The sequence below is a fragment of the Emys orbicularis genome, chromosome 1, assembly GCF_028017835.1.
Source record: "Emys orbicularis isolate rEmyOrb1 chromosome 1, rEmyOrb1.hap1, whole genome shotgun sequence".
Lineage (NCBI taxonomy): Eukaryota > Metazoa > Chordata > Testudines > Emydidae > Emys > Emys orbicularis.
In genome coordinates, this window is record NC_088683.1 from 179,411,541 (window position 1) to 179,483,003 (window position 71,463).

Sequence of the window (71,463 nt, forward strand, 5' to 3'; positions counted from 1 at the left end):
TCCGTGACGTCTGCAGCAGCTGGTGTGGCTGACCCCAGGGCTGCTTGAGCAACTGGCCCTGGGGCCAGCTGCTCGGGTGGCAGTGGGGACAGCCACACTGGCCGCTGCTGGAGCAGCTCTGCAGCCAGCTGGTGGGACGGCCCCGCAGCCAGCCGCAGCTCCGGCGGCCCCAGGCAGTGGCTGATGCAGCTGGCCCCAGGGACCACCTGAGCAGCAGTCCTGGGAGTGGCAGCAGCCACAGCTCAGGGGCTCCCGGCAACAATCCCAGGGTGGCTGGAGCAGCGGTTGGTCCCGGGGCTTCCCTTGCCCTCTCCCGGGCAGCCAGAACAGCTGCTGGCCACCCGGGGCTTGCCCCCTGCAGCAACTGCAGCGGCAGGGCCCCCGGGGTTACCCCCACAGCTGGTGCCATGGGCTCCCTCCCCCCCAGCCTCACCCCTCACAGCACTCCCCCCCTCCCCCCCCTCCCCCCCAAGATTCAGTCAGGGGTATTTATGGTATAAGTCATGGACAGGTCACGGGGCCATCATTTTTTGTTTTTGGCCCATGACCTATCCATGACTTTAACTAAAAATACCAGTGATTAAATCTTAGCCTTAATTATGATGAGCCGAGGTGCAAAAACTGAAGTAGAAAGACTCCAGGGAGATGTGTTCATTCCAAATGGTGCAGGAACAATTTGTATAGTGGGGGTGCTGAAAGCCATTGAACCAAACAATCCCTGTATATATGATGGAAACCACTTCAAGCTGGGGGGGGGGGGGGGGGGGAGGAGGGGCGTGCAGCAACACTCTCAGCACTCCTGGTTCCAGCACCTATGCGCTGGTGGAGATCTCATCCATGAAGGAGACGAAAATATAGACATTAACACAGAGACTGCTGATGGAAAGAATACCTTCCATTCAGTAGCTGAAGTGGTATTTCAAGAACAGTCTGCAGATAGTTCAGCATCACAAGAAATACCACTGAAACATGATACTCTTCCCAGTCAGCAGTCAGAGTCTCTTATCTGACAAACCTAGAATACATCCAGAATCAACTTGCAATGCACAATACTCAAGAGGAAGCAGACACAAGGAGGATGCTTCTGCATGCTGTATGTGCCAGTATGGCTTTTGAGTCTTTTGTGTCAAGGAATCATAGTAATTAGGTCACCTGATACAGATGTTTTGGTCCTTGCTGTTCACTACTTACCAAAAACGGAACTGTGATGAGGAGGCGTGGCGTCCCTCAGAGATTGACAAGGAGGGACCACAACCTGCCCCTTGGGTTGCAGAGCCTGGAAGGCGCCCATGCCCGCCTCACCGGAAGCTGAGGAGGACAGGAAGTGGAAGTTTAAAAGGTGGGCCCTGTAGCTCAGTTGGGCTGGAGCAGCTGAGGGAGACAGACACATCCCGCTTGCTGCTGGAGCCCAAGGAGGACCCTGGCTGTACTGAGGACTTGCCAGAGCTGCCGATCAACTGAGACGCCGAGGAGCTGCTGGGGCTGTCTCTGGCCACCTACTGCTGGGAGATGGAGGACACCCATGGAATTGGAAGTCAGGGCCGGCTTTAGGCCGATTCCCCCGAATCGGGCCCCGCGCCTAAGAGGGCCCCGTGCCCTAAAGAAGAGCGCCTAACTTAGGTGCCTTTTTAATTTTTACTCACCTGGCGGCGGTCCGGGTCTTTGGCGCCACTTCGGCGGCGGGTCCTTCACTCGCTCCGAGTCTTCAGCTGCGGGTCCTTCGCTCGCTCCAGGTCTTCGGCGGCATTTCGGCGGTGGGTCCTTCCGTGCCACGGAAGACCCGGAGCGAGTGAAGGACCTGTCGCCGAAGTGCCGCCGAAGACCTGGACTGCCGCCGGGTATTCGAATCGGGCCCCGCACTTCCTAAAGCCGGCCCTGCTGGAGGTACCCATCAAGGGGAAAGTAGGAAGTAGCCCAGGGGTACTAGACAACAGTCTGGTTGGGGGTTTGGCATGATACTAGGTCAGTGTATTGCAGGCAAATCCCTGCTGACCCAGTGGCGGACCACTCTACCACCGTTAGGGCCCTGGGCTGGGTGCAATAGGGTGGGCCTGGGTCCCCCTACCCACTGCCATCCCAACCTTAGGGTGGCAGCCTCCCCAATCTAGGACATGAGGCCTGTGTTTGTCGGCGATCTGCCAAAGCCAGGACTCCCGACTGTTTGTTGTTACTCTGTCCTGACTGCAGGCCAGAGCCCTCTGTTTGCTGCTTTGCCTTGCCTAAGGGCCTGGGCTTATAGAGTTTGCTGCTCTGCCTTGACTGCAGGCCAGAGCCCCTTAATGGGTGGTGCTCCGCCCTGCCTGAGGACCTGGGCACCTAGATTTGTTGCTGCTTGGCCCAGTTTAGGTGGCCTCAGCTTTAAAGACATTTAATTCCCCTCTGAGTGAGCGCCGCAACAAGGGTGCGATTATGAGAAGGCATGGCTTCCCTCAGAGATTGACAGAGAAGGACAGCCACTCACACTTACAGGAACACACAGATAACACATGGATTGAAGCAGGCACCATTACCGGCACAACCGACAAGCATTGCTTCATACCTGCACAGGCAATTTGTGAGACACTCACTCCTGACTTCTGCAACATACTTCCTGCTGTACACGTATTAACAGAATGTGACACTGTGTCATCCTTATTTGGTATTGGGGGGAGGGGGGGGGGGAGAAATCTGTGTTTAATGTCAAAACAAAGGGAGCTTACTACTTCAGAGATCTTGCCAAATTGGGAGAGAGTGATGGACAAGGCACAATTGCTGCAGCAAGGAAGTTGGTAGCAGTGCTTTATGACCAGAGCAAGAAAGAAAAGGAAACCCACAGAGGCTTGAATTGCTTGAGCTTCAATCTGTCTGTCAAAAAAGACAAGTCAATGGCTAAACTCCCACCATGTGAGGGCATTTTTGAAGTGCATGTCTAAAGAGCATCTTGGCAAACAAAGATTTGGATGTCTTTGGCATATAGGTAAACCAGATATTGGATCTCCATTGCAACATGGATGGAAAAAAGTGGATGACAAACTACTTCCTGTATTTGTCAAGGGCCCAATGGCATCTGAGCTTCTACAAGACCTTATTTGTGCCTGTACCTGTACCTATAGAGGTTACTGGACAATCAACTGTGTCTGTAGTCAGAACAATCTTTGTTGCACAGAATTGGGTACATGCCAAGGCAATGAAGACTGTGGTAACCCAGGAACTCTCGACAGAGATCATAATGAAGAACAAGATGATAATTATGTTGACTAGAAATGTCACAAGTGCTATTACATTTCAATGATACCGGTACACGTTTATTTATTAGTTTCTGGTTTACCTTTAGATTGTTGTTGTGATGTTTTGAGTTCTCAAAGAAATCCAATTTTATGTCTTGAAATAATACATAGTCATTAAACTAACAGAAACGAATGCAAATATTTCAAAGTGGTCATTTTATCGACTTGATGGGGTCATTGTTTATTTCTATGGTAATGGCACCACTTGACAGCTCCACATCATACATCATATTAAAGTAGACATAATAAGCTTTCAAATGATGTATGATGTGTGTGTATAGAGAAGTTACATTGAGTTAACCAAATCAGTGGTGTCCGCTGCTAATCTACTTCTGCTCACTGAACAACTACTGTAGTTGGTGGCTCATTAAGAGGGGGGACTTGATCTACAGGTTGTGGAGATTCTGCATTATGGCATGTGTTGGACAGGAGGGTCAGACAAGAAGGTCTAACAAAGGCAGTGTTTCACAACCAGGGTCACAAAAGGCAATCGGGGAAGGGTGAAGGCTGTTGCAAGGTGTTGAAAATTTTATTGCAGTCTAAAGGAAAGAATCTTGCTCTCCCACTTGCTGCAGACCCTTCCCCTTGAAGGTCCAGTATTCTCTGTCAACCTCCCAACACCCCCTATTCCCCAATACATTTTATATGTTTATAATTGATACATTTTTTTTTTTTACTCTTAATCTAGAGAAAATGTAAGGGGATTGTGAAAATGTTGGACTTCAAATAAGGATTTGCAAACTACAGTGGCCTTAAAATCTTTGAATTACGTAGCACTGATTTTGGGTCTTTCCAGGGATTCTTGGAATTTTTAATATTTCTCAAGAACAGAAGCTTTTATTAAAAAAAAAAAAAGTCAAGAAAAATGTAGCTTCTAGCCTTTCTGGTCCTAAGGAAAACCTTCTGCAGTGCTGTCTTCCCCAAATTGTAGCCAGACTGAAACAATATCTCCGGGGCCTGATCCAGCAAGATTCAGTGAGTACCTTCAGTGACAGATCCTAGTAGAAGCGTAGCACAATACCAATGATCTCAACGGTATGTTCATACTGAAACACCACCACCATTTAGCTAATGTGAACACTAGCTGTTTCACTGTGGATCACTTAGTCGTAGCATTTGGCTAATATGCTTTATCCCTTTAATAGTTACATTCAGTTGGATCATTCCCTATACATAAATATAACAAATTCCTGTCCTCAGCCACATTCACTGCTTCTCTATTCATTTCAGGCTCCATTTCCACTCTCCTAAGCCATCCATCACACTTATTTTTAAGTTTTTCTTTTTGTGGAAAGGGAAAATCTGTCATAACCACTTATTTTATATCAGGAACAAAAAGAATCCTAACAAGAGTATTGGTCCCTTACTATATGTAAATGGCAGAATTATCAGTAATAATAAAGAAAAGGCAGAAGTGTTCTGTATTTGGGAAAAAAGCAATGCAGTTATATGTAACACTCTTTCCATTCCACTAGTATCTCAGAGGATGTTAAACAGCAGCTACTAAAGTTAGACATTTTAAAATCAGCAGGTCTGGTTAACTTGCATCCAAGAGTTTTAAAAGAGCTGTCTGAGTAGCTCACTGGACCACTAATGTAGATTTTTAGTAAGTCTTGAAACACTGGGGAAATCCTAGAAAACTGAAGGAAAGCTAATGTGCCAATTTAAAAAAAAAAGGTAAATGGGAAGATGAGGAAATTATAGGTCTGTCAATCTTCAGCCACTTTCTTTTGCTGCTATTAGGGAACAGTAAGACTTTTGGGACACAGTTTGTATGAACGACAATGCTGACATTTTCAGAAGTGACTAGTGATTTTGGGTACCCAAGTCAACACCTTAATGGGACTACTTTCGGGGACAAGGCTGAATGCACCTATGGCAGACATTCAAATGGGGGAGGAGAGATTCTCATCCAGTTCCTGGTGGAAGCAAAGAATGACTGCAGTTTGGGATCAGTACATTTGTGAGATTAGAATGGGAACACAGCATCAGTTCTGGAGAGGTACAGGATGCCACAATATCGTGGAGAATACTAGCAATGGGTCCAAGCCTGGTATAAGTCTCCCTAATGTAAGGATATAGGATAGTCGGTCAATGTTTGTTCACCAGTACAAACAGCAAACTCAATTTTTTTGTAACATTTCAAGAGAACTCTTTCTTAAACAGGCAAAAAAATCCATAGAAACAAGGACAAATATTTTAAATGGACGCTCTCCTAGGCCTGGCAGCACAAGCGTGTTACTGCCTCTGGCTAAGCAGTCCATAGCTTCAGTAACATCGTGCGCATTTCATGGCTTGCACTTTTTCTCAGGATCACCATTCTTATGGCACCTCTTGCTTTTTGCCCTTGCCAGCCTCCTATCATTGGGAGTTGGTTGCTGTCTTAAAAGCCCATCATTATCGCTATCCCTACATTCAGATTTTCTGTGTGTGTATGTATGTGTGTATTTACAACACAACATATTTGATCACTTTCGTTCTAGATTAAATCGTGGAATAATTTTTTCCCCATTTGGCTTTGAGGATGGAACAGGCATCTCAATGGGTATTTTGTTTACCACAGAGTTTTTTTGAGCTAGAGGTATTAAGACCTTCCATATTATTGCCAATTTCACCCCTACCCAGTACCACCAAGTATTGTCTGAACCAGCATCACTTTTAGAGGAGGATATATTCATTGTAGTTTTCCCTCTCGCAAAGAATGCTTTAGGAAAACATACTCGGTGGTCAGTTCTTTCCCCATTCTGACAATTCTGCCTCCCCGCATCTTCCTGTGCAGAAAGTCTGTACTTCCTTCATGTCGTGACTTTATAACTAAAAATCACAGCCCGTTACTACTCTTAGGCCATGTCTACACTACAGACCTTACAGCGGCACAGCTGTAAGGTCTCCTGTGTAACTGCTCTATGCCAACAGGAGAGAGCTCTCCCCGTCGGCATAATTAAACAACCCCCATCAAGCAGTGGTAGCTATGTTGGCAGGAGAGCGTCTCCCACTGAGATAGCACTGTCCACATAACTTCTGTCGGTGTAACTTATGTCGCTCAGGGGAGTGTTTTTTCCCTGCACCCATGACTGGCAAAATGTTTATTGACAAAAGTGCTAGTGTAGACATAGCCTTAGAAATATACATCACAATCTCCTCACCATAACAATTGACAATTCCAGATTCATGGGGGTTTAAGTTAAAAGAAGATTTATTTGAGGGGGAAAAAAAACCAGAATTATGAAATTAAAATTCATATTAAAGTTTAAGAACACATTTAGTTTCAAATTAAAGTTGGACAAATAGCTTAATTTTTTTTCGATGCATGTCATCCTCCTCCTGTTCACCAATTGTCAATTAGCAGATCACAGTTAAAACAAATTCATCCTACATACTAATTACATCTTTATAATTTTCATAAAGTGCCACCCACAAGGGCACTTGAGGAAGCATCTTTCTGAGAGAAATGTCTATTAGGATGTTAATTGACTTGCTCTCATGGACTAAGTTGTCAAACAGCAGCGTATTTGTCACAGACACATTAATTTCACTACCATTTATTCAGCAAATACAGTTCCAAGGATATGGCCCAAGTACTATCACAATGTGGGGTTGGGGGAGTGGGGTTAAATAAATATAATCGATAGGAACTAATATCTAAAAAAAGTACCAGAAAGTGGGAAACAGGAGCTTGGGTTCTGAAGGGAGCCACAAGGCCAGGGTTAAGTCGGGCCAGGATGCCAAAGCCTGATCAATGTATTGAGAAAGTGTTATGATTTGATCCATGTTTTACCCTTATCACTACTAAAAATAAAAGGCCATGATTCCCCTGAATACTTAACTCTTCCCAGTTTCCTCCTATTGTGGTGCTTCATACCCATTCCCAAACAATGGCTCGAACCATCATCACACCAAGGACGTGCTCCCTCCCCACATCACACCGCAATGCTCAGCTAGCTTTCTCCCTACAGGAGGGCCGTATTCCCCCTCTTCCCAGCAATGGTGGTCCCTACTGTGCGTGGTGTTTCTGGTGCCGCACAAGCTGCGGCTGGAAGCGGAAGCACTTCCCGCACTGAGCACAGTGGTAGGGATTTTCTCCCGTGTGGATCCTCTGGTGTTTGATCAGATTGGAGTTCCCACTGAAGCACTTCCCACACTCAGTGCATTTGTAGGGTTTCTCCCCGGTGTGGGTCCTGCTGTGGTTGATCAGATCGGAGCTCTGGCCAAAGCTCTTCCCACACTCCATGCACGTGTAGGGCTTGACGCCGTTGTGGATCCTCTGGTGCTGGATGAGGTGTGAGCGCTGGCTAAAATTTTTGCCACACTCGGGACATTTGTATGGCTTCTCTCCCGTGTGCATTCTCTGGTGTTTTATACATGTGGAGCTATCACTGAAGATCTTCCCACACTCAGTGCATACGTAGGGCTTGTGTCCTGTGTGGATCCTCTGGTGTTTGATAAGGTTGGAGCTCTGGCTGAAGCTCTTCCCACACTCGTGACAGGTGTAGGGCTTCTGGCCTGTATGGATTCTCCGGTGCTGAATAAGGTGCGAGCTCTGGCTGAAGCCTTTCCCGCACTCTGTGCATTTGAAGGGTCTCTCCCCCGTGTGCATTCTCTGATGCTGGATCAGGTGTATGCTTCGACTGAAGCCCTTCCCGCATTCAGAACATATGGTTGGTCTCTCTGATCGGGGTGTTCGTCGTGGGACGACGTCCTCTCGTTGCTCCTGGAGGTCTCGTTCGCCGTGAGTGGATTCAGTTGGTTTCCTCTCTGAAGGGTCCTCTCTCTGTGGCATTGCTGAGTTGTGCTGACTCACATGGGCTTTCCCCAGGTCAGGACCCTGGGATATGTCTCCTCCGGATCTCACTGAAAACACCCGCTGCAGTTCCATGCTTGCAGAATCTTCCTGCTGAGGAATCTCCTCCTCTCCACTGTGATCGCCTGGCAAAGATAAGATTATTCCAGACATGGTTATTCCCTGTGCTTGGGAGAAAGGAAGCCTTGGAAAGAGGACTTGCAAAGGACTCGTGACTACTGCTGAAGATCAGAAGTCAGGTCTTTCCCAAATAAGAGTGGAGGGGATGAGTTCAGCTTCTTAACACTCTTCTTAACATTCAGGGTACAGGTGAGGGTAGACAATAGTAGCAGAAGTGAGTCAGGAAGGGCAGAAAGCCATCCTTGATATTTGCCCTGGAGATAGTTTTTTTACATTGTAACCAGTTCTCCTAATTACAAAACGGAACAAGATGACATGAGGCAGAACCATGAGCTCACAGTAGCTATTGGAATTCCAACTTCTTTTACTTCACTCATTGAGTGTTTCCAAGTTGGTTCAGCTTATTCCTCACCTGTGTGGGTGTATTTCAAGATCTCTGTTTCCTTGAAAGCCTGGTGACCTGAGTCAGATAGTTCTTTGCCTTTTTCCATTTGGGAGGCCATGTCACATTTAGGAATTGGAAAACCTGCCCATGAGAAAGAAAACATCATGGCTTGTTAAATATTCAACCAATGCTTGTCACAAATGATGTTTTTAAGTCCAGCTGCTCTAATGGGGAGGGGAGGGAGCAAAGCAGTAGTCTGGAAGGGATGAGTCACCTGAATGGTTGGGAAAGTGTTCCAGGATACCTTTTGGGAAATAACGATTCTGATGGTAGATGTGTTTTATCCGTGTCAGAGATTCAAGGATCCCTCTTAATGGGAGAATAATATTATATACAAAGCCAGCAAGAGATCCCCGATTCCCTTTTTAAGTTGGTGCCGGTGCCAGTCCCAGGTAGAAGTGCGTTGCAAACCCAGGAATTTCCAGCAACGTTTGTATGCTCAGGCATTAGAGACAAGGACAGGAGTGGGCTGTCAACGGCACTTCTGAAAATCCTTCTAAATGGGAGGTGAGAGTCGCACCCAGGTTCTGAGGATTAAAGGGTCTGATCCCCCCAGGAAAGAACCTTGCGCTGGAGCAAATGAAGTCACTTCAGAGATGCTCATAAAAAAGGTGACTCCTTACCTAGTGAGACGAGATTCTGGTAGTTCTCCTGCATGACATCCCTGTTGAGTTCCATCAGCCCTTTGCCATAAAGCCCTGCTAGGACAGCACAACCACACCATAAAATGCCAATGGTACCTAAAACAAGTATTCTCCATTCAGTATTTGCTGCTCCAAGGACAATCCCACTGCTAAGTAGCAAGGGGTAGTGAGAGGAGCAGGAGGGGCACAGGAACTGGGAGTTGCTGCAGAGAAGAACAGATGAGACACAATGGCAAGAAAAAGGGAAGGAGGGAAACCTCAAAAGTCCCAAAGAGAGAAAGGAGGATGGGGAAGGAAGAAAACCAAAGGGAGGAGTGGGCAGTCCTAGGGCTCACCATGACCATAACATGTTATAACTAAAACTTACCCTGTCTACAGTAGTATTTTTTAAAAAGTGTTCGAGTATCTCCTAGGAGATACAGCTCCACTACTGGCTGGATCCAAAGGCTGTAACTGCTGGGACTGCTAAAAAAAAAACATTAGTTAGGGATGGGCAAACACCCCAACATTCAGGCAATACTTGTATTCAGAGGCCGTATTATTGGATATTAACAAGTATATAAGCTTACACTGGAAATACCATGAATGAAAATATAAGCAATCAGGCAGCAGCAGAGAGGAGGGGCTGCCCATCATACTCAACCTTCAACAGTGCTACAGCAGCAGAGAGATCCACAGTAAGCTAATTGGCCAACCTGGAGCAGGCAAAGAGAATGAAGTGTCACTCTCTTCAGGGGAGGAAAAGATAGTGAATCCTATGGCTCCCCCGCTCCCCCCTTCCTTTAGTACTCTTGTGTGCCACTGGCAAAGCATATTCTAGGGTGTTTTCGTTCTGTCCTGAGCCAGGAGACCAAGGAGAGAGTAAGAGTCTGTAAACTTTCCCCCACTCTCATAGCTGGAGTTTTAATAAATGTTTATCATTTTGCTTTTAATTCCACTCAGCTACATGTACTTTTTCTGGTTTAGAGAGATATTTTTGGTTTATAGGGATTACTCTACTGTGGAGTTCCATGTTTTCAGCAAGCCATTTTCTATCCTTAGGAGCCTGGAATCTGCAGGAGAATGGACAGCGTAACATTTCCATTCTCCACACTGTGAACCCTGGGGACTACAGGGCAAAGCTTAGATTTTGAGGAAGCAATCCAATTATAGTGTGTATATTTTTCCCAACACTGAATAATGCTCACTTTCTGCTCCCACTGAAAGAGATTTTTGCCATAGGGAAAAGTACACCTCTACCCTGATATAATGCTGTCCTTGGGAACCAAAAAATCTTACTGCATTATAGGTGAAACCGCGTTATATCGAACTTGCTTTGATCCGCCAGAGTGTGCAGCCCCTCCCCTCCCGGAGCGCTGCTTTACCGCGTTATATGGGGTCGCGTTATATCGGGGTAGAGGTGTATATCCTTCAATAGCACAAGTCTGCCTGGCAAGTATTACTCTTGTATTTGGGAGACAAGGTGAGCAAGGTAATATCTTTTATTGGACCACTTTCTGTTGGTGAGTGAGACAAGCTTACACAGAGCTGGACTCAGGAGCAGCAGGTCTCTACTCTGCACCATCCCTTTTCATTCTAGCCTCCATTACTGGCTACTAGGGGATTCAGTCTCATTTACGCAGCAAGCTGATATCTCTAGATCCTCTAGTCCCACGCTGCTTGCAGAACGAACTCCCACGGTTTTGTAAGGATAGGAGGCTATAATTCAGCAAGGGGGTGAAGCAGGGGGTATGAGGCATTCCAGAATTGCAATTCCCGCCGTCAGCTGAGTGGGGACAGTGGAACATACAAGCAGCAGCTTGCTAGGTCAGGTGGAGTGCTAGAGGATGCTAGGGCGAGATGCTGGAATGGGGTGGAAGTGGCCTGCTGGAAAATGCTAGGGGGATAGGATGCAAGAATAAGAGGATTGTGGGGATGCTAGACCATGCTGCTCGACCAGAAAAGGGTGCAGTAATCGGGGGAGCAATCCTGCTGTATTGTGGCAGGAGGGTGGTGCCTGAATTGGGGAGCTGCTGGGGTGCGTATGGAGAGGGGGGCCAGGAAGGGGAGGGCTGCCTGCTGGAGTGCTAGTGAGATAATAAACATGGAGCAGGGGTTCGAACGGAAATCTGCAAAGGGACAGGAGGACAGATGGTCCCTGGAGAAGGGGGACAAGCCGTGTAAAGGTGGAGGCTGCAGGAGGGAGTGGGGACAGGAAAGGCTAATGGAAAAGTCAAAAGGGGTGCAAGAATTGAGGGTCACACTCCTGGTCTGTGCCTCAGGAAAGGGGCACAGAAACAGGGTGGCATCCTTGGGAGCACCGTGGAGGAAGGGTAATAAATGGAAAGGCGCAGGGGGCGGGGGGGTGGGTGGGAGAGAAACGTCCCTCATTTTTTCAGCTGGGTTCTGGATGAATTCCCACTCTGGAAAGGTCACAGGGGCCAGTTTGCAGGTCGCTGTGCCACTCTCAGAAGTCCCATCCTGAAAACACAATGTGTTTGCTAGAAGTCACATGGCTTCGAAGCTCAGAGTGATTTTTTTGTGGGGCGGGTCTGCAGTGGTTTTTGAATGCTGGCCGTACAGGCTGCCTCACTCCCATGAGAGCCAGCCTCGGGAGCCAAGGCAGGCACGCCTCCCCCTGCGCGCCTTCAGCTCCGCCACGGGCGCGCTTCCACAGCCCCATTTTACCTACCTGCAAGAAAACGCAGACAGGGATTGCTGCCTCCAGTCCCGGGCTCGCCTCTGCGAGAGAGGATGCGCTTTAGCCGCGCAGATCTCACTCACACGGCAGATTGCAGCTTCCTGCTTGGGGACAGGGAGGGCAAAGGACGCTTCCTGGGAGGAGCCAGGAGCGAGCCTGCGGGGTAATATAATACCTCAGCGCTGCTAAGGGAGGGGATCTCTCCAAGGATCCTATCCCGCCAGGCAAGGAGTGGATACGGCCTGGTGTCAGAGCTGCTGGGAGACAGACTCATCACACCATGGCAGCCACTGCTCCATGCACGTTAGAGGGAAGCATGGTCCGGGAAGTAGTGAGGGCCAGCCACAACAGCCATCTTAGCAAGGGGGTGGACACCCCCAGGAACATTACTGAATGTACAGCCTGTGCCCAGCGTGGAAACATGATGATGGTGGTGGAAGCCATTCCTTGCCAGGTTGCCAGCTCTCTGGTATGCTACTTAAAGCCCCAGCTCCTGGAGTCAAATGATTGCAAATCTCAGTTTATTTGTATTTTAAGATTAAAAAGTTTCTAGCCCTCACGATTGTGGAGGAGAGTTTGACTGTATAACCTGAATGCGTCATTAAGGCTCAAAAATCCCAGGGGAAACAAATAACCCCCAAACTTATATATTTTTAAAACCATGCTTTGTAAGGCAATTTTGTGATATTTTAAAAAACATTTTGGGTCTAGAAGACTAAGCTCTTTGGGACAAGCTTTTTGTTCTGTCTCAAAAAAACTGCAGCCAGTCAGCAACAGGCATTTCTGCAATCAGCTCTTGATGTTTTACAGAATGATAGTGGGAGGCTAGGTGTTGATAGTCACCTCACACAGAATAGCACACAGCTGCATTGCCCTCTGTGTGCAGTAGGGCTTTGTATGTATGCAGTATATCAGAGGGGTAACCATCTTAGTCTGTATCCACAAAAACAATGAGGAGTCCGCTGGCACCTTAAAGACTAACAGATTTATCTGGGGGGAGGGATAGCTCAGTGGTTTTGAGCATTAGCCTGCTAAACCCAGGGTTGTGAGCTCAATCCTTGAGGGGGGCCACTTCGGGATCTGGGGCAAAATCAGTACTTGGTCCTGCTAGTAAAGGCAGGGGGCTGGACTCAATGACCTTTCAAGGTCCTTTCCAGTTCTAGGAGATAGAATATCTCCATTTATGGGGGAGGGATAGCTCAGTGGTTTGAGCATTGGCCTGCTAAACCCAGGGTTGTGAGTTCAATCCTTGAGGGGGCCATTTAGGGAACTGGGGTAAAAATCTGTCTGGGGATTGGTCCTGCTTTGAGCAGGGGGTTGGACTAGATGACCTCCTGAGGTCCCTTTCAACCCTGATATTCTATGATTCTGTGATAAGCTTTTGTGGGTAAAACCCCCCACTTCTTCAGATACATATGTATGCAGTGTTGTTGCTATGTCAGTCCCAGGGTATTACAGAGACAAGGTGGGTGAGGTAATATCTTTTATTGGACCAGCTTCTGCTGTTGAGAGAGACAAGCTTATTACCCACAAAAGCTTATGCTCAAATAAATTTGTTAGTCTCTAAGGTGCCACAAGTACTCCTGTTCTTTTTGCGGATACAGACTAACACGGCTGCTACTCTGAAAGCTTTCAAGCTTACACAGAGCTCTTCTTCCGCTCTGGGAAATGTACGTGTAAGCTCAAAAGCTTGTCTCAGTCTAATGTGTTAGCTCACCCACCTGGTTTCTCCAGTACGACTTTGTCACAAAGTCCGGCAATCAGTCTCCCTCTCTTTCTCTCACTTAAGCCCCTTTCCTTTCTGTGCACTTCTCCCCGACACCCATCCCAGGGAGGTAGGATGGCACTTTGATCACTTTTGGGTCTAGGCATTTTTAGTATTTAAGGAATAGGTTGTGTGAAAGGCATATTTGAGAGAAAACAGCATGTCTAGAAGGTTGGAACAGGGGATTAGGAATCTGGAGATATGGTAGTCTTTTGCTCATTTATACTTGCTTTACAGTCCCTTTAAATTGTCCAAAATTATGATTTGAAGGAAAAACATTGCAGAATATAATATTATGCCTGTAGTGCCTTTAGCTGAGCTCCCCTCGAGCTTTAAAAATTTTAAGCCTCACAACATCCCTCTGAGGTAGAGGTGTTATCCCCATTTTACTGATGGGGAAACAGAGGTACAAAGAGGTTACGTGATGACTAGTCAGAGATTACACAAAGCAAGTCAATAGGAGAGCCCAGAATAGAATTTAGTACTCTTGACTTCGAGTCCAGTAATACAGCTGTGTACCAGGTTTTATATCTAGAGATTTTGAAAGTTTCTATGGAAAGGTTGGTGAGATGTTTTTCAGCAAAAGAAGTGATACTTAGTGCAGTCAAAAGATAAATTTGATACAAAATTTGAGACTGAAATCAGTGTATAAGGGCTGGTCTACAATGGGAAATTGACTGGAATAGGTATTGCAAAATAAGCTATTCTGTAATAGCGCCCCCGTGAATACTGTTCTGGAATAAAAATCAATTTATTCCAGAATAACTACTCTGCTATGGAAATGCACTAGTTATTGTGGAATAAAATTGACTTTTATTCTGGAACATAGCACGGTGGATTGATTTAAAACAAAGCAATTTAAATCACCAATTTTACTCATGATTTAAATCAGCAAGCAGGAAACCTTGATTTAAATGATCAATTTTAAACTTGGTTTGCATTTGTACCTTAGTTATTTTCCTAAAGAAAAGCTGATTCTCATTGGTTGTTAACCATTAAAACATGTTGATTTGCAACTCTATATAGTCTTTACATTAAATTTGGTGCTACGTTTTGCTAGCCAGGAGGATACACTATATATAGGTGCAAACACATTTATTAAGCAATTATAGAGCTTAATATGGTTATTCGCATTCTTCATTTTCTAACATAAATGTAAAAATTGTGAATGATGGATTTTGTATTTACTGGATATTATTAATTTTTACTTGTGAATTCTGTCAAGCTCTGGATGGAAATAGGAATTCAATTAAAATGTGCAAAAAAATTAAATGAAGTATATCTACAGTTAGTGAATTGAAGTGATTGTATCTGGTCACCTTATCCTTCAAGATTTTAGAACTACCTGTAGTAGATCTCACCTTCTCACACCTCATTTTTATTCACAGACTGAAAGAGGAAAACAAGCTTTCCAGTTTTTTTCCACTCCTAAGAAACCAACTGAACCTGTTGAATAAACTGAAATAAAGAAACTATTCTCTGCACCCACAGAAGAGACTACTGCTGTCAAAAGGTAGTTTAGCACTTCAACAAATTCTGGTTCCAGATGCTTAGCCAATTTGACTGTCTTTAAAACTTTGGTAGCAAACATGTACTGCTTAATTTTTTCATTTAATTTAAGTGATATTAATAGATTACAGTAAATCTCGGCCTTAACATAGGTTGTCATAATGTCAAATTTAATTTTAAATAGGTTCATTTTAAAATAAAATCTTTGATTGTTTTTTAAAATCCATTTTTATACACCCTGTAATAGAATGTCCACAGGGAGAGCTATTCTGGAATGTCTATTCCAGTCAATTTCCACGTGTAGACAAGCTCTAAGTGAGAAAAAGTTGCTGGGCATGGTACATTTTAATTGTATGACATATGAGGGAAAACACCTGTTGTGACGGTGACTACCTGAATTTTCTTTGTTTTGTATAAAAGTACATAAAGGGAAGATGCTTTTTGTAGATTGAATGTGGAATGGCTAATTTAATTTCCTGGGCTTGGGATGCTGCTAGAACAGGGAGGAGAGAGGGTTTGACTTTTGGCGGGTGGAGGTTGAGTGAAGGCTACTGGGAGGAGAAAGTCTGGACCCATACTACTACTTTCATGTTAGGAATGTCTCTTCCTCTCCTAATGTAGTTTGCCTCTCGCCATGTTACTTGGCCTGATTCCCTCCTCTCGGCCAAGCAGCAGCAAGGGACAAGAAGAGCACAGCTGTCGGTGAAGCTGTTGGTGAGTTTCTGGTATACTGGTTGCTTAGTGGAGATGGGCAGGTAGTATGAAGGTCTGTGGGGTTAACTATCAAATATACTTTTCAAAATATTTTTACCGTCCACAGTTAAACACAAACCAGAGGTCACCAAGCCTATTAAACAGTAATGAAATAGATATGGCCCTTGCACAGTAGTAGTAAGAGCATCAGCCCTCTGTTTTCAAAATATGTCCCATGTTAGGGTAAGTGTGATGGGCTGTACCAGGCATTCACTGCCCCCTGCCAGAGATCCTGCTCCTTTGGCACATGCTGCCCTAAGAAACTGTCCTTTCTTTAAAAAAAAAAAAAAAAAAAAATGGGGGGTGGGGAGGGCAGCGGGTCTGGACCTACAGAGGCCTTCCAGTATCAGCTACTGGGGGAACAAGTGAGACTTGGTCCTCTAACAGCAAGAAGGGCCAGGAGCAGGCAGAGGTCACTCAGGGATCAGCAGGTTAGATAAAAAAGGCTGGTTGCTTCTGTCAGGGCCTAATTCTAGGTGAAACTAGGATAGGGGAGTAAAGGCACTTTCTCCTGTCTGATCCCAAGAAGCCAGGCTTGGAAGAGCCTAATTGTGATTGCACCTTTGGGTTTAAATCACTGAAAGACTTTTTGTTTATATTGTGCAGTGTGAAGCCCAGGTGGGCCAGTCTGTGTCATTAATTTGACTGCTGTAATATTAGATGAGCTTAGTTTGTAAGATGCTCCAATGACTTAGATGAGCCCATAACAAGAAGTTAAGAGACAAAATTCGGATACATATGTGCAACCCCATTATCATTATTGGGTGACACGAATACAAGCAAGGGAATCTGGCACAAGGAGTACAATCCAGGCACTATTGGGAAACCACTGAACACAAGTGTGTTGGGTCTTACGCCTGTTTGTGTAATCTACTAAATGCAAAATTCTAATGTACTCAGAACTTCAAAGGGATACGTTTGGAAGAAATAAACTTTAAAAAAATCAGTTTTAATTGTTTAACTACCATATAATCAACTACATAACTCAAATTGTCAAAAATTTGGTGTTTATACAATATGTATCCCTGTGATTCATAGGGCTGACTCCGTGGGTGCTCCGGGGCTGGAGCACCCACGGGAAAAAATGGTGGGTGCTGAGCACCCACCAACAGTCCCATCAGAACCTCCCCCTCCCTCCAGCGCGTCCTGCCCGCTGGCGGGCACCGCCAATCAGTGCTTCCCCTTCCCTCCCAGCACCTACCGCCTGCCGCAAATCAGCTGTTTTGCAGCAGCTGGAGGCACTGGGGTGGGAGGAGCGAGGATGTAGTGTACTTGGGGGAGGGGGCGAAACTGGGCGGGGAAAGGGCAGGGCGGGTGTGGAAAGAGGCAGGGAAGAGGCGGGGGCAGAGCAGGGGTGGGAAGAAGCAGGGCAGGGGTGGGGTCCTGGGGGAAGGAGTTGAGTGGGAGTGGGGCCTGGGCAGAGCTGGGCGAGGAGCACTCCCCAGCAGATTAGAAACTCGGCGCCTATGCTATGATTTAGCCGATACAGGAAAAAAACTTCAGATGAAGTAACTTTTCTAGGAGATGGGTTAAAGAGATTGAATCGCATAAAATGTATGCATTATGTTCATGAATTAAATCTAGGTTCTGCTGCCTCTACGTTTCCTTCAATAAATACTCCCTTTACCTCCATCAATTCTTAGAGGGATGGCCTTTCTGTACTGCTGTTAGCAGAATTAACCTCTATTTCTCTTCACAGATGTCTCAATAGCATATCCTTTCCTGTTGCTCCCAGATGTCATACAGTGAGTACTAATGCTATTTATAATGTTTAAAGGCAAACCGCATAGGAAACATGGAAAACCATGTTACTGTAAACTAAGAAGATACTGATCACAGCAAGTAGTTACGCAGAAAGAAAAATGTTTACTAAACATTCATTGCTTGAGATTATGGTCTTTCTTCCTCACGATCTGAGCAGCTTGTTCAGCTTGTGAAAAAGGAACCACAGGTGCTGGCTATCTTTACTCAGGTTTTAACTCTTCTGACCCTCTCCCTTTCCTTGCTCTGAGAGAATGAATAAAAGGTTGGCTTCAGCCATTTTAGCAATCCTGATATTATTAATTTAAAATACCTCAGCCTTTCAGCACACACAGCTTTACCTCATAAAGTCACTTGGTTGCAGCATGTGCTTGGGAATTTGTAGCCTAAACCTTTCCTGCCCTGCTGCCAGGAAGTATGTTTTTATTTTCACATTTTCCCATGCATAGGTTATGATCTGTCCCAAGGTTTGAGACTAGTCTGTTATTTTGGATTTGGAGGAAGCCTATCTGCAAGCCCGATGCCAACACATCTTTCCTCATGGACCACGCACCCTCCCCCAGACAAAAATGTATTTTTAAGAAAAGTCGGAATATGTTTAATATTCTGAGACCTGTGCCTTACTCCTTAGCATATGTTTGGATGGTTTACTCCAAATTAAAAATAAAATTGTCTGACCTGAAACCAAAGAAGTTTCATTTTTAGTACAGGATCACTACAAAGAACTCCAAAAAAATGTCTAGGCACTGTAAGGTTTCATAATCCCAGAGGTTCTCACCATTGGTCTTCCTACTGAATGAAGCAGAACTGGGTGGGGAGGGGAGTGTTCATTGTTTAAGGATAAAACTTGTCCCACCCCACATTGTGTTTGTACGTCCTGTCCCTTATGTGGGTTCTCAGGTATTTGGTGAGTGTTGAGCTGAATCTGAAGCTTTTCCCACACTCTTCACAGCTGTAGGGCTTCTCTCCGGTATGGATTCTCCGGTGCTGATTGAATGTTGATCTGTCAGTGAACCTTTTCCCACACTCAGCGCATGTGAAGGGTCTCTCCCCCGTGTGGATTCTCTGATGTGCAGCAAGGTGCGAGCGCCGATTGAAGCTCTTCTTGCACACTCTACAGGCGTAGGGTCTCTCTCCCGTGTGCATTCTCAGATGCTGAGTAAATGTTGAGCTCCCACTGAAGCCTATCCCACATTCACTGCATTGGAGGGGTCTCTCCCCAGTGTGGATTTTCTGATGTGCAGCAAGGTTCGAGCTCCGACTGAAGCTTTTCTTGCACACTCTGCAAGTGAAGGGTCTCTCTCCTGTGTGCATTCTGCAATGCTGAATAAGCGTTGAGCTCTGGCTGAAGCCCTTCCCGCACTCTGTGCATATGAAGGGTCTTTCCCCTGTGTGAATTCTGTGATGTTTCAGGAGAGTGGATCTGTGATTGAAGCTCTTGCCGCAGTTGGCACACAGGTAGGGTCTCTCTCCTATGTGGATTCTCTGGTGGTTAGTAAAGTGTGATCTGTCAGCGAACCCTTTCCCGCACTCGTTGCACCTGTAGGGCATTTCCCCAGTGTGGGTTTTCTGGTGCTGCATGAACATTGATCTGCTGGTGAACTTCTTCCCAGAGTCAGCACATGTGAAGAGCAACTCCCTGGTGTGGATTCTGTGGTGATTAGTGAGGTATGAGCTTGTTGCAAACCCTTTCCCACTCTCTTCATGTTTATAGGGACTACCTTCCATGTGGATTCTCTGGTGTTTAGTGATGTCCGAACTCCTCTGGAAGTGCTTCCCATGTCCATAGGGCCACTCCCTGCTGTAGATTCTCTGGTGCTCCATGGGGAAGGAGGCATCTCTCAAGCTCCTCCTGCCCTGGGTGCATTTGCACAGCCTGTTCCCTGTGTGAGTTCTCCGGTGTTTGGTGAGTGTGGAACTGAACCTGAAGCTCTTCCCGCACTCTTTGCAGCCGTAGGGCCGCTCCCCAGTGTGAGTTCTCTGGTGCTGCATGAACATGGAACTCTCTGCAAACCTTTTCCCACACTCAGCGCATGGGAAGGGTCTCTCCCCCATGTGGATCCTCTGATGTGCAACGAGATGTGAGCTCCGACTGAAGCTTTTCTTGCAAAGCCTGCAGGCGTAGGGTCTCTCTCCCGTGTGCATTCTCAGATGCTGAGTAAGGGCTGAGTTCCCACGGAAGCCCTTCCCACATTCAGTGCATGTGAAGGGTCTCTCCCCCGTGTGGGTCCTCTGATGTTTGAAGAGAGTGGAGCTGTGATTGAAGCTCTTCTCGCATACCCTGCATGTGAAGGGTCTCTCCCCAGTGTGGATTCTCTGATGGTTAGTAAGGTATGAACTTTCTGTGAACCCTTTCCCGCACTCTTCACATGTATAGGGTTTTTCTCCTGTGTGGATTCTCTGGTGTTTAGTGACATGCGAGTTCCGCTGGAAGCGTTTCCCGCACTCTCTGCACACGTAGGGCTGCTCCCCACTGTGCGTCCTCTGGTGCTCGACGAGGGCGGAGCTGTCTCTGAAGCTCTTCCCACACTCAATGCATTTGCATGGCCTGTCCCCTGTATGGGTTCTCAAGTGTTTGCTGAGCGCCGATCTGAAGCCGAAGCTTTTCCCGCACACTTTGCAACTGTAGGGCCGCTCCCTGGTGTGGGTTCTCTGGTGCCGGTTGCAAGTTGATCTGTCGGTGAACCTTTTCCCACATTCAGCGCATTGGAAGGGTCTCTCCCCTGTGTGGGTTCTCTTATGTGCAGCAAGGTATGAGCTCCGACTGAAGCTCTTCCCACACTCAGTGCAGGTGGTCAGCCTGTCTTCTCCACAGATGTGCTTACCATCAGAGGTGTCTCTCTCCTCAGGACTCTGGGAAATATTCTCTTTGGACCTGCTGCCTGATAATGTTCTAGGCTGCTCCATTTCTTCATCAGGACCTTCCTGCAGAATCCCATAGTTTCCTGCAATAAAAGGAGAATCCAGAGATGATTAAATCCCCATGTTTGAGAGAAAGGGAACATTGGAAAGGGGGAACTGCAAACAGATTTCTTCACAAATCCAGAGAACTGAATACATTAAAGATATCCAGAGATGAATACCCTGGCCCTCAGAAGGGACCAAGGGATCAGATCAGCTTCCATTTCCCTGTGACAAAGTATATGTACTTGCCCTGAGGGAATCAGGAAGAGAGATTAATCCCCTTTGCTGGGCAGAAAGGAGGTTACCTGAGCACCCAGAATTGGAATTCATTTAGCTGCTGAGAGGAGGAACTGACAGCTGTGTCTGAGTGAGGAAAGCCAGTAAGACAGAAGCAGAGCCCTCTGGGGGGAGAAGGGGTCCTAAGAAGGAAGACTAGCAGATTTGTAGTTTCCCCCACACTCCAAGCCAGTCTGGGGAAGAGTAGTGACTGATGAATAAATCGCATGCCCTGAACTGAGGTCTATGCCACTGACAGAGACTGCAATCCCAGTGAGACTGTTCCTGGTTTTGATTGTTTCTGGACATTTGGACTACACAAAAGGAAGTTGCCTTGCGTTATTTTTGTGACATTTGGGCTCCCCAGCACTATCATCCCAAGGCTGAGACCAGAATATTTTTCTTCTTTTTGGGGGAAAGACTTGGAATGGCAGTTACTCCCATTAACCCGCCTCCTGCCCCATATGAATAAACACACAAGTAAAAGAGGAGATTTTTTGCTAAAAATCAGTTAGAATCAGAGGAAAGCCATGACTGATAACTCCTGAGTACCATGCTGTATTGAATGGCAGCTGGACAGGAGGTGTGTGCTCCCTTTCGTATGCATTCCCATATACAGCCCCTGCACTGTATTATTAGCAGGGGTGGCAGGACTCTCTCCTCTTGACTCACCTTATTAGTAGGTATTAGAACTCTGCACACAACTGCTGGAATTCTACTGAATCATTGTAGCAGGTAAACTCATTGACTCTGCCTAGGTTATCACTGTGTACAGTAGATTGGAATACAGGCGAGTCTCATCTTACGCGGGGGTTCCATTCCGCGGTTAGCGTGTAAAGCGAAAACCGCGTATAGTCAAAATTACATTGAGTTGAATGGCAGGCGGAATCGCCCGCACTACAAGTACAGTATTAAAATTATTATTTTTTTTTTTTTTTTGCCAACCGCGTAAAGCTGAAATCGCGCATGTTAAATGCGCGTAAGATGCAACAGACCTGTAGTTCTGTAGAGAAAGGGAACTAGAAAAGAGGTGGTCCTGGATGGAAACCCTAAGGACTGCGGAGCTCAGCAATGAAGTTTAGGCTGAGACTTGTCATAGATTTGAGTTAGGTGACAAAGCCCAGTCCCAGGTTGGGAGCAGAATCTGGAAATTGTCGTAAAAACGGCCATACTGGGTCAGACCAATGGTCCATCTAGCCCAGTATCCTGTCTTCTGACAGTGGCCAATGCCAGGTGCTTCAGAAGGAATGAAGAACAGGGTAATTGTCACAGGATCCATCCCCTGTCATCCAGTCCTAGCATCTGGCAGTCAGAGGCTTAGGGACACCCAGAGCATGGAGTTGCATCACTGACCATCTTGGCTGGTAGCCATTGGTGAACTTATCCTCCATGCCAGGGGAAGCATGCTGTGTTAAGGATGGCATATGATGCCTACTTATACCACTACGGGAGCCTGTTTATAAATTAGTTTATTTCAAAACGGACAATTCATAATCCATCCATCCTTCAGTGACGTGACGTCCCTTTTCTTATACAGCGAATGTCTAAGAAAACCATCACCTTCTTTTCTGGATCCGAGGTACCACTCCTTATCCCTTTCTTTCCTTCTCTGAGTGCAAAAAATCCCCCCAAAACCCCACTGACAGATGACCATATGTGCACCACACTGCAGCGACGTGGGACAGGTCTGAATGTTAAGTGCTCTCTATCTTCATCTGCTTAAAAAATAAAAACGAGCACCTTTCTTTCATTCCATTCCCGCCACACATAAATGAGTGGTGTCCTGTTACTGCCTGACTCCCCACTACTTGTTCTCTGTGCCTGTGTGAATGCACAATTCACGGTCTGCAAAGCATGAATTTGGGAGTGGTGACAGCCAGAAGCAATTTGTAATGGAATCAGTTTTCAGTTCTATTAGGGAGTGATGGTAATCTCTACAGAGAAAGCAGAAACTGGGGTCCATCATTAGCTCAATTTTGGCATCCAGGCCAAGAATTCACAAAAAAGTCAAATTGGCCTCAAAATTAGGAGGTTTGATCAGCGATTGAGGTAGAAGTTTTCTACCAAGTTTGAAGCAAACTGGACAAGCGGCTCCTGAACTTTGGATCCAGTCATTGGGGCCGGAGAGAGTGAAATTACTCTGTAGACTAGTATTAGGGCACCCACCGGTAGGTGGGAGACACTGGGTCCAGGCTCCCTGCTCCAGTCACTTTAATTATTTATCCACAGTGGAACAGCTTCCACAGGAGAGACAGAGAGCCCTACAGCGGAATATCCCATAGCCAAGTGGTTAGAGCACTCTCTTGAGGTAGGAGACTCCTGTTCAAATTTTCTCCCCCCAGCCTGCCTGAGGGGGGAGAACTAAACCTAGGTCTCCCACATCCCTGGTGAGTGCTCTAATCACTGACCTAAAAGTTGTAAGGTGGGCACCACCAATGCCGCCTCCTCTGGCCATTTTGTGTAGAGTGAGGCAGGAGCCTAATGCATTCCCTCAAGAAGCAGCTTAGGCGCCTAAGCAACTTGACTTTACGTGGCTGGTTCCTGTTCGTGGATCACTAAGCACATATAGGCGCCTCCCTGCTCCCTGGACTTAGGTGTCTCAGAGAAGGGTGAAGCTTAGTACACACCCTTCTGGTCAGCATTTCCCTTTGGCTAGATTAGGTGAGTCCACACCGAGCTTGCTAGCTTTTGTGGATCGTATTTTTAGGCATCTAGCTCTCCTCAGTCATTGTACAGGGAACCAAGGTGCCTAATTCAGGCTATGTGGATCACAGTGTTGTTCCTGTATTTTTTTTCTAGGTGCCTAAAAGTTAGGTGCTGTGACACTCAGCATTACAACACCTAAGTCCCTTAGTGGATCCCACCCTGAGTCTCCTATGCTGTTTCCTTAAAGAAAATCTTCAAAGTTCAACCCAATCATTAGCGTGGTTTGCAAATGGAAGAAGAATCTCTCTCTCCAAAGGCTTGCAGGGTGGACAGATGAAACTTTTGAGACCTGTGGATGGGTGGGACAGGGAATGGATTAGGTTTGTGGTGAAGGAGGCCTAGCTATCAGGCCTTCCTGTGAGAAGGTTGTAGGGCATCTGGCAAGGGTTAAGGTTCTGTTTGCAGGATGCGGGACAGTGGAATAAGAAGCCTGGCCAATAAAGGGATTTTGGGGGTTCTGGAAATGGGTAGGAGAGGGATTGGAATGGATCAGGGTTGTAGAGGAGGAGGTCTAGATATCACTCAGGCCTTTTCAAGGAAGGGTTGTAGGAGCTAGAATTAGGTTCTAGGGCTGACGGGGATAAATAGCATAAATCAGATTGTGCCAGAGTGCAATGGAGATCAGGAGACAAGGGAAAGCAGAGGAAACAAGAAAGAGGAAGAATGATGGAGACAGCCAAACAAAGGCAGAACTGTACTAAATGACTCCTAAGGTGCACTGCAGGAAGGGGCAAGAATGCTCCTTCATTCACCTCCAAACCCAGTTCACACCTATCTGTGGTTCTTGTTTGAGAAATGTAACTTAAGTCTGTGGTTCTTTGGGAGGAGAGAAGAGGAGTGAGGGGGAAGAGACAAGAGACCGAGGGACCCTGAGAAGGAGTAAGCAGCCAAGGGGGAAGAGATAATGGGATATGGAGAGAGCATAAAGAGAATCTAAAATGGATAGTTCTGCCAACAATGTTTACTTTTGCAGGCTAATCAACTCTGTGAAGGGAATAGTGGTTAAATTCTTGGATAAAGATTCAAGGACTCATGCACAAAGATATAACAAATAAAATTCTGCTATAGATCACGGGATGTGGTAGCAGGGCAGCAGCTTTTTTCCTCAGAAGACCAAAATTAGCTAACTGTACACCCACCCCCCTTTATTTTTTTTTTTTTTTTTTTTTGCTTTATCACTTCCAGACACATATCCTACTGCCATCCATGACCACCATGGGAGAATCAGACAGCTAACTTATTTTTAATCTTTGGCAAATCAAATCATTCTCTTTTCTAATAGAGACGTTAAGCTGGTTTTTTTTTTATTAGAAATGGTGTAAGCATAGAACTTGATATTGTGACTATATAATGAAACTGATTATAAGGTTTGTTTCCATGATTCAGGGTAAGAATCATGACATTTTCTTTTTGCTATTGCACATGGACAACAGGACACAGACTCGGCCATCGCACATCAGCTAACAAGATGAAAGAGAGCAGAGACATTATTATGGGGGGAGGGATAGCTCAGTGGTTTGAGCATTGGCCTGCTAAACCCAGGGTTGTGAGTTCAATCCTTGAGGGGACCACCTAGGGATCTGGGGCAAAATCAGTACTTGGTCCTGCTAGTGAAGGCAGGGGGCTGGACTGGATGACCTTTCAAGGTCCCTTCTAGTTCTAGGAGATAGGATATCTCCATTAATTTTAATTAGAATCCCAGCTTTTTACTTCACTCGTTGCCTCACCCGTGCAGTCGACCATCAGGATCTCCGTTTCCTCAGCGTGCTGGAGATCTGGGACAAATGGCTCTTCCCCTCTTTCCACCTGGGCTATCATCTCAGGCTTGGGAATCGGAAATCCTGGTCATTGGAAAAGATGTGTTAACAGCTGGCTAATGTTTGAGTGCTCGTCACAAAGAATGGTCATGATTTTTATAAGCCCACATTGTTTTACTAGAGGCAAGGGTGTAATCCAAGTAGAGAGAACATTGTCACGAGTCCTGCTGGAAGAGTAAGTAACTGTTGGGAGATGTGTTGTAATCTCTGAAGGAGAATCAGGGATCTCTACACACAGGAAAATAAGACAACTGATACAGTGTAAAAAATTAAATCACTTGCCCATTTCTAAGCCTGCAGAGAGACTCTGGTTTTGTATTCAAGAATGAACCCTATGGCTCTTCCCACAGGAATTTTCCCTCTTGCAAAGACAAAGCCAGTCTTAGTAGGTAATACAATGGTGAGAGTAAGTGAAACAGATCTGTTACGTCATATCTAGTCTATCCCTCTATTCTATCCCAATAGAAAGCTCTGGGAATTAGCTCCACTGCTGTATTTCAGAATCCTCCTTTGAAAGGGAATTGGTAGGGAGAGGATGGTCTGTTCTTGCATTGATTCTGGGTACCATAGGGACTGATTTTCTAGTTCTAAGGGGGCAGGGAAGGACACTGAGCAGAAGCTGACCATAGACACTTCAGAGATTGCACAGCTTCTTACATATATGAGAGTTGTACCCAGGGAGATCAGAGTCTCATAATTTTCCTGCATGACATCTTTGTAGATTTCCCTCTGCTCTTCATCCAAGAGGCCCCACTCTGCCTCGAAGAAATACAAAGCCACCTCATCGAAGGTCATCAGCATCTGAAACAAGAATTCCTACTCAGTGCCTGTTGGCCTGCAACAATCCGACCGCTCAGTCACAGGGCAAGGAGCAGAGGCAGAATAAAAAGTCCTTCCGACACTGTGGGTAGGATCCTTGTACTGTGCCTGCACAAGACACCGCTAGCATGGTGTCTCTGATGCAGGAGACAAGCAAGAAAATAAGTGGAAGAGGAACAGAATGAGTTTTTATTTTGTATGAACAATTTCCTCCCTTTCAGCCTTAGAATTATTAACCACTCCCTCCTTCCAACTGGGTTTTGGTTTCCAAGAAACCTAAATTCTCAACATGAAGTTAGTGGAAATCATTGAATTTTACCTGGTCTTGTATCGAACCCTGTGACAAGTGTGAATGGTGGAATCATAAGTCGGCCCAAGTACCTTTGAAAGGTTCATGAGCCTGTCAAAGAATTATTGAAGTTGGAAGTGAAACAGATCTGTTATGTCATGTCTAGTCTATCTAGGGTGACCAGATGTCCCAATTTTTGGGTCTTTTTCTTATATAGGCTCCTATTCCCCCCCCCCACCCCCATCCCGATTTTTCACATTTGCTGTCTGGTCACCCTAAGTCTATCCCTCTGCCAGAGCAAGATTGCTCCCTACAGAACAATAGTGCACCGTTCAGTGTAGTTTTAAGTGTTCCAAGCGATGGTACCCCTACCATTTCCCTTGGGACATTATTCCACATCCTAGTAGGTCTCTCAGAATGTCTTTTCTGATATTCATACTAAATTTCTCCCTTTTTTCATCTCATTGCTCATAGAAATACTCCCCTGTGCCTACCTAAATAATTCCTCTGCCTCCTCCGTGTTTGCACCCTTCAAATACTTGTAGAAAATTGTCTCCCCTCCAAAGTGGCACTTTTTAGCTTCCCTTGGTCAAGGCCCGCCAGACCCGTGAACATTTTTGTTGCTTTCCTCTGAACTCTAATTCCTTGATACCTTTCTGGTAATCAGGGACCGGATTCAGCTCTGTTGCCCAAGCTGAGCCAATCCAAGTGGGCTGTAAAGCTCCCTGCCGCAGGAGTATCCCTGGCACGGGAAACCCAGTGTGGCAGCCTCGACAGCACCCCTCTGTGCAAGGGATGTTTTGGGGCAGGCTGGGTGAAGGCAGAAAAGGGAATGCCCTCGTTATTTTGCATACGGGCAGCCACCCGGGCAATTGCAGCCAGGTGACAAGTTAGGGAAGACCTCAGGGTGCTGAACTGGCCCCAGGTCAGGCTAAGTGTGGCCTATAACAGAACTGACTGCAGTATTCCTGATGCAGCTGCATCAGAGACAGAGGGATTATTGCCTTCCTGATCTGTGCCACTTTTGTGTGTGTGTGTGAGTCATTTATAATTACACTGGCCTATTCTGCTACCATCTGATAGTCCAAATGTATGTCTTATTTGCTTCTTCTCACTTTATGGCTCTTTAGGCCTTTCTGTTTTCCAGGTTTCTCCCTCCCATTGAATACTGCAGTTTTGGTTATTCTCCCCTCCCAAGATCTATTTAACTTTTGTTTTTCCCCTTGAGTACTTCTATTTTCTCTAGTATTTGCAACACACCTGCCCCAGAGTGACTGGGATGGGGAATCACCCAACCAATTCACAGGGGGATAGCAGTAGGAGTCTCATGGACAGAAAAAAGATTGTTTCCAACTCCTTCCTGGAGCTCACCCCCATCCACCCCTATGAGGAGAGTGGCTGGAGAGGACAGAGAGTCTCTTGTCCCAAGATGAGTTTGGAACCTCCCCATCACATCTCTCCACAGGGAATGAAGGGGTGAGGATCGATTTCACTTTGGATTTATTTTATGTTAATAACCCAGTCACCAAGAAGAGGTGTGGTTATTGGACATATGCCTCTAGGGATTATTCCTGGGAACCCGTGAAGGGGAAACTGAGGCAGGGTGCGGCAGAGCCATCCCTGGCCAGCAGAGGATGCTACAGAGAAGGTGTACTCTTTGACATCAAGTTTCATGAACATGCTGTTTACTCCTTCAAAATCTTTAATAGAGATGATAGATAAAACCAATTACCCATTCCCCACTAGACACCATTCCTCCCCTACAGGGCCTGGCCTGAGTTTCACATTTGTAACAAAATCCAGAGTCAGGTGAGTCTCTTAAAACTAGAGCTGTATGAAATGTCCAGAGAGACAGGAAAGAACATTAAAAAATGAAAGTGACAGCAAAAGGAGGACGAGTGTTAGATCTCATAATCATAGCACTCACAAGAAGGGAAAGGAATGATCTAATCTGGACCCAAGGGTATGAATGAGAGTAAAATGATGAAAGGGATAAAAGGCAAATTTAGGCTGACTATCCGTAATTGTTTATTAGAATGCAAATTAGCTTGCTAAAGGTAGTGGCAAAAGCCCCATCATTTGAAACTAGACAGGGCAAACCTCTAGAAAATACAGCCAAGTTTTTTTTTTTTAAGGTGCCAAAAGTTAGACTATTAAATCCATACTTAGGCAACTAAGTGGCCTGATGTAAAATGCATCATGTAAAAGCTCACTATGTCACCCAGACCACAGGACAGATGTATACAGAATTACATGAGTTCATGCACGATCATCATTTTAGAACTGAACAGCTCAACAACATTTTGCTTGTATAAAGTAATTTAAAACTCAAGAATTTCAGACAGTAAATTAAGCCTCAATTCCTCTGTGATTTTGGCAAGTATCCTCCCGAATGTACAGATGGGAAACAGAGGCACAGGGAGATTAAGTGACTTGCCTAATATCACAGAATCTGTGGTAGAGCTGGGAATAGAATCCAGATGCCCTTTCTTCCAATCCCACGTATTAACCACAAGACAACATTACTCTTCTACCTTTTGTTCCTGATGTGTAGGTCTACCAGACTGAGTAGGCCTTTTGCTTACCATATTTCCTCCCTCTGTGATCTTCATCTTCTTCAAATCAAACTGACAGTTTTCTTCCTGCTCCTCTGCTTCCATCTCTTCTTGCTCCTGAGGAAGCAAGTCAGGAAAAACGACAGATTTAGAAGGGAACAGAAATGTGGATGAAACACAGTTTGAACTATTCCTATTTCAATTACTCAACCAAAGGACTTAGACACAGTTTTGCCCCAGCTGACACTTTTCATAATACAGCATCTCAGAGGCTGTTAAAATGGCCATTCCCCATTTCAGAGCACTTCTGTGAAAGGACTGAAGGAAACTGTGCGAATCAGACCCGTCAGATTGCAGCATTTCCTATATATACAATCTGCACAGACAGAGCCTGGAGGGGGGAACATCAGTTTTGGGAGGAACTATTATTATTATTATCTTACCCATGATGCTTAGAGAGAAACACCAGGAAGTGAACATGAGCCAGGAGGCAGGCTATGCAGAAGAGCTGATTTGGAGCTACTGAGCATCGGTATCACACTAAAGTAAAGTGCAGAGATTAAGTCATCTATGGAGCACTCAGCTGCAATGCAGCACAAGGTGCATGAAGGACAAAGCACTGCTGCTTCCAACAAAATCAGCACAGCAAAGGAACTGCTGAAGAGAACAGGGGAAAGAGACAAAGACCTGCAACTCCCCCTAGTTTAAAATATTACAAGTGTATTCATTTTAGCAGTAATGAACTGCAAACATGTACTCAGCAAGAGAAGAACCAGGTAAAAGTAAAAGGTTAGGTCATCTTGTCTGTTTCTCGTTCCATCTTCCCACACATCCCAGCCCAATCCCATCTGCTTTCATAAATCACCTAAAAAACTACAATTATCTTACCCATGATGCTTAGTAAGTTTTGAAAGCACAGTGAAGAGAGCTGCTTCCCCTACCCAAATCATGAGTTTGAGAGAGTCCTAAGCTGTTGCTGAGAATCAGGCTACCCTGCTCTTTTTGTAAGCAAGGAACAGTCAATCAGAAAAACCAAGCTACCCAAGGGGAGGGGACCAGAGAAATCCCCAAATGATTGAGGTTTCCTTTTCGCCTTTGGAATGTTCAGAGAAAGCCAAAAGCTGATTATCCCAGAGCTATAGCCATAGGAGGTACATACTGTAGGCGGGGGAAGGCAATGCCTCCCCAAACCACCCCGCGTGGCCACGCCCACACTCCACCCCAAGGCCTCCTGCTTGCCGCTTGCCCCCAGCCCAGGCAGGTTGCTCCTCTTCTGGGAAGTGTGCTGGGGCGGCCAGCCTGTGGCTGGAACTTGGGGTGGCTGAGGTCCCCAGCGCTGGGGTCCCCCGGGCACTGGGGCTGCGCCACCTGGGGCTCCAGGGCTGAGGGTGCTGGGGCCATGGCAGACACCTGGCACTCCAGGGCTAGAGGCGCTGGGGCTTCCCACCTTGTGCTCGGGGGCTGGGGACACTGGACCTGGGGCTGTGGCACTGGTGCTCTGGGGCTGGTGGCCTCGGGCGGGAGCCTCTGGGCTTTGGCGGGAGAAGCAGGGGCTCGGGCAGAAGGGGAGGGCCAGTCTGGGGGCTAGCCTCCTTGAGCCTGTGGTTCACCCATCACTAAGGCTAAGATTTACTCACAGGTATTTTTAGTAAAAGTCACGGACAGTAAACAAAAAGTCACAGCCCCTGACGTGTCCATGACTTTTACTAAAAATAATCCTAACTAAATCTTAGGTGCTGGGGGTGGGGGCGCTTCTTCGGACACTACTGCTCTGGGGGGGACGCTCCAGGGGATGCTGCTGCTCTTTTGGGGGGATGCTCTGGGGCCCTGCTGCTGCTGGGGAGGTGCTCTGGGGCCCCACCCCTGCTCCGGGTGCACGGCAGCTCCCCAGAGCCCTGCCGCCAGCTCAGCGGCTGGGGGAGCAGCGTCCTGGGGCTCTGTTGCTGCTGCTGGGGGGGGGAGAGAAGGGGCAGCCCAGGGCGCCACTGCTGCTTGCGGATTGCTGCTCTGGGGCAGTGCCTGGGACCAGGAGAAGGGCTGCCCCAGCTGCTCAGGTGGCCCTGGGGTCAGCTGCACCAACTGCTGCAGAAGTCCCGGAGGTCCCAGAAAATCATGGAATCCATGAGTTCTGTGACCTGAGTGAAAGACTCGCAGACTTACCCATCGCCCATGTCTATAGCTAACATTGCAGCGTGGCATACACCTACCTGCTTCTTTGTTACACACTCCCTAAAGGGAGTCTCTCTTTTTGCTGAAATCTCAGTGTATCATGCTCTGTAGTGTCTCCCTCACTCTGCCCTCCTCCCCACCCCCACTATCAACAGGTACTTCTCTGCTTCCTAGGATGGTTCTCCTTCTCCAGACTTTGCTGCATGCAGGTCCTTTAGCTTGGGAGTGGCTTGGGATAGGCACAATTCAGAACCTGATTGTTTAGGAGCAGCTAAGGAGGCATAGCAATAGTGATCTCATGAGTTAGGATACACATTTCCATCCCTATTGGTTGGGAGAAGCTCCTGTCTCTCTCCTGGCAGATCATCCAGACAGAGAATTTGAATTGGCAATTTCTCTGAATTGTGTATGAGCTATAAACTCCGTCTGCTCCTGTCATGCTTCCAGCCTCATTTTAAATCCATAGCACATTTTTAGAACCCTCTCTCCAGCCCAAAGAGGTATTTAAATGCTTCAAGTAAAGGATTAAGAGTCCAAATGAATGATCAAGTAAGGGCTGCTGGAACCTTGAGAAAGGTCTCATATCTGTGAACATTATCCTCTCCCAGTTGCTACAAGAGGGTTCCAGCTGATTGGCACCCACACTGCCCCCAGACTTGCTCATTTTCATACCTTTGGCCTCAAGGGAAGGATTGGCTCACCTTGTTGCACGAACACACGTTTTTTATGTCCTAACCACACAATACTGGATTAAAGGGGGGCTGAGGGGACTGCACCCCTCAAGCCTCTGCTTTTCTGGGAGGCCTCCAATCCATCACATATAGACTATATACAAGGGAGATTTCATTATATGTACACTAACTCTAAAAAGAAAAGAAAAACAACTAAAAACATAGATGCCCCTTGTTGACACTGATTTTGTTCTTAAGCTTCAGTTAGAGTTTAATTTTTTTCAGACTTTCAGTTGCTGGCGATGGGGGTGTGAATTGGAAGCGCTAATCGCTGGCTGCTAATTGCAGCACTGCCCAATACTTCTTTAGTATTGTTTTAATTCCCAAGTGGAGCAGCGAAAAGGAAAACTAAGTTAGAAAGAGAGAAAACTGTAAGCAAATTACCAAAACTTACTATTTCTTTGCTAGTACTACTTCAGAATCATCTTCCAAAGAAGCTGGACAGTCTCTCTCAGAAATGATAATCAAAGGGAAGATATATACATGTGAACTTGTTCCCTCAGGAGAGGGCAGAAGAAAAGGCAAGCGTTCTTGAAATCCAGGACAAAAGTGATACTGAAAATGATGACCCATTTTTCCTAGCACTGTACAGAAGGCAAAGAGAATAGTAGTGATAAAGAGAATAATGTTGCCATTAGTGTTGAACAATATCCAATTCAATGGCCTGCTTTGATAGCTGAGGAGTTTCACACCCAATGTATTGAGAAAGCTCTGCTCTGTCTTCAGAATCACAATGACAAATTTATAGCTTCTGAGCAGCAGTATAAACGTCAGAAAAGATCTCTCTCTTGTCTCTTCTTTTTGAATAAAAATGACCAAATAGAGCGCATTATCAGAGACATGGCTTGATGTATTCTAAATCCACAGGAACGGTATTCTGTTTCATGTGCAAACTCTTTTCCTCGCCTAACAATCTTAGCCCCTTTGTAGCCCCTGGCTTTTCCAACTGGAAAAAAGGAGAGAAGACTTGTTATGAAAACAGTGTAGAACATCATAATGCCCTGGTTACTTGACTAGCCAGGTTGCATAGCTAGCCCATTTGCAAGGCAAGAATCACATTGATAGGGAGATGGTATGGCTGCTTCTAACACAAACTGCCTACTTGAAGGAAGTTTTAAGGTGTATTGTGGTAACTGGCAAGTTTCTTGCTGAACGTGGTTTAGCGTTTAGAGCAGGGGTCTCAAACTCGTGGCCCGTGGGCCATCGGTGGCCCGCAAACCTCCCCAATGTGGCCCATGGGGCTTCAGCAGTTTTGGGGCCGGGTCTCTCCTTTGGCCCACCTGCCGCCCCCAGGCGCTTACCCCCCACAGGCAATTTACAATGGCCCGGGGCTCCGGCAGTGCAGCGGAGCTGAGCGGTGTCTGCCTGCTCACTCCAGTGGCTGCCGGCCCCTCCCTGTGGCCCCAGGGCGGGGCTGTGCCTCCCCGCGCTGCCCCTGCCCCAAGCACCCCTGCGGCCAATGGGAAGCTGCAGGGGCGGTGCCTGGGGGCAGCAGCACATGGAGGCCTCCTGGCCCGCACCGCCTTGGAGCCCCAGGTAAGTGCTGCACCTCCTGACCCCCTCCCAGAGCCTGCACCCATTCCTCACACACCCCAGCTCCCAAACTCCCTCCCAGAGCCTGCACCCCCTCCCCCTTCCCACACACTCCCTCCCACCCCCAAACTCCCTCCCAGAGCCTGCACCCCTCCCCCTCCTCCCTCCCAGAGCCTGCAAACCCACCCCCTCCTCCTGCACTCCCACCCCCTGCCCCAGCCCAGAGCCTGCACCCAGCACCCAAACTCCATCCCAGAGCCTGCACCCCAGACCCCCTCCCTCACCCAAACTCCCTCGCAGAGCCTGCACCCCAGTCCCCTACCCCAGACCTCTTCCCCCATCCAAACTCCCTCCCAGAGCCTTAGGCAGGTGGGGGGTGGAGTTTTGGGGGGCAGGTTCTGGGCAGCATGAGTGACATTATTGGCCCGTTGAGAGGATTTGAGGACTGGCACTGGCCCTAAGGTAAATTGAGTTTGAGACCCCCTGGTTTAGAGGAAGGGAGGAACTTACCATTTCTCCTCAGAAAGGAAATTATCTAGGTATTCTTGAAGCCATCTTCAAGAAAGGAAGAGAGAGCACAGGGAAAGAAGAACCTTGTGGTTAGATAGGGGGGAGGTGTGTGACAGAGGGCTAGGTATGAAACCCTGAGTCAGCACTCTGTTTACAGCAGTTCCAGTCAGGCATAGCAGATTGGAGCTGACGAGGCAGACCTGTGCCTAATTTGTGGGGCAAGGCAGAAAAGCTAATTAAGCCACTAGCCAGAGCCCACAAATAGGCACAGGAAAGAAGTGAAAAGGGGGAAAGGCAGTGAGAGGGAGAGAGAGATTGCTCTCCCACTGCTTGTAAAGGTGCTTGGTATGCTGTGAAGATGGTGGGACTCAATTATAAATAAACTGCACAGGGTGTTGAACCAGCACAAGGGTCTCTGCGTGGTTTGTAGATGGAGACAGAAACTGGACCGAGGAGGCCCTGTTACAGGACCATAGACACAACCCCAAGAGTGACAGCAAGTAGTAAGAACCAGGGACTGGTCAATTGCGTTAGGTCCCATAAGGACTCAAGAGTGGTTGTAACTGGACGGAAACCATAGGTGGTCATGGTTGTAATTCCCCAAGAGTGGTTCCAGTGATTGCAAGTGATCCCACAAGAACTCATCTCATAAGGACCACGATCACAATCCCGCAAGTGAGGGGAGTGTAGGAACTAGGGTCGCAACCTACTTTTCTACCATAGTCAGTGAGTTATTCAGGGAATTTAGGACTCAGGTCTTAGTATCTGTCTATGGGTATATCGACACTACCCGCCAGATCTAGACGCGTCTGGTCTAGACGCGATAAATCGACCCCCGAGCACTCTTCCGTTGACTCCTGTACTCCAGTGCTGCGAGAGGCACAGGCAGAGATGACGGGGGAGTGGCAGCAGTCAACTCACTGCGGTGAAGACACCATGGTAAGTTGATCTAAGTATGTCAACTTCAGCTACGTTATTCATGTAGCTGAAGTTGCGTAACTTAGATTGATTCCTCCCCCTCCCCCCCCAGTGTAGACCAGGGCTAAGTGTGTATAATAACATCAAAATGACAGAAAAGAAAGGAGAGTCAAGTGGTAACAGTAATTTGGAATTAATGTTTGGAAAAACAGAATTAGAGGATTTTGTTTTAAAATATGGGAATGGTCCTTGGAAGCCTGGTGCTTTTATCGGGCCTGGTGCATAGCATGAGCTATGTGAGCAATGGAATCAGTGAGTTAAGCCGGAGAAAGATTCCCTTTTTCTTGGAACCTTTTCAGGGACTCCAAACAAAAAGGCAAAGAAAAAGGCTCCTTTACAAGAATTACAAATGGTAGCAGTGGCTTTAGAAGCAGATGTACAGGTGTTTAAAAGAGGAAAAAGAAAAAAAGGGATAAAAAGTTAGAAGAATTAGCTAATCTAAAAGTAGAAGTTGACACTCTGAGAGCTACTGTGCTGGCACAGGCTACCCAGATTGTTACCTCACAGAAGGAGGTATTGGAAGGAAAAGAATTAGTAAATAATCTCATGGTAAGAATACAATAATTAGAGGAAAACAAGTTAGTAAAGGAAAATTGTGACTGGGGTCCTAGTGCGGAGCCAGCTGTGGTCACTCAGTTAGGGTGAACTGAAAAGAATGGGGCAGACAATCCCCATAAAGCTGGTGGATATTCCAATACCTAGATTTACCAAGCCAGCATAAAACAGCTTCTTTATTACCTCACAGGTTACTCAGAAGTCCAAACAATACAGTTCCCTTAAAGTGATCCAGCCTCTGGCCTCCATCCACGTACCCCCGTCAAATATGATGAAAATTTCTGTAAATCTTATTTCATCATATAAAAGGAAAGGTTCTACCAATCCCAAAGGATCGGACACGTTACCTCCCAGGTTAATGAATGTTTCAGATCTTACCCAAATACATGCTACAGCCAATTCTTATTAACTAAACTAACATTTATTAAAAAACAAAAGAGAGAGGGGGGGAGGGATAGCTCAGTGGTTTGAGCATTGGCCTGCTAAACCCAGGGTTGTGAGTTCAATCCTTGAGGGGGCCACTTAGGGATCTGGGGCAAAATCAGTACTTGGTCCTGCTAGTGAAGGCAGGGGGCTGGACTCGATGACCTTTCAAGGTCCCTTCCAGTTCTAGGAGATAGGATATCTCCATTAATTTAATTTAATTAAGCGGTTAAAAGATCGATATGCATACAGACATGAGTTCAATTCATTTAGGTGCAGATTCATAGCAGAAATGGTGAGCTTTGTGGTTGCAAATAGTTCTTTCAGAAATAGCTCATAGTTTATAGTCCAATGTCCAAATATCACATTCAGGGCGTACCAGCATAACTGGGACCTCAGTCTTGTGACTCAAACTTCCCCTGATGAAGTCTAAGCAGATCTGAGATGACAGAATCAGGACCCAAGGATCTTTTATAGTTTCATGTCTTTTGACGAGTTGGGATTTCCTGGGGGAACAAAAGGTAATTAGGATGACTTTGAAGGAGGTCCATCATCCCGGTACTTAGCTATACGAATTAACATAAGGCCATTTGCTTTTTCCATCACCATTCACAGTACATTTCAAAGAGAGCTGAATAGCAAGATATTCTGTGTTTACAATTCATTTAAATGATATCAGAATACAGCATAGACAGGAACTGTTGATTACATTGTCCACGTACTCACACATATGTAAATACACAAAAACACAAACATTATCTCCTCACATGTCTTTTGAGGGTTATTTATTTTGCAGGATGTTTAACCCTTTCTAGCCATGCGTCACAATGAATTAGCTAATTCAAAGGCAGAAGCAGCTAACTTAAAAGCAGAAGCTGACATTCTAAGAGCAGGTTTCAGAGGGGTAGCCATGTTAGTCTGTATCAGTTTGTTATGCCCAAATACATTTGTTAGTCTCTAAGGTGCCACAAGGACTCCTTGCTGTTTTTATTCTAAGAGCAGAGGCTGACAATTTGAGAACCACTACTTCAACACAGGCAGCTCAAACTGCAGCCACGCAGAAGAAATTACCCAATTCAAAAATAAAGATTAAATTACTGCTTTCATAAGCATTAGAAGCCACTCAAAAGGCAAATCTTCAAAATCATTTAAACACAGCCCAGAATGTGCGACAAGATAAGCAGCAGGAGTTAAATCAGGCAAACACTCAGTTAAATCAGGCTACAGGCTAAGCTGGAAGACAAGCAAACATACTGTACATAGTTGGAAGCCAGCCTCAAAAAGTATAAAGAAAAACACCTTTGTTCAGAACAGAAATCGGAAATGGTAGAGGAGCAGTTTAAGAAATTTAAAGCTGATATTCTTGAGGTTAAAGCAAGCAAAGAACAAGCTCTTCAGGAGCAACCACAGCAGCGCTGTACGCAGCTAGGTCTCAAAATGATAGAATTAACAGCTTAAAATAGAAAAAAAAAAAAAAACTAGCAGAGATACAGAAAATGGCAGTTCATAATGCACCACAACCTGAGGGGACCCTGGTTTTGGAATTAGGCTTGGCAGTAGAAACAGCGGTGGTAATTCAGACGCTGATGTGGATAATGTAGAAAAGGCTATATATAAAATACAAAAGGAAGCATTTCCACCCCCAAAGAAAAAGCCTGAAAAGGAATCAGCAGTAACTTCCACTAATAATGATCCTCAGCGAAAAGGGAGCCAGCAAGGAAGACAGAATGGGGAAAATAAAAGTAGAAATTTTAGTAGGGAACAGTAGAAACCCTCTAATTCACTGAGGAATTTCATTTGGAAGTGGCTGTTACAATATGAGAGTAGGGATCAAATTGATGGATCATCCACTGTAGAGCTGCTCCGGAGGTTAGTAGACCATGAGGGAGCGTGAACCAACAGCTCCCCCACCCTTCAAGGAGGTAGCATAGGGAAGCCGGGTGCCCCTAATCTTTCCAGTGTCAGCATAAGATCATGCTTGTTTGGTGACACATTTAGATCAGGATACCTGGGGAGACCCATAATCTAAGTGAATTTTTAGGAAGCGGCGCAGTCAAAATATGTTGATAAATCATTAATCAGTCTTGAAATTTGTAAAAATATGAAAAACATTAAGTAACCCTAATTATATTTCTTTGAATAATATGGAGGGGGAAAAGGGCAATCGTGGAATGTTTTCATCAAGAAAGAAGGTTAAGGAGATGCCGGAGGTAACCACCTTGAACAAGGACCTCCAAGAAGGGAAAACCCAAGAATAGGGACTAACATGTTGTAAAGGACCTGTGCCCATAGACTCTTTATATTTTGAAAAATCCCCTGTTCCAGCACAGCATCCTGGGGCAGTAGTGTGCCTAACATTGGATGAAAGGGGAAGACCTATGGTATATGTGGTCACTGAAGGAGGGGTATTCAGCCAAATAATGTATTTGGATACAGGGGCCACCTGCTCCTCCCTAAGTACCACCATCAATCAGCAAGCAAGGGAAGTAATTAGCCACTTAATAACATTCATCACAATATAATTTTGACAGTTTCCCTGCCCCTTTTATGATTTATGTCCTGCCCTCTGTCTCATATCTGGACCTTACATTTTTGGTGTGATTGGCCATTTTGAATTATTTTTTTTTCCATTTTTTTAATGGGGAATGTTAGGGGTGGTTTTTGTGTGTGTTTTTGCATTTGAAGGTTAGAAAAAAATAAGGTTTATAGGTGTTTTAAGATAAATTAGAAAATAAGGCAGATTATGAGAGTTTTAAAAGTGCTTTAGAGAAAAATAAAGCTTTTTTTAGAAAAAAATAAGGACCCTGCATTTAGGTTATTAAAGAAAGAGGGTTATGAGTGTAGAGATATGTTTGTAGAAAATTATAATTTAGAGATGCTTCCTTATAAGGGACAGTATTATGAACACAGACATTTGGAAATGTGCCCAGGAGGTGGGGGTTGTGAACACCGCATGGCTGTGTGCAGCAGCTCACTACAGAAGCTCTCCAATTTGTTTAATTAAAGTTTTATTCCTTTCTCATTCACTAGTTTGTTATTTAGTGACTCCCAAGATGGTGTCAGAAGTGCTGAATGAGAAGGAAACTGCAATTTTTTTTTAAGTTAACTCCTGTGTTTGCAACTGAAAGCAGAGACAAAGGGAGGCACAAGAAAAGCACGTTGAGCTACAACAAATCAGGAAAAAGATCTTGGGGTCATCGTGGATAGTGCTTTGAAGACGTCCACGCAGTGTGCAGAGGCAGTCAAAAAAGCAAACAGGATGTTAGGAATCATTAAAAAGGGGATAGAGAATAAGACGGAGAATATCTTATTGCCCTTATATAAATCGATGGTACGCCCATATCTTGAATACTGCGTACAGATGTGGTCTCCTCATCTCAAAAAAGATATACTGGCACTAGAAAAGGTTCAGAGAAGGGCAACTAAAATGATTAGGGGTTTGGAACGGGTCCCATATGAGGAGAGATTAAAGAGGCTAGGACTTTTCAGCTTGGAAAAGAGGAGACTAAGGTGGGATATGATAGAGGTATATAAAATCATGAGTGATGTGGAGAAAGTGCATAAGGAAAAGTTATTTACTTATTCCCATAATACAAGAACTAGGGGCCACCAAATGAAATTAATGGGCAGCGGGTTTAAAACAAATAAAAGGAAGTTCTTCACACAGCACACAGTCAACTTGTGGAACTCCTTGCCTGAGGAGGTTGTGAAGGCTAGGATTATAACAGCGTTTAAAAGAGAACTGGATAAACTCATGGAGGTTAAGTCCATTAATGGCTATTAGCCAGGATGGGCAAGGAATGGTGTCCCTAGCCTCTGTTTGTCAGAGGGTGGAGATGGATGGCAGGAGATAGATCACTTGATCATTACCTGTTAGGTTCACTCCCTCTGGGGCACCTGGCATTGGCCACTGTCAGTAGACAGGATACTGGGCTAGATGGACCTTTGGTCTGACCCAGTACGGCCGTTCTTATGTTCTTATGTACCAGACACAGAGGCTTTTGCATGTATTTGGTGAGCACAATAGTAGCTTGACTAGCTTAAGAATGGGAAAAAGCCAAAAATGGATGTGTTGCAACCTCCATCCAGTCTGCAATTGTCAGGCAATGTTGCAGAGAACTGGAAAAAATTCAGACAAAGAGTTGAATTGTATTTAGCAGCCAGAGAGGCAGAGGAGAAAAAATGATGAAGTGAAATCATCAATATTTTAGCATGTTGTTGGAGACGAATCATTGGATATTTATAACAACTTTAAATTTGAAGAAGGTGAAAGCATGAAGTTAAGTAAAATACTAACTAAATTTGAGGAACATTGCATGCTCAACGAAAGAAGAACATGTTCGTAGACTTCAGGAAGTCCTGGATGTAACTAGAGCTGCAAACCTCAAACTAAATAGGGAGAAACATATTTTAGGAGTCACAGAACTAACGTTTGTTGGGGACATTATTTCCAATGAAGGTGTAAAACCTGATAAGAGGAAGGTTTCAGCCACTGAAATGATGTCACATCCCTAGTCAAAGAAAGGTGTCCAACAGTTCCTGGGAATGGTTAACTATCTTGGAAAAGTCATACCTAATCTATCTACCAAAGCAGCAGCTTTGAGAAAACTCCTAGAGAATAAAAATGAAAGGTATTGGGGTGCAGAGCAGCAGGAATCATGGGAAGGTTTAAAACAACAACTGATACAAGAACCGGTGTTGAAGTTTTATGCACCAGAAAGGCCTATTAAAATTTCAGCAGATGCTGCACAGTCTGGGTTAGGTGCAGTGATTTTACAGAAGCATGAGGACTGTTGGCAACCAGTGGCACATGCATCCAAATCACTGACTGAGGCAGAAACCAGATACACACAGATTGAAAAGGAACTTTTAGGAATATTATTTGCCTGTGAGAGATTCAATAAATATATTTATGGACAGACAGTGGAAGTTGAAATGGACCATAGGCCCCTGATTGCATTTTTTAGCAAACCACTAAATGACTGTACCTTAAGGCAGTGGTTCTCAACCAGGGGTACGTGTACTCCTGGGGGTACGTGTACTCCTGGGGGTACGTGTACTCCTGGGGGTACGCAGAGGTCTTCCAGGGAGTACATCAAGTCATCTAGATATTTGCCTAGTTTTAGAATAGGCTACATAAAAAGCACCAGCAAAGTCAGTACAAACTAAAATTTCATACGGACAATGATTTATTTATACTGCTCTATATACTACATTATATGTATCAGAGGGGTAGCCGTGTTAGTCTGAATCTGTAAAAAGCAACAGAGGGTCCTGTGGCACTTTTAAGACTAACAGAAGTGTTGGGAGCATAAGCTTTCGTGGGTAAGAACCGCACTTCTTCAGATGCAAGTGAGGTTCTTACCCACGAAAGCTTATGCTCCCAATACTTCTGTTAGTCTTAAAGATGCCACAGGACCCTCTGTTGCTTTTTACATTATATGGTAATATAAGGGGCATATATGCACTGTATTAGATATGTGTTTTATGTTATTTACTGATGTGTAAAAGCACGTTAATGGGGTTGAAGATGTTATGGTTTGCATGCAGTTGTGATGTAAAACTGAATAGATTTTTAAAACGAGAAGTGGTAGTGGTGACAGTGAAAATTGGAAGAAATTGAAAATGACTGAAGAAAAAGCCCATTGTCAGTTCTGCGAGGAATATATTGCTTTTGGATTCACATCTACAAATAGTGATCCACCTCAAGCTTTGTTTCCTTTGCGGAGAAACTCTATTCAATAACAGTATGAAGCTGCCACATTTGCAACAACATTTGAAGACAAAACTCCCTGTTCATGCGAGTAAGCCAGTAGAATTTTTTCAAAGAAAGCTTTCTGACAGACTTGCCAGAAGATTCAGGGGGCCTGGGGTCTTTGGCGGCGGGGGTCCTTCCACTCCGGGTCTTCGGGGCACTTCGGCGGCGGGTCCCGGAGCGAGTGAAGGACCCGCCGCTGAACTGCCGCCGAAGACCCGGAGCGAAAGGAACTCTGGCTGCCGAATTGCCGCTGAAGATCCGGAGCGGAAGAAGCTCCGGGTCTTCGCTCTGGGCGTGTTCGGCGGCACTGAACGACCTGCTGCCGAAGACCCGCCGAAAACTCTTGTGGGGGCCCCTGTGGGGCCCGGGGCAAATTGCCCCACTTGCCGCCCCCCCGGATGGCCCTGTTTGTAAGCATTATACCATCTGCAAGTACTGCAAGTAGTTTTTAAGTGAAATGAAACTTGGGGTAGGCAAGACAAATCAGACTCCTGAAAGGGGTACAGTAGACTGGAAAGGTCGAGAGCCACTACCGTAAGGATTCAAAGAATGAGGATAAAGCTGCAAAAGTATGATTTGGTTGTGTAAATTCATGTTCACTGCTGAAGCACTTTCCAAAGCAGTGTGGCAAGGAGGTGTGGCCTCCCTCGGAGATTGACGGTGAGGGAGGGCTGCCGCCCACCCCCTGGTGGGCAGAGCCATGTAAGCCCAGCCTGCCCCGCCAGAAGCAGAAGGATGGGACAGGAAAAGGAAGTATAAAAAACAGGCCCCGCAGTTCAGTTGAGCTAGAGCTGCCAAGGGAGACAGACACATCCCGCCTGCTGCTGGAGCCCACAGAGGACCCCCGCTGTATTGGGGACTGGCCAGAGCTCCCAGGGCCACTGGCTGACCCAGACGCTGAGGAGCTGCTGGGGCTGCTACCTGAGGACTGTCCAGAGCTCCCGGGGCCACCAACCACTGAGACACTAAGGAGCTGGGGGCTGCTGCTGGCCACCGACCCTGGGGAGACAGAGGACACAACACGGAGGTACCAAATCCTGGGGACGTAGGAAGTAGCCCAGGGGCAGCTGACTACAGGCTGGCTGTGTTGCTTTCTGAGTACAGGTCAGCGTGTTGCTGGATTGGATTCCCCGCTGACCCAGTGACAGAACACTCTGCCACTGTTGGGGCCCTGGGCTGGCACCCGGTGTAGTCGAGTGGGCCCAGGGTCCCCAACCCCCTGCCACCCCACCCCTGGGGTAGCAGCCTCCCCATATTTGGCCAGGAGGTCTGTGTTTGGTGCTCACCCCTGCCGGAGCCCCTAGACTGTTTGCTGCCCTGCCCTGACTGAGGGCCTGGGCTCACAGATCCTTTGCTGCTCTGCCCTGACCACAGGCCAGAGCCCCTGATTGTTTGGTGTCCCCACCCTGCCTGAGGGCCTGGGCTCCTGGACTTTTTACTGCTCTGTCTGGCCTAAGAGCCTGAACACTGGAAGCAGCTAATTTCCCCCTGTTGAGATCACCTTTACAGGTGTGTGACAGCAAGGAGGTGTGGCCTCCCTCAGAGATTGACAGCGAGGGATGGCCACATACTCCTACAAGCAGTGGTTCCCACAAAACCAGAGAAGATTTCAGAGATAGAATCATAGAATATCAGGGTTGGAAGGGAACTCAGGAGGTCATCTAGTCCAACCCCCTGCTCAAAGCAGGACCAATCCCCAACTAAATCATCCCAGCCAGGGCTTTGTCAAGCTGGGCATTAAAAACCTCTAAGGAAGGAGATTCCACCACCTCCCTAGGGAACCCATTCCAGTGCTTCTCCACCCTCCTAGTGAAAAAGTTTTTCCTAATATCCAACCTAAACCTCCCCCACTGCAACTTGAGACCATTACTCCTTGTTCTGTCATCTGCTACCACTGAGAACAGTCTAGATCAGAGGTGGGCAAACTACGGCCCGCAGGCCACATCCAGCCCACGGGACGGTCCTACCCGGCCCCCGAGCTCCTGCCCCGGGAAGTTCACCCCTGGCCCCTCCCCTGCTGTCCCCCTTCCCCTGCAGCCTCAGCTCGCTCGCTCCACCGCTGGCGCAGTGCTCTGGGTGGCGGGATTGTGAGCTCCTGGGGCAGCAAAGCTGCAGAGCCCGGCCTGACCTGGTGCTCTGAGCTGCGTGGTGGCAGTGGTAGCAGTGGTGGCGGTGGCAGCGTGGCCCAGCTCCAGCCGGGAGGCGCAGCTGTAGCGCTGCCAGCCACCGGTGCTCCAGGCAGGGCAGTAAGGGGGCAGGGAGCAGAGGGGGTTGGATAGAGGGCAGGGGAGTTCGGGGTGGTGGTTGGGGGGGAAACGGGGTTGAATGGGGGCAGGGATCCCAGGGGGAAGTCAGGAAGGAGGGGGGGTTGGATGGGGCGGCAGGGGGCAGTCAGGGGACAGGGAGCGGGGGTGTGTGGATGGGGCACGGGTCCCAGAGGGGCCGTCAGGGAATGGGGAGGTTGGGGGGGGCAGATAGGAGGTGGGGGCCGGGCCACGACCCCCTCCCCTATCCGGCCCTCCATAAAATTTACGAAACCCACTGTGGCCCTCAGGCCAAAAAGTTTGCCCGCCCCTGGTCTAGATCCATCCTCGTTGGAACCCCCTTTCAGGTAGTTGAAAGCAGCTATCAAATCCCCCCTCATTTTTCTCTTCTGCAGACTAAATAATCCCAGTTCCCTCAGCCTCTCCTCATAAATCATGTGCTTCAACCCCCTAATAATTTTTGTTGCCCTCCGCTGGACTCTTTCTAATTTTTCCACATCCTTCTTGTAGTGAGGGGCCGAAACCTGGACATAGTACTCCAGATGAGGCCTTACCAATACCAAATAGAGGGGAATGATCACATCCCTTGATCTCTTGGCAGTGCTCCTACTTATACAGCACAAAATGCCGTTAGCCTTCTTGGCAACAAGGGCACACTGTTGACTCATATCCAGCTTCTCGTCCACTGTAACCCCTAGGTCTTTTTCTGCAGAACTGCTGCCTAGCCACTTGGTCCCTAGTCTGTAGCAGTGCATGGGATTCTTCCGTCCTAAGTGCAGGACTCTGTACTTGTCTTTGTTGAAACTCATCAGATTTCTTTTGGCCCAATCCTCTAATTTGTCTAGGTCCCTCTGTATCCTATCCCTACCCTCCAGCGTATCTACCACTCCTCCCAGTTTAGTGTCATCTGCAAACTTACTGAGGGTGCAATCCACGCCATCCTCCAGATCATTAATGAAGATATTGAACAAAACCTGCCCCAGGACTGACCCGTGGGGCACTCCGCTTGATACTGGCTGCCAACTAGACATGGAGCCATTGATCACTACCCGTTGAGCCCGATGATCTAGCCAGCTTTCTATCCACCTTATAGTCCATTCATCCAGCCCATATTTTTTTAACTTGCCGGCAAGAATACTGTGGGAGACCGTATCAAAAGCTTTGCTAAAGTCAAGGAATAACATGTCCACTGCTTTCCCCTCATCCACAGAGTCAGTTATCTCATCATAGAAGGCAGTTAAGTTAGTCAGGCATGACTTGCCCTTGGTGAATCCATGCTAACTGTTCCTGATCACCTTCTTCTTCTCCTCAAAGTGCTTCAAAATTGATTCCTTGAGGACCTGTTCCATGATTTTTCCAGGGACTGAGGTGAGGCTGACTGGCCTGTAGTTCCCCGGATCCTCCTTCTTCCCTTTTTTAAAGATGGGAACTACATTAGCCCTTTTCCAGTCATCCGGGACCTCCCCCGATTGCCATGCGTTTTCAAAGATAATGGCCAATGGCTCTGCAATCACATCAGCCAACATCTGGCCTCATGGACTTGTGTTCATCCAGCTTTTCTAAATAGTCCTGAACCTCACTTCTTTCTCCACAGAGTGCTGGTCAGCGCCTCCCCATACTGTGCTGCCCAGTGCAAGAGTCTGGGAGCTGACCTTGTTTGTGAAGACAGAGACAAAAAAAAGAATTGAGTACATCAGCTTTTTCCACATTCTCTGTCACTAAGTTTCCTCCCCCATTCAGTAAGGGGCTCACACTTTCCCTGACCTTCTTCTTGTTGCTAACATACCTGTAGAAACCATTCTTGTACTCTTAACATCCCTAGCTAGCTGTAACTCCAAGTGTGATTTGGCCTTCCTGATTTCACTCCTGCATGCCTGAGCAATATATTTATACTCCTCCCTGGTCATAGAGATACAAGCCCATGTAAATCTGATTGTAAAATAAGTTCCCATAGCTAACAGGAAACTGCAACAAATAAGAGAGGAAACAGAGAATCATTGGGAATCCTTAAAGCGGTGATAATTAAAGGATGTCATGAAGAAATAAGCAGTTGCTGTCCAAGTTTAAGAGACTATTGGATGGGGTGATTTTCAAAGGCAGTACGGATGTAATTCCAACGAATCTCTGAAAAGAAATGCTACAGAATATCCACGAGGGTCATTTAGGAATTGAGACGTGCAAACAATGAGCACAAGAGGAACTGTATTGGCCATGGGTCAATCATTACATTACTAATGTGGTAGGAAACTGCTTTTCATGCTTGAAATGCAAGCCATGCCAACTGGCAGAGCCACTGAGACCTCATCCAGTTCCACAAAGGCCTTATGAGAAGGTAGGCACTGAATTATTTAATAGTCACAGACTATTATTCTCTGTATCCAGAAATTTGTACACTGCACAGTACTAATAGTAAGTTAGTGATAGCAGGCATGAAGGGAATCTTCTCCAGACATGGAATTCGAGATGAAGTCTTTAGTGGTAGTAGGCCACAATTTTCCAGTGCAGATTTAAGGCAATTGTCATAGATTGGGGTTTTCATCAGAAAACATCAAGTCCAAATTATCCCCAATCAAATGGATTTGTGGAAAGGTCTATATGGACAATAAAGAACCTTATGAAAAAGACTTTTGACAGAGGGGGTGATTTGTATAAAGTGTTAATGGTTTATTAAAGTACACCCATGAAGAATGGCTTTTCTCCAGTTCAGCTGTTAATAGGAAGGATCAGATGTAATTTACCAATTACTGATAACCTGCTGAAATCTCATAACAATGCAACCATACAGAAGATGAAAGAAAATCAGAAATGGAAGCAGAAATACTATTTTGACAAAAGGGCCCTTGATCTCCCATCTCTTAAACCAGGTGATAGAATGTGCCTGAGGAATCAAACCTCTAATACTTGGGGCCAAAGAGGCATAGTTAAAGAACAGCTGCATCCACTTTATGTAGTCCAGACAGACCAGGGGGATACATTTGGATGTAATCGAAGGGATCTACGAGTAATCCCAGAAAATTTCAGCACATGGACAGTAGATGTGGACTTTGGCATTTCCCATGTGATTGATTCTTTATCATCAATGCACAAAGGAGAAACTGTCAAGGAACAAGAGAACAACTCAGACTCAAATGAAAGGCCGATACCGAGATCAGAGCGGGAGATTAAATGTCCTGAAAGACTTGTAGAGACTTGCTAACCTGCCTGGAGAAGGGGTATTTGAGGAAAGTGAGTGGTAAAAATTCACTTGAGAGTGATGTATTGGTAACCTCTCCTCTCTAGGTAGTTGATACATTGGGTTTATGGAAATGTACTACATGGGTTGAGAATTTAAAGCATGTGTTATTACATAGATGTTAGCTATTTATATATGTATACAAGAGTTACTTTTTTTCTTTGAGGGAAGGTGTAGAGATATATTTGTAGAAGATTAGTATATTGGGTGCTGATCACTGTCGCAGCACCGGTCAACAGCTTGATGCTTCCCATTGCAATGGCATTGTTTGCTGGCCTCCCGATCTATACTGCCAACAGGGGAGCGGTTTTGTAATGACCCATCCACTTCCAGTCTTTATTCAGCCCTAATTTGATGGTGTCCAGTTTGCAAATTAATTCCAGTTCTGCAGTTTCACATTGGAGTCTGTTTTTGACAGTCTCTACGCAAAAGAATAAATGGACACAAATCTGACATCAGGAATTATAACATTCAAAAACCAGTAGGAGAACACTTCAATCTCTCTGGACACTCACTAACAGACTTAGAAGTGGCAATTCTTCAACAAAAAAACTTCAAAAACAGACTCCAACAAGAAACTGCAGAACTGGAATTAATTTGCAAACTGGACACCATCAAATTAGGCCTGAATAAAGACTGGGAATGGATCGGTCATTACAAAAACTAATTTCCCCATACTAATTTTCCCCTACTGTTACTCACACCTTCTTGTCAACTGTTTGAAATGGGCCACCCTCATTACCACTACAAAAGTGATTTTTCCTCCCTTGGTATTCTACTGTTAATTAAATTGTCTAGTTAGACTGACCCCCCACTTGGTAAGGCAACTCCCATCTTTTCATGTACTGTGTATATATACCTGCTACTGTATGCAGGGCCGGCTTTAGGCCGATTCCCTGGAATCGGGCCCCGCGCCTGCGCCTAAGAAGGCCCCATGCCTTAGTCGCCTTTTTAATTTAAAAAAAATTTTTTTTTACTCACCCGGCGGCGGTCTGCTCCGGGTCTTCAGCGGCATTTCGGGGGTGGGTGGGGGGGCGCTCCGGGTCTTCAGCGGCATTTCGGCGGCGGGGGGTCCTTCGTTGCCGCGGAAGACCCGGAGCGGACCCCCTGCTACCGCCGAAGTGCCGCCGAAGCCCCGGACCGCCGCTGGGTATTCGAATCGGGCCCCGCAGTTCATAAAGCCAGCTCTGACTGTATGTTCCACTCCATGCATCTGATGACGTGGGTTCTAGCCCATGAAAGCTTATGCCCAAATAAATTTGTTAGTCTCTAAGGTGCCACAAGGACTCCTCATTGTTTTTGCTGATACAGACTAATACAGCTACCACTCTGAAAGAAAGCCTGTGTTACTGAGCACATGGCAGAGAGAGAGAAGAGGAGAGGAGAGCTGCTTACCTTGGGAGCAATCTCTAGGGAAATAACAACAATTCTCGGGGCAGTGAGTCTTGGGGGCAAACCACGCGTCTCCTGTGGGCCAATCAGAAGCTGTTCTATAGCTAAGTAATAGAATGCAGTTTCCTGAACCATCATAACATCCCAAGAGTAGCTTTTGACTTGCAGTTTGTTTAAAATTTTTTTAAAAAATGCAGATACTGTACATAACGCAAGTTTTTGTAGAAACACACCAGCCTTTAAAAAAAATAGTGTTCGGTTGCTTTTTAAAGTGTTGCCTTAAGGAAAACTTCTGTGAAGAAATCTTTAACTTTATATAAAACACACACAGAGGCTAACTTAAAAGAAAAAAAAACAGCTTACGTAAAAAGGCGGACAAGAAATAAGAATGCTTTTCTCCCCCTGCCTTTTTCTTTCCTAACTTTTAAAATGCTGTTAAAGTGTTTTAAAAATGCACCAATTTTTAAAGTTTTGCTTAAACAAAAATTGTTGTTGAGAAGGCTTTAGATTTATATAAAACACACACTAACACCCAAAACACTAGTTTATGTAAAAGAATTAACACTTTTTACCAGAGATAAGGAGGCTATTTTCCCCCACCACACAACCTTTTTTCTTTTTTAATGTTTTTTTAAATCTAAATGTTGTTAAAACATGTAAAGTTTTAACAAACTTAACACATTAAAGGGAACATGCATGTAGATTTTTTTTTTACAACATTTATGTAAACATCATTTGTTTCTAGTCTTTATATCAATCTGCCTTATTCCACCTACTTAAAGTTTTATTGGAAATTAGCACCTATTGACTTTAGCTGAAAGGAGGTCTTTTAATTTAAGTTTTGTATCACTGGTTTTTGCAGGATATCCTTTGTCAAGTGTGAAGATTTTTGGGGTGAATGTAATATTCCCATTATTTACAAAAAAAAAGTTTAAAAAGGCAAAAGCCATGTGGATTGAATAACTGCATGAAGTAGTAAGGTAAAGACTACACTCCCTGTCACCCTTGTTATCTGAAGCTGTTAACTTCTGCCACAATTTTTTTATTAGGAATAAAGCTATATTAGCATGCTTTTATACTGAATGTAAACATGACACTAAAAAAGCAGCAGTTTGCAACAAAGAGGCACCCATTCTAACTGTGTGAAGATGTAAGATAAAGACTGACTCAACTCACCAGTGTTATCTGAAGAAACAGCCCCCAGATTTTTTTCTTAATTTAAAAAGGTTATACTCTTTTGCTAACACAGTTTTTAAGCCTGTCAAAGTTTAACATGAAAAAAACAGCACTGATCATTTTGATTGAGATGTAAAGACCTGTTTTGTAGTAAAATAAAAATGTTTAAGATACATTACCCTATCCATTAACATTTTTTAACAAAAGTGGTTCTATTGGGTATAATATAAAATCCTTAACTGAGGGGAATTTACAATAAAATATTATTTAAAATGCAGGGGAAATGTTCACATATGTGTTTCAATAAAAAAATTAGCACGAAGGAATGACTAACTGCGGTAACAAGAGGGATGAGCATGAGACCTATTTGAAGCAGCATGTTTTCACACAGCCTCTCCTGCTTTTTAAAAAACTGTTAACTTTTGCAGTAAAAGAATTTCTAATCACAGGATTAAAATTAGTATGCTTTTACAGCCTAAAGAAACGCCAAGTTTACTTATCCATAATCAACATCTCTATGACACATCTTAAATCAGGGGTCGGCAACGTTTGGCACGCGGCTCGCCAGGGTAAACACCCTGGCGGGCCCGGCCAGTTTATTTACCTGCTGACGCGGCAGGTTCAGCCGGTCACGGCCCCCACTGGCCGCGGTTCGCCGTCCCGGGCCAATGGGGGCGGCGGGAAGCCGTGGCCAGCACATCGCTCGCCCACGCCGCTTCTCGCCGCCCCCATTGGCCCGGGACGGCGAACCGCGGCGAGTGGGGGCCGTGATCGGCTGAACCTGCCGCCTCAGCAGGTAAATAAACTGGCCCGGCCCGCCAGGGTGCTTACCCTGGCGAGCCACGTGCCAAACGTTGCCGACCCCTGTCTTAAACAAAGATTTTAGTCTAAAGGACTTGCTTAGAAAGATCAACCCCTGTAAGAATAGTTTACAGGAATGTAAATTGTGAAGAAATAGGTATTTGGGAAGCAGCAATATTACCATTAATAACATTTACAATAAAAATAAAATGTATTTAACAGGTTTTTTATCTCTTTAAATGGATTTAATATATAAAATAATCATTTAAAGAGTTGTTTTACAATAAAAATTTTAAAAGATTAGGTAACTTAATGAAGGAGAGAAATTATGTAGCAACACGACCCCTCCCTTTTTTCCTAGAAGAAAACTGCATGAAGGAAGTAGATAAAAATTAACCCACTCACCCTTGCTATTTGAAGAAATGTGTGTTGCCCCCCCACCCAAAACAACTATCATCAGCAAAAAAACCCAACAGTTTAAGCAGGATTAAAATTAAATAAAATGAGAAGTATTTAAAAGCTACATTAGCATGTTTTAATATTGGATTAAACATAACATGGCTAAAGCACAAAGACAGCTTTTTGTCCTAACCCAGTTAGAGAGTTTTTATAATTTTTTAAACAAATGAATAGCAAAATTCATTTACAAATGTGGGTATTATGTGAGGAAAAAAAGCAAAGAATTTTATATGCAGACACCTTCTTTTGCTCAAAAATTATTTTTAACAATGAAATAAAATGAAAATTAACAAAGTTTTATAAAATAAACTTTTTCAAATTAAGTGTAAGGGGGTTACTGAAGAATGGACTTTTAAAAAAAAATAATTTTCACAGATACCTCTCCTTTTGTTTCCTATTTTCTGAAAAACAGGTTTAGTCCTATAAATAGAGAAACCTGGACATGGTGTTCAAAGAAATAGTGCTGACGTGCTTTTACATAAGACATCTGCCTCCACGGGAAGCAACAAAATGGTAAGAGAAAAGACTATTTTATGTGTGCTACCATGTTTTTATGCATGTGGGGTGTTTAGCGAAAAATAGATATTTATTTTAAATAGGACGATGCCTTTTTTCTTGCAGTATCACAAGCCACACGAGAAGGGTTAACAAATTTTTGTAAGATGTTTAATATTTTACAGAATTATGGTTTATTTTTGAAATAAGTGTTTTTAAACTTTTTTTATTTTTTAATTTAGATCAAGATGGAAGTCAAATTCAACAAATGATAGTTTTCCCCCGACTACAAATTTACAACTCTGATTAATAACTGTATTTTAAAATGTTTGCTTGTTTTATTGAAATTAGGTCAAGTCAGTGTACAAATTCAAAACAACAATTTTTCCTCCCTATAATACTAATGGGTTGTACATTTACATTATTGCAGGTTGCACATGATAAAGGATGGTTGTTTTTTGAAATATAGATGTAGGGCAGGGATCGGCAATGTTTGGCACGTGGCCTGCCAGGGTAAGCCCCCTGGCGGGCCGGCCCAGTTTGTTTACCTGCCACATCTGCAGGTTTGGCCAATCGTGGCTCCCACTGGCCGCAGTTCGCCGCTCCAGGCCAATGGGGGCGGCGGGAAGCGGCAGCTAGCACATCCCTCGCCCCGCGCTGCTTCCCACAGCCCCCATTGGCCTGGAGTGGCAAACCGCGGCCAGTGGGAGCCGCGTTCAGCCGAACTTGCGGACGCGGCAGGTAAACAAACCGACCCGGCCCGCCAGGGTGCTTACCCTGGCGGGCCGCGTGCCAAACATTGCCGTTCCCTGATGTAGGGGTTAAAAACAGTTGCCATTACTAACAGCAGCTAGTTTGGTTTGCTATAAAGGCTGTGAATTTAGTGTGCTGCTTTCTGTAGTGATAAGAGAAAGTTCCCCCTACCACCACTCCCAACCCCTTTTTTTCTTTTTTTTTTACACTTTGGTTTTCCCTTACTTAAAATGATAGTAAGAAAAAAGAACATGGGTTATTCCATGCTGGAATTTACATTCTTCTTCGAGTGCCTGCTCATGTCGATTTCATTCTAGGTGTGTGAGCACCCACATACACGGCTGTCGGATATTTCTGCCTTAGTGGTATCTTTAGGGTTGGCTGCGGCGCCCCCTTGAGTGCCGTGCTCATGCGTCGGTATATTAGGCGCCACCGACCCTACGCCCTCTCAGTTCTTCCTTACCGCCCGTGATGGTTGGTTGGAGCGCCTTGTCTTGCAATTTGCAAGTCCATAAAGTCGACCATTATTGTCATGATTTGTATCATTCACTGGGCACGATCTGTGCGCTCAGCACTGTTCAGAATATGTTAGAAAATGTAGACCCTGAGCCAATACATATAAGATGTGTAACTCTGAATAAGATGCCTCAGATATTTAAGTATGAAGTGTATAGTTATTGACCACACATGTTATCACATGTTCACTGTGATGTTTATATCTGTGAGTGTAGGCACTGATGCCAATAGAACTGTTACTTGATTAAGAACTAGAAGATTTGACCCTCCAACTTTCTTTCAAGAGGAAGAGCTGCCCAGAGCTCCTGTGCCTGTTTATTTTCCTTTCCTGCCTGTAGTGGCCCTGATATACCTCAGAAGACTCAATTTTTTCCCCAACTTTAAAACGTGGAATTTTCTTGGTGTTTGACTTAATATATTCTCCTGTGGAAACTGCAACTCAATCACTGTAGTGTTGTGTTTAAGAGCCTTCTGGAAAGTAACTAGCCTTTAAACAGAAGTGAAAGCAGTGTTGCCAACTCGCATGATTTTGTCATGAGTCTCATGATAATTATTGTTTTCCTTAAAGCCCCAGCTCCTGGAGTCAAGTGGTATGTGATGATTTTAGCCTTCATTCTTTCAGAAAGATGAAGTTTCTAGCCATTGTGGCTATGGAGAAAGCTTCAAAATGTGACCCCAGAGCACCTTAAAAGCTCAAAAAGCAGAATGTAAATAAAACCTCCCACCAAATCTATTATTTTTAAATAATCTCATTATTTTAAAGCCAATCTCGTGATTTTTGGTGAGCCTGATTCTTGATTTTTGGACATTTGGGGTTGACAATACTATGGCAGTGACTTGAAAGCATCGGTTTCACTCCTGTTTAAAATCATTCTCTAGTCCATTATTTGTAGTGGGGTAACACCCGTAGAGCCCCAGGCAGGTGCAGTATAAACTCACAGGGCCTTGCCCTAATAGGATGTTTCCAAAAGTTAAATGATTAATTCCAAGCTTGATGAACTGCAAAAAAGTGATAGAAAGTAATCTAGGTTTTTCTACAATGGTTTCAATTGTTGTATTCAAGAGTTAGTAACAAAGTAAGATTATACATTAATTTTTTAAACCTAACCAGGCTTACGCTCAAGGGAACCAAGCAAAAAGGAGAAGAAACGAGTTGCCTTGCAAGGACTCCTGCTTGCAGCCACAACTCTAGATACAGAAATTAATAAAGCATTCAAGGAACTAAAAGAACTAAGAAAAGAAAAAGTTAATCTAACAGCAGAAACTGATACACTGAGTGCCACTATTCTGATTCAAACACTCCAGATTGTTGAGTCACAGAAGGAACTAAATGAAATAAAAGAAGAGCAAAAGAAGCTAACAGTAGAATTTGAAGAATGGAAACAAAAGGCAATAGATAGAGAAGCTGCAATGAAATTAATCACCTCAGACACAAAAAAGGAGAAAATTAAATCATGAAGCATGCAGAAGGAAGATTTCGTGCACCAAAGGAAGAATTGAAAGCCAATAAAGGAGTTATAGCGGCAATAAAACCCCTAAGTGGTGAAGAGGTGGAATCTGATGAAGAAGATATGGGTCCTCCTCAGGCCTGCCGACCGTGGGGGAGGAGGGGAGGGGCAAAGGGGGCAACTGCTCAGGGGCCTGGGCGATGTAAAAGGGCCTGGGGGCCCCCAGACACCGCTACCTTTTAAAATCATCCGGGCAGGCCGCAGGGCTCCTAGACGCGCGCAGGGTGGTACCAGCAGTGGCTAAAGCAGCCACGCAGGCATGTGGAAGCCCTGGCCTTGCTAAATGAGCGCACCCAGCAGCGCAGCCGGCAGCAGCTCGCTGGGCACCAGCCAGCGCAGCACCACCCAAATGTCAGGCGGGCCTTTCTAGGGGGCCCATTGACTATTCTGCCGTAGGAAGAGCCGTCCCTAGGGTACGGCGAATCGGGGCGACCATTCTGGGCTGCATGCTTTGGGGGGACCCGCGGGCTGGCACAATTGGCTAGCGCGGTCGGTCCCGGAGGTGACGGGTCGGTCCCAGAAGTGACAGATTCATCACTTCCACCCCGGGCCCCACACCGCCCTAGGGACAGCCCTGGCCCTGGGGCCTGGAATTGCTTTCAGCAAGCCTGGTCCTCCTTGTTATGAGGATCCCAAGGAGTCCATTCTGGAATTTTATGACTAACCATGGGAAGAGCCGGAAGAATATCGAAGACCACCTTCCGTAGCTCCAATTATTACCTCCTCAGTAACCAAAACTCTGCACAAGGAATCAGGGGTACAGGAGAGAGGAAAGACCCAACAGCCCTGAGCAAATTAAAGCTCTAGGAAAATCCCTGGGTCCTTTGAACAGGAACACAGTGATCGGATGGCTAGCGAAGACAACGGGGATACCTGGATTAACAGGAGGTGATCTCTCTGCATTAATAAAAGAATGCCTAAATTCAGATGAATTTGCTGGACTTCCTTACGACATCCAGGGAGGAGGAGAAGGTGATACTGATATAATAGGACGAGAAATTTTGAAGTTTTTCTTTCCTGGAGAATATCCAGTGGTATGGTTTCATCAGGAGAAGCAAAGACCAAAGGAAAGACCTGAACCGTATAGAAATATAGAAACTAGAAATAAATTATTGTACAAACATGCAGGAATCATCCCATTGGGATATCAGTTGATATATGATTCCTCACAGTTTAAAAGCATTAATGCTCAGCTTTGATCCAATGATCAGAATGGCGATGGTCTCTTACAATCTTGTGCAAACCCCTCCACACATCATAGAAGATAAAGTAAAAAAAAACGTTATGAAATACAAAGAGAGACAATGCCACCTCCAAAGTCATTCCAGAAAGGAAAACCTGAGAAAGTATCAGTAGTAACTTTCTCTAATAATGGTCCTAGAGGACGAGGAAATCAGCAGAACCAGCAAAATAGAGAAGGATTGAAGCAAGAAGAAAATAGGAATAGAAGGTTTGTTCCTTATGAACAAAAAAGAGGTGATCCAGGAAGAAACTGGCTTTGGAAAGAATTTTTACAGTATGAACCTAAAGAACAAATTGATGGGCTTCCCACAGACGAAATGCTTTGATGGCTGGCAAATCATAAAAGGAGCATGCCCACGGCTACATTCCACTCTCCAAATCAAGCATAGGAAGGCCGAGCGCCCCATATCTCCCCAATATTGACAAAAGAAGATCATGCTAATTTAGTAATACATTTACAAATGGATGACTGGGAGACACCCACTGCATATATGAAGTTTACTAGGGGAGCGTTCGGACAAAATATTTTAATAGACACAGGTGCCACATTTTCTTTAGTTAGCACAAAACATAAGAATTTATTTCGACCTCCTGTAATAGTCAGAAAGCTGCAGGGATTTAATGAAACAATGAGTAGAGTACCATTTAGTGCTCCAATTCATTTTCAATTAGGGAGAAAACGATAAAGAAGTAGTTTGGTTTGATGAATTTAAATGGGTGTTGATATAATAGGTAAGCTTGAGGTGACAGGGGAGTTGGTAAATAAGGTATTACGGAAATACCTTCTAATAGGATCAGAACAGAAGATCAACCAATTGTTATTGAGGCAGGGTATAGGTTAGCTGCTATCAAGGCTGTTGAAGAGATAAAATGGCCTAATTGGCCAGCAGAAGTTTTGGAGATAGCTCAGAAATATAAGGAAGTTTGGACAACCAATAAGGCAGAATGTGGAAAAATAAAAGCAGAAGTCTTCATTACTGGACCAGATCCCCCACCTCAAAGACAGTATAAGTATCCTAAGGAAGCAGAACCCAGTTTAATGAGGACTATTCAAGGGCTTTTGGATCAAGGAGTAATAGTAGAGCAACAAAGCACGAATAATGCAGCTGTTTGGCCAGTTTTAAAGGCAGATGGTAAAACTTGGAGATTAACCATTGATCTTAGGCCATTGAATAAGGTAACTCCAGTGATTGCTCCAGTGGTAGCAAAGTATCGTGAAGTGATTGCTTCTGTTATAGGAGGAGCACGATGGTTCACTGTGCTAGATTTAGCCAGTGTATTCTTTGCAATCCCTTTACACCCAGACTCCTGGTACAAGTTTGCTTTTACCTTCCGGTGAAGACAGTTCTGTTTCTGTCGAACCCCACAAGGTTTCCATAACAGCCCTGCTATCTGCCATATGTACATGAACAAAATGTGGGATAACATGCCTAATAAGGATAACATCATATCGTATGTAGATATTATCCTTTTAAGCACAAAAACTAAGGAAGAAAATTTAGGAATATTAGATTTGGTACTGCAGAAAATAAAGGAAACAGGGTTTAAGGTTAGTCCAGAAAAAGCCCAAATATGCCAACAGCAAGTAAACTACTTAGGAGTAACGTTAGGACAAGAGGGATGATCACCAGATAAACAAAGGGTAGAATTATTGCAAAAATTACCAGCCCCTACAGATATATCTACTTTAAGGTCATTTTGGGGTATGACAAATTTCTCAGGAGAATGTATAGAGAATTATGCAGAGAAAGCCAGCCCACTGTATACATTATTTAAAAAGGGTAATAACTGGGAATGGGGATTAGAATAGCAGGTAGCTTTTGCACAGCTTAAAAAAGCATTAGCACAAGCCCCAGCTTTAGCATACCCAAAGTAGGACAACCTTTTGTGCCCCAATTGGCTACTACCAGCATAGTTTCCTGTAAGGTGCGGCCTGCGCATGAAGCAATGAAGGGCTGCGCACCTAATTACTGGAGCCGTGCAGTGTGGCTCCAATAATCAGGTGCCTGCTCCTGCGTCCTAACCCTGCAGACAGAGAACATGGAGGTGAGCTGGTGGGCTTGGTGGGGGAAATATGGGGTGGGTGCGGGTGAGTGGGGGGACTAGGGGATGGGTGGGGGTCAGTGGGGGGAGGTGGGGAGGTGGGGGGGGAGAGGTGAATCAGAGACGAGTCTGACTCTCTCCCAGGCAGCCCCAGCTGGGCTGTGGACTGTGGGTGGCAGCAGGGAGAGATGGGATGGAGTCCCTCTCCCAGGCAAGGCAGCCCATGGGCTGCGGAGTGCAAGCGGCAGCGATGGGACAGAGTCCCTCTCCCAGGCAGCCAGGATAGACAGGAAAGAGTCTCTCTCCCAGGCAGCCCCAAGCTGGGCTGCGGTGTGCAAGCGGCAGCTGGGAAAGACGGGACAAGAGAGTCCCAGGCAGCCCCAGCGGGGCTGCAAACTTTGCAGCTGAGCTGTGGGCAGTGGCTGGGAGAGACAGACAACCCCCACAATACCAGTAAAGAAAGATTTAACTTAGGGTATGTCTACACTGCCCACATTACAGCGCGGCCGCAGCAGTGCTGTGACATGGGCAGTGTAGGCATGCTTTGTTGCCGGGGGAGAACTCTCCCGGCGATAAAAAATAACCACCCTCAACGAGCGGTGGTAACTTTATTGCCGGGAGCGCGGCAATAAAGCGCTGTCTGTACTGGCACTTTTCAGCGCTAAAACTTTTGTCGCTCAGGGGGGTGTTTTTTCACACCCCTGAACGACTAAAGTTTTAGCGCTGGAAGTGGTAGTGTAGACACAGCCTAAATGTTACTTTTTAAATGTCATATTTGTTTGTCACTATGTTGAAGATTACCCCATGTGTGCCATTTACAAATATATGCATTTTGCAGGATTTTACCTCTTTCTGCCAATCATTAAATGTATTTAGCCTCATTTTCATTATTCTACCACTGATTGTACCTGAATTTTGTACAGAAGTCAAGTCAAGCCAACTGAATAGAAAAAGTAGAAACAGGATTTGAGATGTGCTTTATAGACAACTGCTATTATTTTTTCAAAAAGGAGATCCCCGTAGATAAGTAGTTCTGGCTGGAGAATAAGTAATTGTTTTTTTTAAAAGAATCCAAATAAATCATCTCTCCAAAACTGTCATTAAAAATCACATTTAATAACTATTTCTATAATCACAAAAGTGACAATGTATTATTTATGTCTAGCTTTTGCATTGGATGGCATTTCAGAATTGCTTAACTGGTACATAGGTTAATTAATCTAGTTCAGAGGTTCTCAGACTGTGGCCTGCGAGCTCCATTCAGGTGGTCCGCAGATAGTGCTTTTATTTAAAGTGCTTTACAATAGATAGCTAATGGTACAAACAACATTTGGAAAGATCATTAAGTGGTCTGCCGAGACCCTCAGCAATTTTCAAGTGGTCCGTGAAAAAAAAGTTTTGAGAACCACTGATCTAGTTCCTAAAATTAATGCTACCTCCACCAGCTGCTTAAAATGTTTGGATTTAGTTTTGTCTGGGAACATCTATTATACCTTTCAAGTTTGATTTTCAGTATAATTCTTGTATTTTCTAACCTGTCACATCCCAGCCCAGCTCCAGGGCTGGGGTGGCCAGGAGAGATGCCTCCAGATGAGTGATGTCTATTAAGTTGCAGAATTTGTTTGGGGAGAGGTACTGAAAACTATTAAGGCCAGTTGTTTGCTATCTGGTATAGTTCTGGCTCTTCAGAGTACTCCCATTGACTCATAAATAGAAACTACCAAGCACTTGGTGCTAGGTGTTTTGTAGAACGAAGACTTTATTTACAAGTTTTTTGAAGCAGGGGTCTGTCTGCAAACTCCAAAGCCATGTGTTAATGTGCTCCATTTACTTAAGGCCTGCACTTGTAGAAACGTAATGAGCCAACTCCCTCAGAGTGTCTGAGTTGGTGAAACACACAAATTACAATGTGAAACTGGGAGAACTTTGTCTTTTTCTACAGGGCTGAAAGGGCTGTGTTGCACTTTCAAGAAACACTCATTTAAAATACATATAACAACCACCAACCACTTGATGTTTTACTTCCCTTTGTATTTTCAGTGTTGTCAGTTTTGTTTGCTGTCTGTGTCACTTTATTACTTATTTTGACTGTTCTGTGTGTGTGAAGTATTAATCAAATTAAGTGTTGACATCCCATAGAAACTGTATAAGCCTGAGTGAATGCCTTTTACTCTCTTTTCCAGTATCAGAAAATACTGTATTAATATTTGCAAGGAGAGCACGACTATTTCTAGTTGACTCATAGATTTGTTTAGCATCTTAAAGCTGAGCTATGTGTGCAAATAATATGCATGCAAGAGGTAAAGTTTTGTGGACTGCAAAAGTCCGTAGCATGCTAGTGTTTTGGCAGATGTTTTAATTTTTGAGAGCAGCTTTCCCTAAAGATTTAGTGGTCTATGGGAGTAGGTTATTGAATTGGGCCTCTGGTGCATATTTTTTATGCTTTCACTTAATGGCTATATCTTTGTTTTATTTATGTAGCTGTTTTCAGTATGCCACATTTTGGTGTGTTTACTAACTTGAGTTGTTAGAATGGATGATAAAAATGCATGTACTCCACTCCAAGGGATACTTAGTCAGCTCCTCTCCTAAGATAGCATGGGCTATAACTGAGGCTGGGTGGCACCATAGCAGTGGTGCCCCACATTGTGAGAAGACAATCAGTCACATACAGAGAGTCTACTGTCTTGTCTCTGTCCTATTTCAGTGTAATACAGCCATCAGCCCAAGCCCAGCTGCTATTGCCCTGGCTCTGATTCATTGTGTGACGTTTATGATTGAAAAATTCTGGCTCTACCATGGGTTTGAGTGGGTAGGAAATAAGAGCAGATGGCTTAAAATATCTCCAGGCTTCCCCCTCTCAGTGAACACCAACAAAACAGAGGAGAGCTATCCAGATCTGAGAATCAAACTGCTAACTTGGTACTAAAATGCTGAAGCTGTCCATCTATTGCTTAGGTGCAGAAATAAAAATAAATGAATAAAATATCCAGAAGGATTTCATTCCTCAATCTTTCCCAGAGCTGAATCACACCCACTTTGATGAATGGCTAAGCAAATTGCTATGGAGCAATTTTAAGCGAGATCATTGATAAAGTAGATGTAATTTGGTTTGTGGATGGTTCAAGCTTTTACGAGGAAGGCAAGGCACTTACACGGTATGCAGCAGTAAGAATAGCCGATGAAAAGGTTTTTAAGGAACAGTGCGTAGCTCATTCAGCACAAGCTGCTGAAATTGTAGTGGTAGCATTGGAAAATATGCCAGCGGATGAAACTGTGGCTATTTTCACAGATTCTGAATGGGTTTTGAGAGCAATAGTGACTTGGATGCCTCAGTGGCAAAAGAGGGGCATGAAATCAGCAGATGGTAAATACATTGCTCATGCTGAAAAGTTGATATACTTGTGGGATTTATCACAACAAAGGACACAGCCACTATTTATGGGAAAAGTAAAAGCCCATGAGAAAAATGTTGAAGGAGCTCAGTGGAATATGAAAGGCAGATGAACAAGCTAAAGAAGGAGCCAAACAGGGGATAGTATGGCAGCCACAATCCCAATCAATCCCAGTAGCTAAAAGAGAAGGAGAAAGAATAGAACAGAGAAAAAAGATCCTGAAATAAAAAAATTGGCATCAAAAGAAAAACACCAAGGATGGAAAATTTGGCAACATGAAACAGGACTGGTGTTGGCTACCAAAACGGATGATGATATGTCTGTCTGGGTAGTTCCAAAAGCAATTAAAACTGAAATTATCTCACTGGTACATGATAATGGGCATATGGGAATATACAAGACCCTTGACAGACTACAAATGGCAGGTTGGTGTCCAAATATGAGGGCAGATGTAGAACAGTATGTAAACAATTGCTTACCCTGTGCAGCAAATAATGCAGACACAAAAATAATGAAAGGACCTGTAGACGAGTGCTTCGTTGCTCGCGGTACAAATTTGCTGGAGACCACTCTTTCACACACCAGTGCCCTTTTATTTCCTTGTATTTTCCCACCATCACATATATACAGTTCAATGACAGGTTTCAGAGTAGCAGCCGTGTTAGTCTGTATCCGCAAAAATAACAGGAGTACTTGTGGCACCTTAGAGACTAACAAATTTATTAGAGCATAAGCTTTCGTGGGCTACAACCCACTTCTTCGGATGCATATAGAGTGAACCATATATTGAGGAGATATATATACACACACATACAGAGAGCATGAACAGGTGGGAGTTGTCTTACCAACTCTGAGAGGCCAATTAAGTAAGAGAAAAAAAAAAAAACTTTTGAAGTGATAATCAAGATGGTTCAGTACAGACAGTTTGATAAGAAGCAAGTGTGAAAATACTTACAAGGGGAGATAGATTCAATGTTTGTAATGGCTCAGCCATTCCCAATCCCTATTTAGCCCTGAGTTGATTGTGTCTAGTTTGCATATCAATTCCAGCTCAGCAGTCTCTCGTTGGAGTCTGTTTTTGAAGTTTTTCTGTTTTAAGATAGCCACCCGCAGGTCTGTCAAAGAATGGCCAGACAGGTTAAAGTGTTCTCCCACTGGTTTTTGAGTATTATGATTCCTGATGTCAGATTTGTGTCCATTAATTCTTTTGCGTAGAGACTGTCAGGTTTGGCCAATGTACATGGCAGAGGGGCATTGCTGGCACATGATGGCATATATCACATTGGTAGATGTGCAGGTGAACGAGCCACTGATGGTGTAGCTGATGTGATTAGGCCCTATGATGGTGTCACTTGAATAGATATGTGGACAGAGTTGGCATCGGGCTTTGTTACAAGGATAGGTTGTTACAAGGATAACCTATCCTTGTAACAAAGCCCGATGCCAACTCTGTCCACATATCTATTCAAGTGACACCATCATAGGGCCTAATCACATCAGCTACACCATCAGTGGCTCGTTCACCTGCACATCTACCAATGTGATATATGCCATCATGTGCCAGCAATGCCCCTCTGCCATGTACATTGGCCAAACCGGACAGTCTCTACGCAAAAGAATTAATGGATACAAATCTGACATCAGGAATCATAATACTCAAAAACCAGTGGGAGAACACTTTAACCTGTCTGGCCATTCTTTGACAGACCTGCGGGTGGCTATCTTAAAACAGAAAAACTTCAAAAACAGACTCCAACGAGAGACTGCTGAGCTGGAATTGATATGCAAACTAGACACAATCAACTCAGGGCTAAATAGGGATTGGGAATGGCTGAGCCATTACAAACATTGAATCTATCTCCCCTTGTAAGTATTTTCACACTTGCTTCTTATCAAACTGTCTGTACTGAACCATCTTGATTATCACTTCAAAAGTTTTTTTTTTTCTTTTTTTCTCTTACTTAATTGGCCTCTCAGAGTTGGTAAGACAACTCCCACCTGTTCATGCTCTCTGTATGTGTGTGTATATATATCTCCTCAATATATGGTTCACTCTATATGCATCCGAAGAAGTGGGTTGTAGCCCACGAAAGCTTATGCTCTAATAAATTTGTTAGTCTCTAAGGTGCCACAAGTACTCCTGTTATTTATACAGTTCAATATCAGTCAGGTAGCCCCTTAAGGAACAGCTTGCTCTTACAGCTAGCTGGGAGCAACGGGCCCTCACTCTTCACTTTCCTGTTCCCCCCTCCTACTTCCTTCCTGCTAGCTTTATAGGCCTTCCTCTCAGCAGGCTCACGGGTGATTGCTCTCAGGCTCCTTTAATGAGCCACACCCTGCCAGCTCCAGTCAGTTCCCCTTTATGGGAGCTATGCTAGCAGGTTCTGAGCTAACAGGGGCTCGTTCAGTGCCTCTTAGGCCAGCACCCTGTTACAGGACCATTGAGACATCAAAGAATAGAGGGTCCATGGGTTAGGTTACAAATCAATTTTATTGGTCCATTGGCAAAAACTGCAAAGGGAAACCAACATTGTTTGTTGATAGCGGATCCTTTTACTAAGTGGGTAGAGGCAATCCCTACCAGAAATAATACTGCCTTAACCCCAGCTAGGGTTTTGGTGGATCAAGTTATTACAAAGTGGGGTATCCCCAAAGAAATAGATTCAGATCAGGGACCTCACTTTATAGGGGAAATTACAAAGGGATTGTGTCAAGCTTTTGGCATTAAGCAAAGACTGTATGTAGCTGGACATTCTCAAAGTTCAGGGCAAGTAGATTTGAGCTCAAGCTTATCAATTTTAAACATCAATACAGAAGTTGATCTAATGCCATTTGCCTCACAAGAGTTTTGTGTGATAAATGTAGTGGGAGAACAAATTTTTATTCATTAAGTGTGCTGATATCAATTAAAATAGGCCAAAAATAAGTGAACGCTAGATTCGGTCTTACGCATAGAGGAGCGGCGGAATATGGAATGATAGGGATTGACGTGATAGAAGTACTGAATTGTTTTATTGACGTCAACAACCGGGTGTTATGGAGCACAATTAAATTTTCTCTATTTGTTTAACGTTATTATTATAGGAATGTTTAAGAAGAATTTTTTTTATCATATATGATAATTGTTAATGATAGGGAAATATTAAAGTAAGCTTAACTAAGGAAATAGACATAATAAATAAAGGAAAAAATAATAAATAAATATTGTTAGTATAGTTAAGATAAATAATAAAAGAAAGATGTTAGTATTGAGAAGAATGTAGCTATAATTTTATGCAAAGGAATTTTGTTTTACTGTTAAGTTTTTATATTGCGAAAATAAAAGATAAATTTGTTTGAAAAAGAATAGTGTCTCTCATTCTTTATATCTTTCAGAAGGGGAAGCCAAATGGTAGAAGATGCGGTTCTATTAATCTTGGCTCTTCTGGGTATTTGTGTCTATGGGATTCTGCTATAGTGATGCGAATTCGGACAAAACATTGATGATCCGATGGGCCAAGTCCCATCCCAATGATAAGATTTTGGCTAATAGTATTGAGGAATGTGTTTTCATAATTCCAAAACTAAAGAATACAGCAATAAAAGTAGTAATGGGACCTGTTCGGTTTATAGAGTTTATGGCACAAAATCATGTGGGTAGGGTACTCGTCACAGATGATGCTCCCAAATATAATATTTTATTCAGAGATCAAGGAAAGGGAGTATTGATGTCGCAGCGATCTGATGAGAAATCACCACAACCTTCAAATTGTACGTGGAAATCTGATGAAGGAATGGAAACCATACTTGATAGATTAATAGGGTTGGACCATGGCAGTGTGCACTATTAGAATGATTAAAGATAATTGCACGCTAGCCGAATCTGTTAGTGAGTGCAGAAGAGAGGGTAGATTCAGGTATAGAGACCACAATCAAACCCCAGAAAATGGTTATGAAAAGAACAATGAAGGCAAACACAGACACAACAATACAATGGATCAAACCTAATACCACAACCACTGTCAACAGTATTCAAGTGTAAGTTCACAATTCAAAAGAATGATAGAGCTAAAGCAATAACCATTATCATGAGGCCTATAAAAGCTATAGAACAAAGTTTGGAAAACAGGAAGTTTATTACAACCTATTACAATGCTCATAAGTGCTCCATTACTTATGCCTCCCAAGGGCGAGGACATTTAATGACCCATCTGGATTATCATACCTCCCCAAAACCATCAGACTGTGATTGGGATGCTACAGATAAAAGGGGTGAAATATACAGGAAAGTGATAACAGCATGGCAATGTGCAATAATAGAGGGACCTAATGTAATGACATGATCAGATAAGTTGACCATGTATCCAAATAAGAATTCTTCATGTGCTCTCATAGCATGGTATGTCTCTGAGTGAAGTAAGGAGAGTTCAAGAACAATTCTCATACAATGGTATCATAATTTTGTTAATTTGACAGAAACCAATTTCAAATTATGGACCCGCAAGGAGGGGTCAGTAGAATATATATTCGGTGTGAATTACGTGTGAAATTGTATATAAAAATCAGATTAAATTACAGATACCATGGTATGCACATATGATAGAAAGTGACATGTGAAGAAGTAAATTTGAGTCAAATTTCATTTCCATTATTGGTGTGAAGGTACTGCAGATATAAATAAAAGGCAAGGAAGTGGAACTTGGAGAATTAACGGTCCTCGTTTTAGTTATCCTTCTCTTTTACATGAATATCTAAACCTGGGTCAATGGGCTTTGTTGTAGAGCTGTTTTATGCTTATGCATTGGGTACTTGTATGTTACATTGTAATAAGTCCAATGTTATTATATTAGAGGCCTTATGCATATGTATGAAAAGTTCAATGTGTACCAACTTGCAACATTGTATTTGTCTCATAGTCTGTTTAATCTTCTGAGTCAATTGAACGTGTGATCTTTAAAAATAATCCAATCGTGCCTTATTACCTATGATACATTGTAATTATTTCCCTTTCCCTTCTTACTTCACTGAATATACTGTAATCACCTAATTTTCTCCCAATAAATAAGACCTTGTTTTCAAAGTATTACTGCTTGTGCGCCTATTCTTGATCAGAAGACTGTATCCGTGTCCTTTCAAGGGTTAGCAGGATTAGCCTGCTCTGGGGAGTCCTCTGCAGGTTGGAGAAAAAAACCCTGGCAATACCTTTAGGATGGATCACCACTTTTCTCCACATTTGAACAGAATAATTATAAGCAGGCCAGTACTGGGATACCTTAAGTCCAAATAGTGGGGTAACACCACTGTGACACTGCACCCCATATTCTTCACAGTGATATTATTATGCTATTATATAATTATAAAGTTTTTAATGCAAAATAAGTCATGTGAGGTGTCATTGGAAAAGTTATGATTTTCTGAATATGATTATTCTATTTGTATGCATGTATCATTTTTGTATTTGAAGTTCTGAATGTTGACTATCTATCTGTATTTCAAATATAGTTACACCTGGGTAACGCCCACTAGACAAGATGATTTCAGTCTAGATGGTGAGTGAGGAAGGGCCTATTCAGGGCAATGGGCCATTAGGAAAAAACAATGGGCCTTAGGAAAAGCTTATCTCCCACCTGGGGAGCCTTCCTGAGAATGCTACAGACAGCCTCCGAGTAATGGCTGCTATGACTCTACAAGGAAATGTAATGAGACCACACATCTCTAGACTCCATCTTGGGATGTCAGTATTTTCCACAGACTGGTCTGGGAACTAAGCTTTGGGAACAAAGGGTTCCCACCCTATGCAAAAGCTGTATAAGACAGGGAGTGACATCATCTGGTGTTCTTCACTCCTCACCCAAGAAGACTCCTAGAAACACCTGAGGAACAAAGACTGAACTGGGGGAAGTGCTGGACCCAGGCTAAAGGGATTTCTAGCCTGTGAGTGAAACACCTGGGGATTCCAAGCTGTAAAGCAAGTGCAGCTTGCCCCTTAAGAATCTGCAGCCTGCTTGTATCATCTCTTAGGGTGAGAATCTGCTATTCATATCCAATCTATCTAGTATATTAAGCTTAGTTTGCATTTTTTGTTTATTTGCTTGGTAATCTGCTTTGATCTGTTTGCTATTACTTATAATCACTTAAAATCTATCTTTTGTAGTTAATAAACTTGTTTTTGCTTTATTTAAACCCGTGACTTGGAGTGAAGTGTGTGGGAATCATAACTCAGGGGCAAAGGCTGTTGCATAGTCCTCTCCACATTGAGGGAGGGGGGCAAATTTTATGAGCTTACGCTGTACAGTTCCCTGTGCAGTGCAAGGTGGTATAATTTTGGTTTTATACTCCAGAGTGGTTGCGTGTCTGAGGAGCTGCCAGTTACCGTAGCTGTAGCCTTCCTATGCAGGGGCTGGTCAGAGAGCCTGTATGTAACTACAGCTGGGTGTGTCCCTACCTGTATCTGTGCTGGTGAAAGTGAAGGCTGGAGGGCTTTGCAGCTTGTCACAGCAATACAGTGTGAGAGGGAGTCCAGGCTGGTGAGTCAGGGGGCTCAGTGGTACCCCAGTTCCAGGTGGCACCCTGGGGGAAACCTGTCACACCTGCATTTACCTAGATATTTAAATGCTTTGTAGATACCATGATAGACTCTAGGCAAACTTCACCCTTGGGAAAAAAGTTTAGAACCTGTGAAGGACTATGACAGTTTCCTACCTGTAATTTGTAATTGGAGTTATTATGATACAAATGTAGCACAAAAATGGATGTTTTCATCAGTAGATATGAGGAAATTATAAAATTTGTGGCCTTTTTAATCACAGAAAGATTTTTTGGGTTAAAGGACTTAAAAAAAAAACAGTCCTCATATTTTTGTGGCGATAATAGTATGTTAAGGCACCACCCTGAAACATTTACAAAATGATTTGTCCCCCTCCCCACTTTGGGGATACTCATTTGAATTTATTTTTATAAGAGACATTTAAAGCAGTAGTAAGTGGTGCAAGGAAATGTTCATTTGACTAAGTTATATAGGAAAATAGCTTTACCAAAACTATATTGACCATATCTGATTCAAAGAAAAAATACAGTAGGAAAACCTAAGTTTATATAGTTTCATCTGTAAGAAATGGACTTGTTAGCAAACGAGCTTTCAGATGTCTTGCAGTATTACTATGCCTGATGTGACCCATTAAAAAAACCTTGAGAAAAGACCGTTTCACTTCAAAGGTTAAAACACAATGCTAAGTTCAAACTTTATTCTCTTGGATTGTGAAATTTGACAATAAGCAGATCTTTAGGATCCTGACCAGGTCGCTATTTTATTTTAACAATGTGAAAACACTTAGATTATCTGTACAGATCTAAAAGTTTTGGAATTAAAGAAAGGCTATGTGCAATTTTAGGACTTAATTGCAAAACTGTCTTGGAATTTTTTTTTGAAGTGCTATTGCTAAATGTTCTTGTGCCACTTAGAGGATATTTTTAAAACACAGTTATGACCGTATGTGAAGCTATGATTTTTTTGTAGACTTCCAGGTGTTCTGTACCACAAATGGAATACCCCTAAGAGAAGTGTTTTCAGACTTCTTTTAAATTGAGCCTTTTATTTGTATAACTTCCTGCAGTTACCACATCTGCAGTATTATTTCTGTTTTAGGCACACAAGTTGCCCACTTCTACATATACCTGTTATAGCACTGACAGACTAACAATGTTCCATTTGCAACTGCTGTATGAGTTCTGATTAGCAATGCACCCTGTGTTGCACTATACAGCGATTTTCCCAATGCAATTATTTTCTTCAGTAGGATTTTAAAATGTAGGTTTATTAGTTGGAATAGCTTACACATTTCTAGAATGCCTCATCTCAAGAGATCCCAGTGTTAACAAGTGATAACTTGTTTAACTTGTTTGTGATAAACAAGTTAGTCACTTCAGCCACCTCTAAAACATAGGTGAAAGTCCATATATATTTTGAGGCAAAACGACAATTATCAGGAACAACTGTATATAATTGCCCCAAAACTTCATTAATATTAATGTCATTAAGGTTGCCTAGCCCTGGCTCATTCCCTTACAGGAGAGTTGCAGCTACTTTTAGACAGGGCCGGCTCTAGGCACCAGCAAAGCAAGCAGTTGCTTGGGGCGGCAAATTTGCAGGGGCGCAAGAATCCAGCGTGGGAGCTGAGAATCAACAGGGGGCCCTGGGAGCTGTAGTTCCTTGGTTAGCTCTCTGCCTATAGAGCCAGCCCTGGAGCAGGGAAAGAACTACATTTCCCAGCATTCCCTTGGCCACAATTAACAGGAAAGGGTGGGGGAAGGAGTGTGGAACTGAAACCTCATGCTGCAGCTTGTTGTGAATGATAGGGACAGAGCCAGCTCTAGGTTTTTTGCCGCCCCCACCCCAGCCCTGGGCTCCCCCCGCACCCCCATGCCGCCCCAGCTCTGGCCCCCACCTGCACCCCCCTGCTGCCCCAGCCCTGGGCTCTCCCACCACCCACATCTCCTGCCACCCCAGCCCTGGGCTCTTCTCCCCCCCCCCCACTCCCTGCCACCCCAGTTCTGGCCCCCACCTGCACCTCCTGCCACCCCAGCCCTGGGCTCCCCCCTCCCCTCACCTCCTGCTGCCCCAGCCCTGGGCCCTCCCCCAAAGAAAGAATTGGGTGGACTAAATGGACAGTGCACCTCTCTATCTGAAGCCTAGCAAGGCAGGTACGTGGATCCCACTAAAATTTAAAATGAAAAGTAAGGGAGGGGAGGCTCTACTAGGACCTGGGCAGCTTTAGATACAGTACTGGGCACGTAGGAGGATTTACACTTCTGAGCCATGGAAGCAGAAATTGACTTTTCTTTTCCAGATTTAGCTAATATTCAGAAAGGGAATCTAGCACCTGCCTTCCAGATTTGAACACCTCAAAATTCAGGAGTGCTCAAGCTCAATTTGGGCAGCTGTTACTTCATTTCTCCCAAATCAAATATACTGATCCACTGTAACTTGCTGTAGAAAAAGTAGAATAAATTGAGCAAGAAATGCTTCCCAGTGGTTATTTGGACTGGAATTGCTATTTTCAACAGCCATTGCTTTTTTTTTTTTTTTTAAGTTTAGTTTCAGTTTTATTTGTTTAAAAGGAAGACCGTGATATTGCACTGGCAAATTCCCCATAGAAACAAAGAATGGAACAAAAGCATAATAAAGGCACCTCAACTTTTCCTCATTTATGTAGGACAGTCTTATAATATGCATCCAGATATCCTTCAATCACACAAGCTGAAAATTGTTCCACTTTACTGCAGTTCTGTAACCATATGGGAACCAATCCTGTCTGTGTTCTGTGCACATCCAAAATTCCTGCTGAATGACCCGCCCTGGGAGTGAGTTACCAGTGACCCAGGGCTGGGGCGGCAGGAGGGTGCAGTTGGGGGGGAGGGCGGGGAGAGAGAGAGAGCCCAGGGCTGGCGGGGGGGGCAGCCAAAAATTTTTTTGCTTGGGGCAGCAAAAAACCTAGAGCCGGCCCTGCTTTTAGAAAAACAAAACACTGTTTCATTGTTCGGTAAACCGGGGAGGTGCCCATGTCATGATTATATTACCCTAATGCAGCTGCTTAGAGTCTATCAACCTCACCTCTATTTTCCTTGACAATTTTTCAAACATAAAATCAGTGTATGTTGAATTTCAAGCACTTTGAAATTGTGGCCATTAAACTAAAAGCTTTGTTCTCAGGGTAAAGGTTCCAGAAGAAGCACCTCACCTGAAGAACGCAGGCCCCCTGTGAGGAATGCACACACAGGGCTGGTGCAAGGATGTTTCGCGCCCTAGGCGAAACTTCCACCTTGCGCCCTCCCCCCTCCCCGAGCTCTGCGGCAGCTCTCCGCCCTGAGGCACCCCCCCCTGCAGCAGCTCCCCACTTCCCCCTCCGCCCTGAGGCACCCCCCCCCTGTGGCAGCTCCCCACCCCCCCCGGCCCAAGGAGCCATGCGGCAGCTCCCCACCCCAGCTCACCTCTGCTCTGCCCCCTCCCCGAGCCCTGCGGCAGCTCCCCACCCACCCCCTCTGCCCTGAGGCGCCTCCCCCGTGGCAGCTCCCCCCCCACCCGGGGAGCCATGCGGCAGCTCCCCACCCCAGCTCACCTCTGCTCCGCCCCCTCCCCGAGCCCTGCGGCAGCACCCCACCCCCCCTCCGCCCTGGGGCGCCCCCCCCGCGGCAGCTCCCCACCCCCTCCGGCCCGAGGAGCCATGCGGCAGCTCCCCACCCCAGCTCACCTCTGCTCTGCCCCCTCCCCGAGCCTGCGGCAGCTCCCCATCCCCTCCTCCGCCCTGAGGCGCCTCCCCTGCGGCAGCTCCCCACCCACCCCCTCCGCCCTGAGGCGCCTCCCCCGTGGCAGCTCCCCCCCAGCCCAGGGAGCCATATGGCAGCTCCCCACTCCAGCTCACCTCTGCTCCGCCTCCTCCCCGAG

At 44.9% G+C, this 71,463-nt stretch overlaps 2 protein-coding genes and 1 long non-coding RNA gene across 4 annotated transcripts; 1 reads left to right on the forward strand and 2 right to left on the reverse strand.

The window, feature by feature from the left end:
* Positions 1–6,449: 6,449 nt before the first annotated feature.
* On the reverse strand, positions 6,450–12,045 carry LOC135877756 (zinc finger protein 239-like). 2 transcript variants are annotated; one of them, XM_065403310.1, is made up of 4 exons: positions 11,948–12,045; positions 9,644–9,741; positions 9,256–9,372; positions 6,450–8,713 (listed from the first exon to the last, which is right to left on the reverse strand). In XM_065403310.1, exon 4 carries the CDS (start codon positions 8,218–8,220, stop codon positions 7,261–7,263), a length of 960 nt encoding a protein of 319 aa, XP_065259382.1. In that variant the 5' UTR covers positions 8,221–8,713; positions 9,256–9,372; positions 9,644–9,741; positions 11,948–12,045; the 3' UTR covers positions 6,450–7,260. The 2 variants fall into 2 exon arrangements, with proteins under 2 accessions (XP_065259382.1, XP_065259388.1); XM_065403316.1 differs by lacking the exon at positions 9,644–9,741.
* Positions 12,046–12,108: 63 nt separating this feature from the next.
* Positions 12,109–15,911, forward strand: LOC135877772 (uncharacterized). The gene is made up of 3 exons (XR_010561376.1): positions 12,109–12,425; positions 15,110–15,234; positions 15,852–15,911. It is a non-coding gene; the product is annotated as an uncharacterized LOC135877772 (long non-coding RNA).
* A 2,667-nt stretch (positions 15,912–18,578) lies between these two features.
* LOC135891729 (zinc finger protein 420-like) lies at positions 18,579–29,215 on the reverse strand. The gene is made up of 5 exons (XM_065419371.1): positions 29,141–29,215; positions 26,122–26,248; positions 25,358–25,471; positions 18,923–20,689; positions 18,579–18,856 (listed from the first exon to the last, which is right to left on the reverse strand). Exons 1-5 carry the CDS (start codon positions 29,213–29,215, stop codon positions 18,579–18,581), a joined length of 2,361 nt encoding a protein of 786 aa, XP_065275443.1.
* Positions 29,216–71,463: the final 42,248 nt, after the last annotated feature.

Coding starts and splice junctions, on each gene's coding strand:
- LOC135877756 (XM_065403316.1), bottom strand. CDS start 8,220: ATGTCTGGAATAATCTTATCTTTGCCAGGCGATCACAGTGGAGAGGAG.
- LOC135891729 (XM_065419371.1), bottom strand. CDS start 29,215: ATGGAAGCAGAGGAGCAGGAAGAAAACTGTCAGTTTGATTTGAAGAAG. Junction 26,249..29,140: donor TCACAGAGGGAGGAAATATG/GTAAGCAAAAGG, acceptor TTCTTGTTTCAG/ATGCTGATGACCTTCGATGA. Junction 20,690..25,357: donor CCTGATGGTCGACTGCACGG/GTGAGGCAACGA, acceptor CTTTTATTGCAG/GAAACTATGGGATTCTGCAG.